This window comes from Anarhichas minor, unplaced genomic scaffold, assembly GCF_050575085.1.
Source record: "Anarhichas minor isolate MPS153535 unplaced genomic scaffold, ASM5057508v1 ptg000002l, whole genome shotgun sequence".
NCBI classification, from domain to species: Eukaryota; Metazoa; Chordata; class Actinopteri; order Perciformes; family Anarhichadidae; genus Anarhichas; species Anarhichas minor.
Genome location: NW_027466448.1, coordinates 4027836 through 4099644, shown reverse-complemented (window position 1 = coordinate 4099644; position 71809 = coordinate 4027836). Strand labels below are relative to the sequence as shown.

General features: G+C 41.2%; 5 protein-coding genes across 6 annotated transcripts in view; 1 reads left to right on the top strand and 4 right to left on the bottom strand.

Annotated features, from left to right (window-relative positions):
- Window positions 1-5272, bottom strand: part of map1b (microtubule-associated protein 1B) — a 15198-nt gene extending 9926 nt beyond the window's left edge. Inside the window, exons 1-2 of the mRNA XM_076098535.1 lie at window positions 5089-5272; window positions 2955-3056 (exon numbers count right to left, since the gene is read on the bottom strand). Of these exons, the coding sequence (XP_075954650.1) occupies window positions 2955-3056; window positions 5089-5272 (286 nt within the window). The remainder of the gene's footprint in view (window positions 1-2954; window positions 3057-5088) is intronic.
- Window positions 5273-29663: 24391 nt separating this feature from the next.
- Window positions 29664-33718, top strand: ptger4b (prostaglandin E receptor 4 (subtype EP4) b). Its single transcript, XM_076085831.1, has 2 exons — window positions 29664-30753; window positions 32073-33718. The coding sequence occupies exons 1-2, from the start codon at window positions 29977-29979 to the stop codon at window positions 32634-32636; spliced, it is 1341 nt and encodes a 446-aa protein (XP_075941946.1). The 5' UTR covers window positions 29664-29976; the 3' UTR covers window positions 32637-33718.
- Window positions 33719-36001: 2283 nt separating this feature from the next.
- Window positions 36002-46640, bottom strand: ttc33 (tetratricopeptide repeat domain 33). 2 transcript variants are annotated; one of them, XM_076085843.1, is made up of 5 exons: window positions 46537-46640; window positions 45865-46092; window positions 41693-41774; window positions 39136-39267; window positions 36002-36979 (listed from the first exon to the last, which is right to left on the bottom strand). In XM_076085843.1, exons 2-5 carry the CDS (start codon window positions 46089-46091, stop codon window positions 36605-36607), a joined length of 816 nt encoding a protein of 271 aa, XP_075941958.1. In that variant the 5' UTR covers window position 46092; window positions 46537-46640; the 3' UTR covers window positions 36002-36604. The 2 variants fall into 2 exon arrangements, with proteins under 2 accessions (XP_075941958.1, XP_075941968.1); XM_076085853.1 differs by lacking the exon at window positions 46537-46640 and adding an exon at window positions 46227-46520.
- A 510-nt stretch (window positions 46641-47150) lies between these two features.
- prkaa1 (protein kinase, AMP-activated, alpha 1 catalytic subunit) lies at window positions 47151-56587 on the bottom strand. Its single transcript, XM_076085819.1, has 9 exons — window positions 56407-56587; window positions 54126-54267; window positions 52540-52633; window positions 52107-52251; window positions 51756-51843; window positions 51421-51645; window positions 50808-51327; window positions 50565-50691; window positions 47151-49940 (listed from the first exon to the last, which is right to left on the bottom strand). Exons 1-9 carry the CDS (start codon window positions 56501-56503, stop codon window positions 49657-49659), a joined length of 1722 nt encoding a protein of 573 aa, XP_075941934.1. The 5' UTR covers window positions 56504-56587; the 3' UTR covers window positions 47151-49656.
- A 1270-nt stretch (window positions 56588-57857) lies between these two features.
- On the bottom strand, window positions 57858-69381 carry aif1l (allograft inflammatory factor 1-like). Its single transcript, XM_076098429.1, has 6 exons — window positions 69363-69381; window positions 69128-69189; window positions 67511-67577; window positions 64737-64778; window positions 63828-63993; window positions 57858-61460 (listed from the first exon to the last, which is right to left on the bottom strand). Exons 1-6 carry the CDS (start codon window positions 69379-69381, stop codon window positions 61373-61375), a joined length of 444 nt encoding a protein of 147 aa, XP_075954544.1. The 3' UTR covers window positions 57858-61372.
- Between the last annotated feature and the right edge of the window lie 2428 nt (window positions 69382-71809).

The window sequence follows — 71809 nt, the reverse complement described above, 5'->3', positions numbered from 1 at the left end:
AAGACGGGGGCCCCTTGAGCACAGTTTTCAATGTCACTTGTTCCCGTGCCCCCACACAACTGGACTATAAAGGGAACTGGTATATGTAATATGTCTGGGCATGGAGCTAATGGCATTGCCACTGCTGTTGAATTGACTCACAGAGCAGTCAATCACTTGTGCCGTAGTATTGATGCCTCTAAATAACATTCTGTTTCAAGCTCATTTACAGCCGCTATCTGTAGGAATTAGCTTGTCAAGAAAAAATATAATTATAATTACTACATTATTATGTCTTCCCCACACCTGTTTTCCAGTCTTCTCAATTCTTCCAGCTATGAATCTGCGGCTTGATAGGTACATGACGGATCAATCTATCTGCTGATTTACTTCTAGGGCCAATCAGGCTCAACGGTTTAATAAACATCGAGAGAACACAGGATGGTATTTGTGAAACATATCAGGAGGATCTTAATCTCAAACAAATTCATTGATGAAAGTCGACACAATTCTTAATTACTGTTACTGATCATAATAGTGGAATAAGTGGATTTGCGGTTTAAAGAGAGCCTTTTCAGGCTTCCTTGCTGTTTTCATTGAAGGCAGAGAGCGAGGAAATCTATGCGTAACCAGAACTATCATATATCCATCAGGGTGACACTGAGGGTCTCCTGTCTGGCCCCTTTTCTCCTGCCTTCCCGTCCTCTTCACCGTGGGGTTCAGGCTTCCTGTGCACTAACGCAGTGTGATGGATGGCATATAATCTGTCAAGCAGACAGATAATTGCATTCGTCCCTCTCCGCTCAATACCACCTGCTGGTTTGTGTTTTCCTGTAAGCACTGTGCCCGAAGCAATAAATGCACTACACTATAAACATAAAAAAACGTTTTTTCTTTTCTACAACGAATATTAATAAATTATACCTCCATAAAGTTAGCTGCTCAGCTTCCTAATCAACCATCTTCATCCTGAAAAATGCACCTAATGTTTGATTGAGCTCGACATTTTGAAACGTACGTTTGTTTGCCACGGCGAGAGTTGGATGAGAAGATTGATACCATACTCTTATATCTTTCCAGTAAATATACAGCAGTAACTACTTCTTAATATAAAATATTAGGAAGTTACTGCTCCTGAACAGAAAATACTGTGGCACATGTTTCATTGTTTTTGTACAGACTAAACAAACAAGGATTAATGTGTTGATTGGTGGATTTTGTTACCTTTGGTCTTCATGCTATGCTAAGCTAAGCAGCTGACGGATATGAGAGTGGTACATTGATCTTCTCATCGAACTCTCAGAGAATAAAGCAAATAATCGATTATCCAAATGTCGAAGTATTACTTTCAAGCAGTTTATTTTGTGTTTCACACAGTGACACGGCAGTAATTGACAAGTTTAAATTCAAAGTATACTTCTATGAATGAAAAAAACCCAACATAATTATCTCCTTAATAAATTTGAAATCCCTGTGAATGTTTCTAGGAAGCCCCTCATAAAGCAGTTCATGTATTGAAAGTTCAAAAGACAATGGAAATCCTCCCCTTGAGAAATAGACTTGGCAAAAAGCCAAAGTCGTAGAATACAAGAGAACAATATTATTCCAGCTTTTCTGTTTATGCAGCGTTACATCCAATAGCCTTGGCTTTATTAATTCACAAATCAGAACAGCATTTCTGGCTCTGAGTCACTTCTATCTTCCTACCTCATCCCCCTCCTCCTTTTCTCCCTTGTTTGCTTCTCTCTCATCTTCTTCCCCTCCCTTCTTTATGTTCACGGACAGACACTTACCACTGGGGATTCACCACTAATTACTCCCGAATCAACTGCACATCTAGAACTGCGTTGCAAGGCAACGGCACACATGAAGGAGGAAGGGTGGAGGATGGGAGAATGGTAAAAACAAGGTTGGATGAAAGTGATTGGGAGTCTTTTTGAATACTATATACATCTCCATGTTTCACCTCCCTCTCAAGTTATTGTATTTCACCTCTGTAAGCCCAATTCTGAGATTTGATATTACTGCATTAAAATAGATCACCTGATTTAGTCTGCAGCAGCAGTTGTTGGCTGGATCAATCTATTGTGAGGAATGAAGCCCTGCTGGTTATGTCCAATATGGAGCAAAGCCAAGCAGCGGCTTGAACTGCTGCTGACCGTCAAGGCCATACTGCCCACTGACAGACCACATCCTGCCACACTGGATCTGTTCCGTCTTTATAGAACCTCTCCCTCACCTTGCAAATGATATCAGCACCGTGCAACAAAATGCTGAGAGGACATATCCAGGGACAGGTAATAAAACCCCTCGGCTTAGTGTAGTGCAAGGAAGTTGAAGCTGACTGTGTACGCTGCTGAAAAGTGCAGCGATAGTATGCAACAAAGTGTATTTACTAAAATACTTATGTACAGTTCTGAGGTAATTGTACCTCACTTGATTTCATTTTCTGGTACTTAAAATCACATCAACCAATTACAAAGAAAATGCTGCTCATGTATCATGCACCAGTGATAATAACCTATACAGTGTATATAACATATTCTACATACAGTGTATGTTTGGCTATTACAAGCAAGTACGCTAGATTCCAAAAATGATGTAACCAAAAAAAACAAAAACAGCCCAGTGTTGTTGACTCTTTTCAAATGAAAGCAGCTAGCGCAATAGCTCCAAAAGTCGCTAAATCTAGATAGAAAGTCGCAAAGTCGGCGACATTGACAGCCCTTCCCTTCATTGGGGAATTAAATGATTGGACGGGCTTTTTCCAGTCTTGCTACAGACACAGAAACTGGATGTTTTTTCTTTGTTTTGGTCAGAAGATTTGATTTATTGATTGCTGTTGGGGTGTAAAAACATTTTTAACAAATATAACAAAAAATGTTTTTGAAGAAGATTACCAACCCTGGCTTTAACGCATAATCAGACTGATAATGTGAAATTATAAGTGAAAGGGTCTTTAATTTCCAGTGTACCTCTGACATCTGCAGAGAAACGAGCTGAGTGTCTGGAGACAAACAGCTTGAGCTCCTGGTCCAGGTTGCAGTCGATAAGGTTGGTGTCCCATGAGCGGATCCCTGCAAGACAAACAGAAAAAGAATAAAAATAAACAAGAAAATAACAAAGAGCAAGGAGAAGAAAAGACGCCAGTGAAGAAAAACGTATGTGAATCAATGCTCACAGCAGACAACACACTGAGAAACTTGGCAACAGGTCTAATAAATGTGCTAAGTTTCACCCACACCCACACATCTATTTCACTGATCCTGTGCCTCCAGTTTATTGGAAATATCCAAGAGGGAACATATATAGACTTGTTACTGGTTTGGCATGAGAAACAAAATCTATAATAGGAAATATCCATGGCCCTGTCTGTGTTGCGCCATTGGCCAGATGCACTGGTAATCTCCACTGAGCTGAGTCATGGTGGTGTCATCCTCTCTTCATAATCATGTAGAGTAGAGGCCTAATGAAGGCCTCTGTTACGTGATGACTTGCACTGGGAATGGAGACAAAAGGACTTTTTGGGGTGTTTATCTCTGAGCTTAACTACACACTAAAGGTGAACAACAGAGTTTATTTAACTCAGAATATTATTTGTTGAAAGGGTATTACAAGAAACAGGAGATAAAGGGTGTGGCAAAAATATGAGAACATGAATCGATTAGCATGAGCAACAGCGATGAAGATGATACAATGTAGTTTTACAAGAATAAGGTCACATGTTAATACAAAATAAATGAGAAGAATGTAGCCTGTAAATAAAATAAAATACATTTTCAAGAATAAAAGAACGGGCCTAAAACTGCTTAAAAAAACAACAACTCCACAAACTCGACCATCAGAGTCACAAGATTGTGTGATACAACCAAACGCTCCAGAACAGCTAGTGAAGGACCTTGTGGGTTGATTTTTACAAGGGCAATAGCCAACTTTTGGTCTCAAGATCTGACACAGCAAGGGACAACATAATAATCGATTGAATTAACAAAACAGGGAATCAAACGGTGGATCCGACAGGTTCAACTCTAGTTACCCTAAAATCAGGTGAGACCCAGAAGGAAACACTTCCTCTTTCTTCTCTCCTCCTACAGTAACTGCGCCATATTCTCCTCTTCCCTTTCCTCTCTCACACAAACAGTGCACTCAGTCCAGAAAGGCAGACAACTACAGCAGCTGCGGCTTTTCTAAAACGCCCTGCTCACTTTGAAAATCGTTCCTTGTGGCTTTCCGTAGGGACTGCAGTGCGGACCGAGCCACGCCCACCATCCGGTGAGGGATGAGAGAGCTGGATGATGATGGAGAGACGTTCCCACGGGATGCAAGGGGGGATAAATCTAATTCTACCCCGCTGTTTCAGCCGAGCAGTCATTTCAGCCTCAAAACACAGAGCGTGTTTATTCACTTTTGTCTGCAAAGCTCTCCGCCACAACAACACAAGCAGAGAGAAAGCGGCTGCAATAAACCCCGTTGTCTCCTCCTGACTGCAAACTGAAGCGTGGGACCCTCCTGAAACAAAAGCCTGGCGCACCTGAATAAAGCTCTGGCAAGGTGCTGCGGGAGAATAAGAAGAAAAAAAACCCGCAGATGCACATGGAGCCAAAGAAATGCGATACGCTGCATTGTTGACGCATAGTCCAGATTTAATGCTGAATCACTGGTGGCAGCTTTATTAGAGGAGCGGGCCCACGTGTGTGGATGACAACAATTGGGCCTACTGACATAAATGTGATAATCATACTGAACTAACACAGTGGGTGGGTGGCAAGGAAGGTACGGGTTGAAAGATGTGAGGGGACAATTGTCTTCAGTTTATGGTGATGTTACTGGGAGGGGCTGTTCAATATCCCCTTCTACAAACAACATCACCTCCCTCCAGCTCAAATAATAACCCGATAAATAAGGTTTTAAATATAGTTAATGACCCATCAATATGCTTAATTCGCTCAGGCGTAATGGATCGCGCGTAAATGCCGGTTAGAAACAGGTGCATCTGCAGCTTACATGACTTCTACAGCCATGAGAAGAACTTCTGCGCAAACATATCTCTGCTCAAGTTATTATGAAGATGTAAAGTGGTGGCCTGCACCCATCAAAGCTCCATCTTACCTTTCTCTATGTCCGCAATGGCACACTTTAGGTGATCCTCCGTTATGATCTCGCCGATAACCACCAGCAGATAGAATTTGCTGTCGTTGAAGTGCTGCGAGGGGCTGGAGGATGTCGGAGACGTCCCCGCATTGCTTTGAACGCCTAAAGTCTCCATTTCTGCGGATTGCACCAGGGTGGCCATCCTTTCGTCTGTCTCTCCCGTACACACGCGCGCGCAGGATCACAACAGCAGCCTCCTCCCTTTATTCGCTACAGAGCACCGGAGTGGTCTCCAGACATGCAAGTGGAGCCTTGATAGGAGTGGCCCTAGCTTTTTATACCAGCAGACATTGTGTCATATTCGGTAACCGGGGAGAGAAGAGGGCGCCGGTTTTCCTTTTTTTTTTCGCACACTCACTCCACAGCTGATGTCATCCGCAACGAATCAAACGCCTCCGGAAGTCACGGATATTTGATGCTTTGTGTTGAAGTCTTCATCAGTCATGAAGAGTCATTTTCAACCATTGCCCGTTCAAAATAAAATGAAAAGTGTTTTATAAAAAACACTTTAACCGAGAGCTCTCTTTTGAAAGAGTTCATTTAAAGATTCTTCAAAGGTTCATAGATTATATTAAATACATGAAGGGGAGCAAAAGGGTTGTGAGACTGCTGCCACTAGAATACCATTTAAAAAGTCCCCTCATTTCATGGCAGTGTACTACTAAATTGCTCTAATTTCATTGGTGTTTGTTTGGTAATAAAGAGGATTCAAGCTCAGTTTTCTGTGGACATATTTTACAAAGGTGTTGCTCCTGTAAATATGACCCCAGAGGTTTATTATCGGTGTGCAACTGAATGCAGAGCATTGAGCAGTGTGATGATTGCTTTGTTATATTGGACACAAATGTTCAGAGGATAAGAGGTTTAGTCTAATTCTTGGTGATACTCTACTTTAATGCCACCATTTTGAACATGCAGTGAATTTGTGCAACTAAAATAAAGTAATCATTAAAATGTTGCAGTAAAGACTAAAGAGTTCACACCATCCCCTTAAACCCCTAGGCCTATAGATAAACTAAAAAATAAAACAAATTTGATTTAACTTTAAGAATAATCAAGATATAGCATCCCCACTGCAAATCACAATATTAGAAACTGACTGAGGCATTATCCAAGCATGATATTTCTGTCTTTGTCTTTTCACTTAACCACATTATGCATGAAGTGTTTCTAACCCGACAGCATCCTTTATATGTAGAGATAAATGGCTTGATGTCTGATCACAACATTCATCTGTGATCTCGCTCAGGTCGGTCCCTCGCAGTCGAACAGGGAGTTTCAAGAGATTCACTTGAAAAAAAACAACAAGTCTTTGATTGTGGAAAGCTTCCATCTCACAAAAACAAGTTCATATGAAAGACATATTAAATCAGAGGGGGGTGAAAGAGGAACAACTACAAATGAACAGCAACTGAAAAGAACAGAGATCAAAGAATTCCGGTCCGTCATATTTTATCAGAAAGGAAAAAGCGTGTGTGTTTGTGTGTGTGTTTGTGTGTGTAGACGTTAAATGCAGTTGGCAGTGAATAAAAAAGCTATTTTTATCTTATGATGTAAACATAAAATATGTTTCCCAGGAGAATCATCGAAAGTAGCAGCTAAAATTAGGCCCTATGTGAAAGCAGACAGACTTCAGAACTGTAGCCGACTGATGCAAGAACGAAGGTCACAAATTTGAAAGAGACAGCTCAGGATGCAGATACAAAAGGATGCACACACACACACGCACACACACTTACGCAAACCCTGACTTTTCCCCCTGGCAAGCCTCATTGATGTGATTCGGTCTCGTGGATGGGGCCACTGCAGGTGTGTTATTGACTTTAATAAGGCTATCAGGAACAGTAGTCCATGAAGCAGTGTGTGAATATTTCAGGGCCTTTGTGGCCTGGCGGGCTGGGCTTGGTCATATTCTCCTCAGGCCCTGGGAGGGCAAATCAAACATTCATCATACACAGCTGGGAAAGAAGGAAGGCATTAAAAATACAACAGGCTGCCACCAAAAGTCCCCTAAGGATGGGATGAACATGTGTGTTGTTTGCAGGAGGTGGGCTGATGGATAAGACCGCCATAGGATTTTGTTTGTGCACATGCATTTGTGTCTATACGTCCATGTGTATAGAGGCTGTTCAAAACATCAAAATAAAAGGATTTTAATAATTCAATAACCTTAACACCCTTGTGGGTCTGACAAAACATCAAATCCTGTGAAGCCTCAGGTCACTTGTAAAAACAACAGACACGGCATAATGTACTGGGTGAGTCTGGAAAACAAAGAGATGTATTCAGTAAGGAGAGAAAACATACAATAAAGAGAAAGAAATATTAAGACAACAGTATTTGTTAGGACAACATGATGTGAATGATTAGTGATTTGAAATGGGTTGAATTACAGTTGGTTGAATTAAACTTGATACTCATGTAAGCCCTATACACTGTATGTGTCTTTTAACATTGTTCATTATGTGTCTGTTACTGTTGTCCTTTTCATATCAAATCATTTTGCAGCTTTTTTTTAACAACGCACCTGGACTGTCTGAGCTCTCTTTGTTTTCTTTATGTTGCTTTGAAAATTCACATATCAAAGTGCTGCCCGCCGCACCTCTTCCAGCCGGTGAAGAGGTCCCAAAATTCAACCTAATGTGACACACTTTGGTGGCCATGTTTTTAGGTCTGATTGAGTTACTTCACCGTTAGTAAGGTATTCATCATCAGAGATATTCCTTTTGTTTCCTTTGTCTACTGCTCAGTGTCGCTGTTGTTCCTTTCAAAACCCCACTGACCAAAGTGACCAAAGTGACCAAAGTGACTGCTTTCTGTTCACTTTGCTTAGTGTTGATACTTTTGACCACTCAATTTTGATTGGAAATTTGGAAAAGTCCCACCTTTATGTTCAAAATGTCACTGTGGAAATTGGGAGAACTTCTTCTTCACCTGTCTCCTTCATCTATGGTGTCCCCCAAGGCTCAATTTAAGGCCCTATTATATTTTCAATAAGTCGTAGACGCAAGAGTTGTTCAGTACATGTACCAGCAAATTTTTACCAATAGAGTCTGCTCACAGGGTTGTAGTTGACTCCAACCTTACGTTTGACAGCAAATTATTCAGGGTAGTACATGTTAGGCTAGACTTTTGTTGAATTTTTAACCTGGTTTAAATTGTTGTATGCCGCTCATTGTTTCACAGTTTAATTATTTTTTAATCTTTAAAGTACTAAAATTATTTTAGCATATTTTCTTGCTTACTGTTTGCTTTACTTGACTTGCTGTGAGTAATAGCCAAGATATCCCTAAATCATGTATTAATGACAAATATCTGATATGACAGGTTTTTATTTTCATTATTTGTTGGCATAGAAACAACCATCTGCCCCAACTTGGCATGGGCCCACAGTTAAGACCTTATTGCCCTGGTGAGAGAGAATGGGTTTGTGGGTAAAACGTCTTTTCACTGGCTGCCTCTCGCTGGCCCCTCCTGTGCAGAGTTGACACATAATGTTCATAACAGTTATTAACGTTTACATTAATTACAATATTTACATAAGTCATATACTTTAATCATGACAGACCTTTCACATAGCAGGGAAAGCACAGTTGTAAGTACAAACATGTCATTGAGGTCATGCGAGTGCCAACATCCATAATACCAAGGCCCAGCAGTGACACAGCCAACAAGCACGCATGTGTTAAACTGCTCACCTTGAGCAAGGTTGATGTGCAATGCCTGTTTATATTACAGAAACCACATGCATGTTTGAATTACGGTGGTTAAACCTTCTAAACATTCATTATTTGTTATTCAATGAAGAAAATTAAGGTGGAGCAATTGACCATTGGAGCAATTGACTAGTGGTATGAAAGTAACTTATTACTCAAGTACTAGTAACAAAGAGAAAAAAAGAAAATATTATAATTTATCGCTACACCTCAGCGATAAATACTACGTTCTTCTTCACTACATTTATTCCAGATTAAGATTTTAAAAACGAAAAACTTCATATTGATTAAATAAAAACATAGATACGTTGATAAAGGCTAAACTATTTAAATGATCTTTAAATAATCTTGACCAGCTACAACAATAAAGTGAAGCTAACATGTTAATGCACTTTTACTTTTGATTTTAGCACGTTTATCTGAAAACTCTTCTGTTACTCAAAGGTTCTCTATATGATATTCAGAGCATCAACATAGCAGCAAACCATAATTTGCTATGTTGAAATATATAAAGGAGGAATGTGCTTTGTTTGAATTATAAACAGCCTACTTACAAAACTTACTAAATAGAGCAGTGAAAACGAGGTGTTGGGTGGTGTGGTGTGGAGGACTGTGCATTAGGACTGTGCATTATAAGAGAAGAAAAAAACGTTTTTCTACAGTAGATGCTGCATTCATTAATGAATAAAGCAAACACAAGAACACAATAGCATCCTGGAGAGGAAAGCACAAGTGCACAGACCACACTCCATCACCGGGTCCCTCTCTCTGCCCTGCCTGGTATCTCTGTGGTAGTTGTCTGGGCCAGCCTACACCCTGCTGAGCTGACAACACCAATGTGTCATCCTGTGTGTGTGTGTGTGTGTGTGTGTGTGTGTGTGTGTGTGTATGTGTGTGTCAGTGTGAGTCTGTGGGTGTCTGAACATACAGTACAATTGACTGAGTGAGACAGAAAGGGAGCGGCACAGTAGAGTTCAATCAATCGGTTTACATGAGCACACAGTGTTACACGCTCAGTCATGACACGCAATACAATACGATACAGTTATCTGTGTAGGGGAACTGGGATTTACTTTTCTATTATTGTCAGACTGTATCCTGTCCATTGAATTTGTTGTAAATCCCAGGCAGCGAATAATAGTTTCTGACCTGTTTTCCGGGACACAAAGGTCAGAAAGATAAGCTAACGCTGTGCACAGCAGTGGTGTGTGTGTGTGTGTGTGTGTGTCTGAACCATCTGAACCCTGGTGTCTGTTTCAGACGACTGCTGTGGACAGAACATGGCTGCCTAGAGTTCAGACTGGCTAACCAGCTGGCTAACTGAAGATTAGCCACACTAACGGCATGGCTGTGGGACCACTTTGGTCCAGACTGAAATATCCATAGTTGTTCAGACCAACAACTATTGCATGGATTGCCATGAAATACAGAGCAAAGATATCCGTGTTTCCCAGTGAATGAATCGTTTAACTTTAATGATCCTCAGACTTTTACCTCCAACTCCACCAGCAGGTCAAAAGGTATCCAGTCCATACATTCATGTTCCCCTCAGTATGTAATAACGTTGGTGATCCCTAAACTTTTCCTCTGGCGCTATCGTCAGGTCAGAATTAAAATTTGTCAAATCACCAAATACTAATGACATTCCCATCAGCCTCAGCTGTACCTGCTAATTAGTAAATATGTTTGCATGAGATGGTGCATATACCTGCATGTTAGCATGCTGATATTAGCATTTAGCTCAAAGCACCGCCGTGCCCAAGTACAGCCTCACCGAGCTGCTAGCATGGCTGTAGACTTTGGGTCTTAGTATTTCCACTTGCAGAAAAGGAAGCTGATTTCAAGCTTTTGAGTCAATACTTCAGAAAAGGTCAGATCTCTCTTAGCCCTTTTAAGATTCACGAAATTGTTGTTTTGAAACTAGTTTTCTTTGTTGGTTCTGGATAAAGCGCGTCATATTTGTTGCCTCAGTGAGTAATCTGAACTTTACTAATTGATCCTTGAGAAAGGAAAAGTATTATTGGCCATGAGGCATCAGCTCTAATTCAAGGAGCAGAGCAATATCCAGATGACACACAGGTTTCACAACTTCAAAGGAAATGCACTGTAGTGGTGCAAGCGTTGCTGTGAGAGGATGACAGAGCAAAGAAATAGGGAGTTATGTTTCATGATGTCATCTGTTTTCAATGTATATTCATTTCTTTTTAGTTTAGACCATATGGGCAGCTGTTCAGTATCCTGCAGATGACAGTGCAGGCGAGGCCTTGCCATAATTAGACTGATAGCTCCCTCTTGTGGTGACACAGTGACAAGGATAAAATATGACATTCTTCAGTTGTTGGAGTTTATTCAATCGTCCTCAGTTATTGTTGAGCAATTTCTATACTGCAATGCTGCCACTATATTATTCTATATTTATATAACTTTGGGACATTTATAGAAATCAGTATGTTGCACTAGGTACTATAGCTTTAAGGAAGGAAGTGGCATGGAATTAAAATACTAAGTTTGTGTATAAGATGTGTACTTCACTAAATGTACTTAGCTATATTCCACCACTGGAAGGTACTTTTCAAGATATAGTTTCCTGATGGTTAGTAAAAGTAGGCAGCTCCTTATGTTTTACTACAGTGTGTCATTTTTATGTATTTTATTTTACAGTATTTAAAAGAAATGGATTTCTAGCTATTAAAATGTCAAAATACACACCTGAAACCTGACACTTGAATGAATTACACACTGAGTATGCTATTACCACTACAACCTCTCCCAAATTGCCAGTTTGTCTTGCTCTTCTGTGAGCACAGGCTCTGATGACTAAACTTAGTATTCCTTGCCCAGTGACGTCTCCCTCTCAGGTAAAGAGCCTCTTTGTGGTTCTGTCCCGTAGGAGAAACACTTCACGGCCGCCCATGAGAGCTCACAGCTCACTTTCTCGATCCTTGATCTGTGCCAATGTTACACCCTGATAGAACCTTCATCATTACATCATGCACTTCCTCTCTGATTCTCACTTAAACCGCTCAAACATGTCATTACCTGAAATCCACACACAGAGGTTCTGGCAATGACCTTTACACAACTCAGAGAAAGCACAGATTGTTTTTGCACCATGCTGTGCTTTTATTATTTTACACAAAAGCAATTTGAGGGAGGCTAACTGCAACATCAGCCTGCTTATTATCTGAATTTGTGTAGTGGGCCATTATTTGTAATTAAAACACAACCAGTGAGTGGAGCTGTGGTGCCATCACATGAAGAAATATCACCTACATCTAGCTCAGTGGGAATCAGTTTTGACATTTATGTGGAGCGCAGTTCAGGACATTTTTGGATTTGACTTTACAGTTGAAGGGTCTGAGAGTTAAAGGAAAAGTTTGGATGCATTTTTGGAAACTATTCCCGGTCTAGAGTTAGATGAGAGGATATCACCTTTAAAAATAAGGCTACAACCTGCAGCTTGGCTAAACATAAAGACTGGTAACAGGGAGGCTAAAGGCTGCCTCTGTGCAAAGTAAGAAAATCCGCCATTTCAGCATCTCTAAAGTGCACTAATTAGCACGTAACATGTAGTTTGTTTAATCTGTACACCAAAGTGAACAAAGTGTAAAAACAACTGGGGGTTATGTGCAACAAAACTCCAGGAAGTCACTTCTTCAGACCAATAAATAGTCCCACACATTCTCCCATACGCCTTTTAACGTTCTTCCCAAGAGTTAGATGAAAAGATCAAGAGTTGTATTGATCTTCTCATCTAAGATATTATGCATATTTCCTAAAATGTCAAACTACTCCTTTCAGATCTGAGTAAGTTGCATTTGGTGCTGAGGTTTAAGATTTGTCTCAGGAGGTGGGGAGTTACTGTACTTGTGTGCGTCAACATACACACGTGAACTCTGCTTTGTGTGCCAACTGTTTCCATTTTAACAAGGACATTAAGGCAACAATGGGGTCCATTAAATCCACCAACTCCATTTCAGTGGAAATACTTGGCACCTGCAGCACAATATCACACATGGCAGCACCCTTCCCGACATCTCCCAGTGTCCTGGAGCGGACAGTAGCGCCAACTCTGCTTAGCGATAAGTAAACTGTGGGAAAACACAGAGACTACATGTCACAGGGTTTTCTCAACCAACGTTGGACCAAAGTACAGAAAATATTAGACATGTTTGCCATTAATCAGTGTAAATGGTAGAAGTTATTTTAAAATCATTCAATGTAAATAGGCCAAACAAAGTAGTTTAAAAATACATACAAATACCACAGACTAACTCAGTACTTCCCATTTATGGAGAATGTAGAAATACTTTCCCAGTGAAGAGCAGAGGCATCCCATTTTATCAGACCAGTCATTCCTGTGGTCAGCTCTGTAGATTCTCATCCTCAGTATTAAGCGTTAGAACATGTTGTTCTGTGCTGATCAGTACAGAGGGAACTCCCACTGGTCCATACTGTGCTGTTCTATGCTCTGGGGTTCTTTGATCTGTTTACTGTCAGGTTAAAGGATCACTCACTTCTTATCTGACTCCTTAACTGCATGCTATCCACCAACGGGTTGACTGATGTTCATCCAAAGCTCTTGCTAAAACACATGTACGCACACACACACACACATACAAACACACGCACACACACACGCACACACACACACACACACACACACACACACACACACACACACACACATTCCTTTGGCCGACTGCATTTTGACCTCCCATCTGTAACAGTTCAGATATGTATCATTAGAACTGATCATTTTGCTGCTCACTTACTCGCTTACTGTTCTATCGTTGTACTGCTCTTCTCGCTGAAAAAAATGTTCCTGTTTTTTTTTAGGCAGTTTGTAAGTACAATATACACTCAGTTGCTACTCGTACATTAGATACAAGACATAGTGTAACGCAACAACCCTGAAACTTATACAACTTTCATGGAAGTTATAAAGTTCAGTTGCAACCTATTTATGTTACTAAATATTTGAAAAACCTCTCTACATCTCTACAACCTTTAGGATTCAAATAACGATTGTATTATGAATGTAATAATAACTCACATTACCCTTTTTGTAACCGACGTATTCAAAATGAACATTTCTATAGACATTTTTGTATTGTCTTGTGTTTCGTGCCCTGTATCAAAGCGAATTAGTAATCTCCCAATCAACAGGATGGAAATGAAAGCTGCTATAATCATTATTTTTATTTATTTTAAACTGCTGAAAAAATTAAAACGCCTTTCAGAAGTGGTTTCTCGTGGTAAGCGTAGATAAGTAGGCCACAATCGTTTTTGTGAAAGTTGTTTTCCTGAATTGTCTTCCAGCCTTTAGTGGTTAAAAAAGATTTGGTCTTTTTCAGTGTATTTATGCCAATATCGAGTGACAGATATGTGAGAGCGTACAGTAAATTGTTCCTGCACGCTGTCGAAGTCTTGCTTGTTTGATGTGTAGTGCTGTCCATGGTGCTGATCGTGCAACCGTCACAATGTCGCTGTTTTAGTGACTTTGTTGTGCATTAATAACAGACTTAGGCCTTGGACTGTTTGTGTATGAACTGTAAGGTTATATAGTGGGGTGAGGCTGCATGACTTTAGCATACTTTTCCATTCTTATAAATAATATGCTGCACTATCAGGTCAAAATCAATTCATAGCGATGGAACCAAATTAAACCAAAAAGGTGTCATCATTAAAACATACAGTGAATGAGCATATAATTTCATGGTAGTCTTTTAACATATAAACTTACAAAATATATACGTATATATTCAATATGATTCCGTTGTTGCTTTAAAACGTTTAAAAATGTTGCTCGGTTTTTAAAATGTCGGCCAAATCTTTAACTTTATAAGTTAATAATATTTCAATGCTGTGTTTACAGCTTGTTATGCAGCCCCCAAGTGGTCATATACAGTATATAAATTAGTGCAGGTCTAACTTTTTGAGTACATCACAAAACTATAATTATAGCTACATATTTGAAAAAGCAAGAATTGCAGAATAGCTTACAGTTATGCTTCTATGGTAAATTCAGCTGGTTAGTCAAGATTCAAGATTCAAGAGATTTATTTGCCATTTGCAACGTAAAAAGTACAATAGAATTATTCGAGCATTGCTCACAGAGTTAGTTTGAAAGGAAAATATTGAGTTATAGACACACATTTATCACTTTGATGATCAAACCTCTCTTGGGGGTTTCCTAATAGGTCAGGGCTTCAGAGACATAATGTTTGTGGAGAGTTGTGCGTCAGTCTGGAAACATGGAAGGATATACAGTATTTACAAAAGCTTACTCAACCTTGTGAATGCACATTGCAATTTTGCTAATGTGTAGCTATTTTCAGTCTTCAAGCCTCATTAACGTATTGACACACACAACTTACAGTCCTAAGCCTGGCAAACATTAAGAGACTCTTTAACACATTGACAAAGTACACAGAGGGAATTGCTGATTGTTATTCTACAATGCCATTTTTTTTTTTTTACTCGACAAACTGGTACGCATGCTGAACGTCAACAGCAACGCTACAGCGGAGGAGGTCAACGTCCGCGCTCTTTTTCTGATAAGAAGGAACGAGCCTGAGGGAAAATATGTATGAATATATATAAAACCCATTTCATATCTGAAACATTCATCCTGTTTTGATATTTTGTCTCCAGGAAGAGGAACAACCCTGAAGGACTCTGACCTGGAACATTTCAAGAAGCAGGTGAGCTGCCTCGGCTTCTCTACACCTTCTGGGAATATCTTTATATTATATTATTATATATTATATGTCCATCAAGAGTAAACTTCTATAAATCATGAGAAAAAATGATGATATAAGAACGCTTCAGAACTTGCCTGAGATACTGACTCCACAACTTTATCTGTGGCCGTTAGTCCGTTAGTGCTAGTTAGCTTCAACAACTATAGCATTAGCTTCTCCAACAGGCTAACATCACCTGCACTTCATGGAACAGGCTTGATTTGTTTAACAGCGAGCACACAACGAGAAATATATTTATCTGACTTTAACGTGACAAAAAAGAAAATTTGTCTGTTATGCTCTGCAATGCTTCCCTGCTGTGTCCTGCTGTGTTCCCTACTGTGTTCCATTGCGCTTGCTAGAATAAATCTGCACACGTCGCTGTTGCACACGAGTTGATAAAAGTGTCTTCCTGTGCTCCTTTCTTCAGTTCTCAACTGGACCAGGTTCCCTGAGGCTTGAGGCCGGTAACATATACTCAGTGTATTTGGAAGTGATGTAGGCCAAGGGCAGTTCAACAAATCAGTGAATGATTAGCCTAATGTACAAACCCAGCAATGTCCTTATGAAATCCTATACCATAACCTGAAATCTCCTTTGGACCTGCAGGGCGGTATGCTGGCGAACATTGCTTTCCTAATTCTGGGGGAAAAACTTTCTAGTAAGTAAATACTGGAAAAAAACAGAAGCCACCAGCAGCTTGTATAAAGGCTGACCTCCTCGCATGAGGTTACATTTGAGTCAGAGCTGAGGATACATTTCTCTTAAAAAGTAGATACAGAGAACTATCAGCTAACAGTCGCTATTTTACCCCCAAAGAAAATACAGGGCAACAATTCATTTGGAGTCATGTTTCTTGCCACGTGGAGAATGTAAGTCCAATATTCATTCCTCTATTAGCTCTGTTTTGGTCTCCAGCATCTGCCGTTTGGTGCTGGGTAGGTAGTGTACAGTGGGTTTATCAGAGCTTTGATGAGAGAAGTGTGAGTGAACCAAAACGTTAAAGTTGCGGGTCAGAAAACCTAAATGAATGAGTTGAAAGTAGAGTTGTGCTGGTACCAATACCAGTATTGGAAATACCTCCAATACACCCTAAAATGATGGATCTGGTATTGGCGAGTTATCATATAATTTATCCGCTCATTTATGCTACACACTTTCATAAATTTAACAATTTATGAAAGAAATTATTTTTTATTCCTTGATTTGACGGTCAAACTAGATAATAAAAGAAAATTCTGTGGCATTTCATTTCTGTATGTATTTGTTCATAGGGTTTAACCTGAGGCAGGCCATACAACAATTATAGCAATCATATCACATTCATACAGGCTTAGTAGTACACAGCTGGTAAATACTAATATTAGTAATATATTTTTCTGTTCTTGAAGCTCTGGTATCGGATCGGAACTCATATCGAACATGCAGAGGAGTGTGATAATTGTCTGTGGATTTGTCACTACAAGTGATACATTTCTCTTTTACACATCAGATTCACATCAATTCTCTATTGATGATGTAAAAGATTGATTAGAGGAGCTTTAAGGTATAAAACTGCATATACTGCAACTGTATGAACCATTTCAATCCGGATTCAGATCTCATCACAGCACAGAAACTGCCCTCATCAAAGTCACCAACGATCTCCTCCTCTCCTCTGATGAACACTCCCTCAACATCCTGATACTGCTCGACCTCAGCGCAGCCTTCGACACCATCAACCACTCCATCCTCCTTTCACGTCTCGAGTCCTCCCTCCACATCACTGGCACAGCCCTCTCCTGGTTTAAATCATACCTCTCCGACCGTGAACAGTTCATCAGCATCAACAAATTCAAGTCTGACACAGCCCCAGTCTCTCAAGGTGTCCCCCAAGGTTCAGTACTCGGTCCCCTCCTCTTCATCCTCTACCTGCTCCCCCTTGGTGACATCATACGCCACCATGGTCTCCAGTACCACTGCTATGCTGACGACACCCAGCTCTACATCTCCACCAAATCCATCACCCCCACCATCCACTCCACCATCACCAACTGCCTCACAGATATAAAAACCTGGATGCAAGCCAACTTCCTCAAACTCAACACCGACAAATCTGAAGTCCTCATCATCGGCCCCAAATCATTAAACAATTCCCACCACAACTTCTCCCTCTGCATTGATGGCATCACTGTTCCTGCCTCCACACATGTCCGTAACCTCGGGATCATTTTCGATCGAACTCTCTCATATGAACGCCACGTCAATCAGATCACAAAAACCGCCTTCTTTCATCTCAAAAACATCGCCTTCATCACCTCTCGACTGGACTACTGCAACAGCATCCTGTACGGCTCACCCACCAAAATCATCAATAAACTACAATACATCCAGAACTCAGCTGCCCGTCTGCTCTCCCACTCCCGCACCAGAGACCACATCACCCCAGTCCTTCAAAACCTCCACTGGCTCCCCATACAGCAAAGAATCCAGTTCAAGCTCCTCCTCATCACCTACAAAGCCCTCCACAACCTTGCCCCTTCATACCTTTCGGACCTCCTGTACCATCACATTCCCAACCGCAACCTCAGATCTGCCGACGCCAACCTCCTTACCCCCCATACTCTGTCCAAGCATCGGACCTGGGGGGACAGGGCCTTCTCCGTTGCTGCCCCCTCCCTCTGGAACTCCCTGCCCCAACACCTCAGACATTCTTCGTCACTCGCCACTTTCAAAACTGCACTTAAAACTCACCTATTCAAATCTGCTTTTAACCTCTAAAGTCAGTCATGTATGTTTTCTTTCCTTCCTTTCATGTTTATTTTATTTTTTTTTTTTCTTACTGTTATGTCGTATATTTTGTTCTTATTATAAATGCTTATATTGTTTCTATTTTTAACATGTAAAGTGTCTTTGCGTGCATTTTAAAGCGCTATATAAATAAAATGTATTATTATTATTATTATTATTATATACTGCATCTCAGGTCCCCATACTCCCATACTTGTTGGTATTAATACTCCCCAAATTAAAAAATGAATGTTTTCCTGTCTGTCTGCGTCCTCTTTGGTCTTTACACAACCTGAGCCAGACCCTGTGTGTCTGTTAAGTGTATGCTGGTCTGTGTGGCAGCAGTGGTCAGGCCTGGCCAGTGTTACTGTCTTCTGCCGACGGGTATGCCAGCCTGTCACTGAACTGATCTTCTTTCAAAGCCTACAATGTTTTTTGGGCAGAGTGTTTACAAAACCAAGTAAAGCAAGCTTTTAAAAAGGTCAAGCATCCTTGGGAATAGTTTTGAAATAGGCAGGGCAGAGTCAAACACAGACACTACGTCACATGGGAGCGAGTGGCTGCTGGGCACAGTTTGTAAAGTTGACCAAAAAGCAAATCGCCTCATCTCACTTCTCCTCTAGTCTCCCATGTGTCTCTCAGAGGAGCCGCAAACAGAATTACACGAGAATTCTACATTGCCTGAGCTGCTGTACTTTTTTTTTTTATAAGGAACAAAAAGACCTCCCCATTACGTGCACGTTTTCTTTTTGTAAGTTTACCCGAGCGACGTGTACTGTTTAGTATCTCGAGATGAACACATTGATGATGGTGTATTAATGCCTTGCAGATTTCTCTTTGATACACCACTGCCTGGAACAATCTGCTTGTGTCTGAGCACTTCACTTATACAAAATAAGTTGAAACACATTCAGATATTATAAATTTGAGATAAACATAGGGAAAAATACGACTGGCTTTGGTTTAGTGTTTTCAATATACAGACATAGCATGTGGTGCACAGCATTAAAGAATTGTTTTTTAAACGACATGCCGGCTTGATAACACAGCTGTCTCCTGATTCGTCATTCCAGGGGCATTACACATGGCAAGGAGCCTTTCGCAGCTCTTGACAACTGCAGAGATGGAACAATAGGCTCACTCGACAGTCTCCCAAGAAACCATCCAACACAAAGTCCAGTAGTGCCGCAAATGAAGCAAAAACAACACAAATTTAGTCACACATGCCCACAAACATGCGCACCCCAGTGAAATTATTGAAGAATTAAATTCCCCCACTTTCTCTGGGAAAGCATTTATCCTAGACAGATCACACAGAATTTATTTGGCCTGGATTCCCCGGTCAGGAGGGGACTTCAGAGCTTACATCATGATCGCAGTCCAGCCAGGGTCACTCAAAGGGCTGCTTAGCTCTGACTTCTTTCCCACGGAAACAAGGAACAGTAGCTCAGGAGATGGCAAACGCAATCTGCTGCAAGATTGTGCAATGATGACATTTTTTTTATCATATGAAAGTGCCTTTTTTATGTGCTGCTTAACACTTTATTAAGATATTATCAAGAATTGTATACAATTTCACCAAAACATCTATGTCCTGGGGGTATAATAGTGTGATCAAAATATGCTCTCTTGCGGTGAGTTAGTTAGTTACTCATTTTAGATTCGGGTTTCAGCTTATTTCAGTGAGGACCAATCATGGCCTGAGCGACTGCTTCCGACCAGCCGTTGGATAAATTTGCGACATGTCAGAAACTCGGCTGGTCGGAAAAATATAGAGGCCAGGTTGGCCTATTTGATATTTCCTCCTGCTATCATGAACGATGTGAAGGAGAGAAACGTTGCATTTTTTTAATTATTTTGATACTAACGTTACAGACCTAGTTGTACAAGCTAACTTCTACCTGCCTCAGAGCTTTCAAACAAATCTTTATTGACAATTGTTTTATTTTCTATTTTGCATGTGGCTTGACGATTGGACTGTAGTACATAAATTGTGAGTTTTGACTTCACGTCACAGACAATTTACTTCTACAGTAGGAGTTAAAATTAAACCACATTTCTGAAATCGTACAGTGTATGCCCAGCTTAAAGCTCACTATTTTGCATGTTGCTTGTTTACCAAAGGGTAAAAACGACAGTTTGTAGGGGGAGTTATGTGCAAGAAGACTGCATGAAGTCACTGCTTCCAACCAAGATATACTACCACACATCAACCCCCACGCACTTTTTAAACTTTTTTGTTGAGAGTTAGATGAGAAGATTGATACCACTCTCATGTCTCTGCCAAATAGGAAGCTACGACTAGCAGCCAGTTAGCTTGGTTTGGTCTAAAAACTGGAAACAGGGGGAAACAGACCAAAGGCAGTACGAACTGTTCTCACAAGGACTCAAAGGTCATGATCATTGCTCCTTCGTGGATATTTGGTGTATATATATGCTGTCAAAGGAGCTTTAAAATGGGCCTTTTTACTTTTTAATGCCACTATGAATTCTTGTAACTTAAAAGGACGAGAAAAAGTTTTATTGGATTTTATCTGATTAAGCACAAAAATAACTATCTCAATAATTCCGTGAGAATGTGATCCTAAATAAATGGCTTGATTTTCTGCATACGTGCATATTTTTTAACCACATTATTGCAAATAGGATGTAGCATATTGTCAATATATGCGTCATTTCACACACAATACCTCTTAAATCAGCAGACACCTAACGAGCACAAAGCAACAGATGAAATAGTTTCATTTCACACGGATGTGGTTCATGTAAACATAAACGACAAAAAAAGGGAAAAAAGTGTTTAACTCGCAAAATTTTGTTTGAATTTTTGTCCTTTTTCATGAAATGTGTGTTTCTCTGCCGTACATTCCACTATCTCATCTCCAGAACATATCTTTCAGCTTACAGATCATAACTATGTCACATAAATCAAAGAATACTCCACTTTCATGTCTCGACTGGTTGGTCAAAAGGCATTCAACTACTCGTGGCATGTCCTGATTTATAGAAAGATGATCAGCGTTGGTAAAATACTGTCTGAAAACAACTTTGACTTTTTGCCCCACTGAGAACCTGCCAGATGATTAAAGTTTGTTATCACCCCTCCATGAGTCATACAGAAAATCACTTATTGGGAAGGTATGCTGCTGAAAAGTGAGAGTGTTTCCAGATGACAGTGATTGCTGATAAAGTAAAAAAATGGGTACTTTCCAAAGGTTCCTGCTTCATTCAACGGCCTGTGCAATAAAACAGAATAACGCAACATGGATCATCCCTATTTATCTGTCAACATAATGTCAACATTTTATGTCAACATTCACCCATTACCACACATTCATATACTGATTGCAGAGGCTGTCATGTGAGGTGCCACCCATCTGGATAATAGTGAATCATTGAATTTGTTAGTCAAAGTTTTAAAGCAGGGTTTGAGATGATTGTATTTTTATTTTACCAGATTGGTTCTACTAAAAACAGTTATTGGTTCCTCTGAGATATATTGTAAGTTGCATTTAAGCAGGAATACAATACAGCTGGAAATGAATGAGCGATTGATAGGGTTGGGATCCCAAACACAGCCCACTTAACATACTTTGTAGTTCTATGTCATGTCGGAAGAAACAGCGGTGTTCTCAGAACTTAACCTCTGTGTCTGCGACTTCCCTTAACGTAACCACAAACGGCAGCAACGGTCTCAGAGTGTAGGAACAAACAGGAGCGCTCTGTAGACTGGAGGTCAACAAAATGTCAGTCATGAAGTTAGACATGATAAGCCAAGCTGCACGTTCAGCTGTGAGCACAATAGGGAGATTTGCATATATATATATATATCAGAAAATCCAAGAAATAAGCTTGAAAAAAGCATCAGAGCTTCTTCTTCTTGATGGACCATGAAGGCGCACAGATCAGCCGCCAGCTCCCGGACACACATGGATGCCCGTCACACAGTGTACTTTCACCGAGGCAAAACCAGACTCTCCTTTTGTTTGCACGAATCCAGTGCTTGTTTTTGTAACAACGGCCCCACAGCGCCATCATGAAGATGGATGGCACTGTGCTGGGTCTTTCCCTCCTTCTCGTATTCTTGTCAAGTTTGCAAGCTAAACCTGGCCGAGCTCGTGTGACACTCAGGAAGCCGCCCGTGCGAGCGAGCTGCCCGCCTCAAACGGGCTTTGTTTTTCTCTGCAAATATTTCATCGGTCTGCCTGCAGGCCCCAACAGCCCCCGTCATTTTGAAAAGGACTCGTGAAAAATAAACACACACACTCACACACTCTTACACTCAGACTTGTATAATGTAGCAGTATATCTTTCACAGACTGTGGGTGTTCTGGAACCACTCCCTTTTATTTGCCTAATTTTGCCCCAGTATTGTGATCCTAAAGATACAGTTCCAGGGAAAGAAAAATAAATCTTCCTTTCAACACGACTGTCCTGTATTGAGCAACAGCCTATCGACATAGTTGATATAAGGAAGTAAAAGATGTAATCATGAAAATAATTGTCTTAAGAGATATTTTATTTTTCAGAAAGCCTTTAAGTCTAGAGTTTCTCATCGCGACGACATTTATTAAACCATGAGCAGTAGAAAATAGTTATCATCAGTACATCCGCAGCATAGGTGTGGGTGGGGGTTTCAAAAATGTACAAGAAGCTGACAACTTACACGTATGATGAGTTATTCTCTGGATCAACTGATAATCCATGACCTCTGCCCTGATGTCTGCCTTGCAACATGTTCTCCACCCCCTGTCAAACACAAAATACATAGATAAAACAAAAAAGCAAAAATATAAAAAAAGATATCAGCAATATCTTTATTTTAGTTCAACTAGTTTATAAATACTGCTGCATTTTAAAGTATTGTAGCTTGACAATTGGCTGCATTATTATTTATAAGTGCATCACCACGGCTAACCGCTACAAAACGGAGATAATCAAGTTAATGCTAATGTGGTTTTGTGTCCGCTTGACATCTTAATAGGCAATAATGTCAACGTATCAACTTAACAAAAAAAGTAATACAACGTTAAATCATACACTCCTTTTGCAGCGTTAGCCGTCATGGCTGGTCAAACACAGGTTGACAGATGCTCAAATATTGAATCAGGAGATGTCGCTACACCAACATGAAGCAGCATAGCAGGAAAAAGACCACTGGCTTCAGTTCTTTGAGTGTGTTTTTTCTCCTCTGAGATATGCTGTTTTATGGCATTCAAATTGGAATACAACAGCTATATACAATAATGAACGATTGATGGGGTAGGGCCCACATAACATACTCTTCTCGTTAATGTTAACCTATATCCTTTTCTTTTAGTTTGATAGGGTGTCAAAGATTAATTTCTGTCCAGAGGACCATAGTTTTGTCCAGATGGACAGGAATCATAATTACATTTCAGGATGTGAAGTCAGAGAGCCGTAGAAAGTGGCAGAAGCTTCCTCCTCGTTCCAATAAACACAACTCTCTATTAGGCAGGGCAAAACTCACTATACAGACATATCCTGTCCTTAAACACACACACACACACACACACACACACACACACACACACACACATACGCGCCCACATACGCACCCATTTCAGCATTAAAGAGTAAATGTTTTGTCCAGGAAGACAATTAATTAATAATTAACTTCAATATTTTGTGGAATTTATAAGAGTTGAAGGGATTAAATAAGTAAGTAAAAATAGGTCAAAAGACTTGAAACTCACCCATAATAAACATATGGAAGCAATGGAAAAAATGATTATTGTGAAAAGTGCTCATATTAGAGCACCCTGACCTTTTATCAAGTGTCACCATCAGACAACAGTCTCCATCTGTCTGTCTATCTGCAGCACACATCTATAGTCAGTGTGACCTTAAGCTTCTGAAATCCACGTCGAACTGTCTGAACAAACCACAATTCAGACAATTATAACAAAAATGCTTTGGTTCGTTAAAATAATAACTTAACAGTAACTCTACAATCACAAGGTATCAACAAGCATTTAAACGTACACCCTGTGGGCTTCAAGCAAGGAAATGTTGTTTGTGGACTCAAGCACAGTATGACTACTATTTTGTTTTTGTTTTTTTCAAAGAGGCATGGCTCATCATTCCCCTGTAGAATTTCTTGAGCACATCGACTTACTGGAGACGGTAACCACAGTCTACACATTCATGTCACAGAAACCACAAAACTCCCTGAACAAAACAACGCAAAACAGCCTGTTGCTTTTATGCAGCTTGTTTGCCGATAAAAAGACTATTATTTTTATTTGACGTTAAATGGATGTGTGAAAAGACAAGTGCCTGAGGAAACCCAGAGGAAGAATCTGAAATTAAAATGATTATTTCATAGCTGAGCGCCAGTTTATTTAAACAAAGGTCCTTCTGTGTCCTTGTAGGTAGCAGCAGCTGTTATATTTAGTTACGAAACCTGTAGGGAGCCCGAGGGATAAAATGGTTGCAAGCACCAATAACAAAACATGTCCACAGTGAGTGATTTAGAGAGAGAGAGAGAGAGAGAGAGAGAGAGAGAGAGAGAGAGAGAGAGAGAGAGAGAGAGAGAGAGAGAGAGAGAGAGAGAGCAATTGGTCGGGAACATGAAACAAACAGAAGTGCATACACACACATTGCTAAACGGTCTAACTGGCATGTAGAGCAGAGTTCTAGGTCAACCGTCATCATCTTAGCACATTTATTGTCAAGGAATGCAGAAGAGAACAGGTGTGGCACTGTTGTACCATAACAGATGCCAGCACCCGCTACTGACATCTAATGATTGTGTCATTCACTTCTGATACTGATATGAACCACAGATAAAGAAATACTTGGAGCGGGAATACATCCCAAAATATAACTTCAATCTGCCGTTTTAATATTGTGCCCAATAAAGCCAGAATACACACAGTAACAATGTGTTGACAGTAAGCAAGGAATGAAAGGTGAGGGAATACTTTTTGGCACTTTTGTATTTGAATGTATGGGCATCCAGAAATGTCTTCATATCTCAGTAAAATCAAGGAGCTCCAGGGTGGAACATGATGTACCACTTTTATATGGGTAGGGCAAAAACGCAACCAAGCGTGGCTGGGACTAGTTATGGGACACTATGAAAATGTCATGTCATGATCATCCTGGCCAAAATAATTGCAATTCATGACATTATCCCAATAATCATCACAATTTGCAATAATGCACTAAATAGGCACTAAAACACACTGGAATCACTTTACCTTACATTTAGTTTTGAATCAAATATTTGTATTGCATATGATGTCTTTTTTTAGTGAGTGAAACATAAATAAAAATTACATAAATTAAAAGAAATAGCAACATTATGTGCTTTTCCAAGACACTGATGATATTCACAATCATTCCGATAATGGAAGATATTGATACAATGTGTGTACAATGACAACAAGGGAAGCCAGTGGCAATGTGTTGGGCAGTGAGGCATTACAGCACAGGTTGTGTCAAGGATTACAACTTGAAATTCAGTAGTTATATCGCAGTTATTGATCCCAATAAAGCTCTGTTTCTTCGACAATTTGGGCGTGGAATTGTTGCTAACTTACACGTTAGCTTAGCGGTTGTTAGCCTCAAACAAAATGAGAAATAGTCTTCCTGTTAAAACAAAATGTAATATTTACATGTTGTGTCTTCTGAGCCGCTAACTAGCCTCCAGTTAGCATTGTTAGCTCATGCTTTCGCCAGGGCTAAGCTAGCGTTAGCTGTTGATGTAAATACTTCCTAACCAGAGGCTGGCCTCTTGCTACACCACAATGTCTTATTTTCTATTTAAATACAGAATTACACGAAACTTGAGAGTAATACAAGTAACAACTAATGTAGGTAAATACTTCTGCTGTTAAGTTTAGTAAAATAATGTACTTACTAATACATTTCTCAATTTATCAATCACAGTCACACTCATTTTTTTTTTTAAATGTCACGTTCAACATTGGATTCAGAGTAATTTTTAACAGTCACACTAATGGATCTTTTGGGGCTTTTGTCCTTTCGGAGTAAAACACTTTCTGCTCCTAAGACATGCAGCCGCCATGCAGAATGATAAACTGCAGCAGTGTAAACAGCCGGGTCAGACCAGGTCAACTGTCGAATAGTTGGAGTCTGCAGAGGCCTGTTGGATTCTGGATCAACCGAGGTGAAGTACAGACGTAAAACTCATGTGTTTGTGTATGGGATGAAAAGTGCATGAAAGGTTTTGGCATGCATCTCAATTTGGTAATTATACAATGCATCTCCCCGTCTCTGTCTCTCACTCTGTCTCACACGGACACAAATACTGTGAAAGCTGTGGGACATGAAGTACTTGATGTTTGCTCCTTCAAGCCGCCGGAGGGAAATAGTTTGCAACTGTTGAGACTTGTTCCTCTAAAGCTTATGTTAAAACCGCACCTGATTGTCGAGCTGATGAGCATAATGCAGAATAACAAGCAACGGGGCAGTTGTGTGACAGTTCGGCTTGCCTCCTGCAGGACAGACGGGTCTTGTCTTTTAACACACACACACACACACACACACACACACACACACACACAGATAGGCTTCTAATTATTAAAACCCTTCAAAGTTGTTACCTTCTAACAGCCTATTACCTTATTTTGCTCAAGACATGAAGCAAAAATAGTTCAAAAGATCATTTTGAACAACAGCCATGAGAGACACTTGCTCTCAGCTCATATGGTTATTGAATCACACACACACACACACACAACCACACACTTCTTGTCCATGCTGCGGCAGACAAAACTCTGGGGTCTCTGTTTTAAGCATGTGCTGTTAAGATAGAACAGGCTGTATGTTCAACATGAAACAGTGCTGTTAGGCAATTTAATCTGTGCTCTTTAGTTTGCCATTTTTCATTATTGACACTACAAAGGAAAAAGATGTTTCTCAAAAAGCAAAAGATTATTCTCAAAAAAGCAGCTGGTAACTCTCACCTTAAGTACATTATGACTGTTTTTTTTAATCGATGTTGTTTTTCACATGAGCAGAACTCCCTGGGTAGATTATTAACAAAAGAAAAATGCTGCGGCAGGACGTTCTTCCGTTTCAAAATGGTTAAACATTAATTGCGCAGTTTTTCCAAGTGTTTCTTGTAGTTAGACACAAAACCAGTTTTAGTTGTATCATGAAATTAATATGTTATCAGACTGCTGTGTGTTAATTGTAAAAAACCAACATATTTGTGCGTAAAGGAAGGACAGCAATCATGGGAATTGGACGTCATCTCAAAACACTGTGACCCTATTAAAAATAATATGTCTTGGCCGTTTCTTGAAACAGAACTTTTGGCCTGGATATCCACAGGCTTCCCTGAAGCCCCAGAGATATAGCTCCTCTCCCGCAGAGGCTTATCTGCATCCGACCGATAGCCGATGGGTTCAGAGATTCTCTGCTTATACACCAGCCTCCACTATAGTTGCTAACAAATCAATTATGTATCTGCTCGCAACGATGGATGAATTGTCTTAAAAAACATTGTTTTTGGCCCACAATCAGTCGAGCAGGCTGCAGCCAGCTGCGCAACTCCCACTTTTTGCCATCACTTGTCTCTCAGGGTTTAGAAATTCTCTTTTAATCTCTTTAACAACAACTGATCCCACTAGTGATATCAGTTTTGGAATGCTCGTACTAAAGCTTCCACCTTTAATCTTTGCTGTTTTACAGAACTGGGGGAGTAAACCCGGGGGGTTGACTCTTTCCTAATGACATGGGAAGTTTGTGTAGGATGTTTGATTAGCTGGACTTTCTCTAGAGCAAACACGCAAACACAGACACAACCATTTATGGCCTTCTGTCTTCATTGGCCATCTCAGAATTGTGCAGTCTCGTTTTTTTAGAATCACTGATATTGCTGAATTTCATTAATTAACCTTTAATAAAGTGGTCTATGAAACCCATAAGAAAATCACATCAATGGCGGAGACGTAGTTTGAGTGGATGACAACTATAATTTGACTCAGAGAGTGCACTCCACCACCTGTTTCTGCACACACAGGCTTCACATGGTGAACGTAGGAGAATCTGATCTTGTCCACAAGACAAAAACAATAAAATAAAGAAGAGCTGCACGCAGTGAAAGGATTTTAATGTTTCAACATGGTGTCCGACGTCGCAGAATGATTTCCATAGTAGGCAGATGATACGATATGATTTTGGAGCAATATGCTGAAATTGATGAGGAGAATTTTAACTTTTCCGTGGTGACACGTTTGTTCCCCTCTTAATTAAAAAACAAACTGTACCCTGAGGTCAGAGGAAGTGGCATCTTCAGGTTTCAGTGTCTGTTGAGTACGTGACACACTATAAGCTTCCACCACAGATCACTCCACCACTCTGAAACCAACGCTAACATCCTGCTCTAAAACATTTTGTTTAATGGCCACAAATAACAGAATTTGGTTTGTTAGTTGCTCCTTGTTTGATTCAGTGAACACAATATCAACTTCCCGACTAGTGTCCTATACAAACTCTTGGATATTTATCTGCTACAGCTGTTTTTGTTGCACACAATCCGATTGCCTCCAAGTAAAACAGAAAGCTGGCAAATAAATGTCTGGACTCTAGTGAAGTATCGCATATAAAACAATATCAGACGTACAATGAAGATGATCCAATGCTCATATCTCAGAGTTGTGTTTGTATATGCAACTTGAAATTAAATACTTTATTTCCTTTTTGATAGATTTGACTTCAAATTCATTGAGAACTTTGTTTGTCTCAAGCTGATTCAGTGGAGTGTTTAGAAGCAGGAAAGAGTGGTTAAGAGGGGCCGTTACCACAAGTGAAAAAGTACATTTAGATGACGCATGTGCGTGTTTTTACATGTTGATGAACTTTGTGAGTGTGAGGGACACAATTAATTCATAATGTACCTACAGGAGGTCACTTATTTTGCAATAACAACATTTTTTTTTAAACAAGTGAGCTTCGCTGCACTAACATGTTAGTTTCAGACTGTTTTTGACATGTGATTGAAATTTCACTATAAAGTAGCATCAAATGCAAATATAAGGTACAAGTAAGTAAATGTAGCTTTAGATTGTTTCCACCTCTGACTGACTTTTCTTTCATACATTATTCAGACTTCTCAATAAATGCATTGATCTGGTTGACTTTGCTGTCATCTGAGAGTTGACAACAGAGGCGTTGAATTCAGTGATAGTGAAGAAGTGAAACTACTGTATATCCCCGAACACATCTGTTCTCCCGCTGCATGGCGCGCTCTTTCTCAAACAGCTCACTGGTTAAATGAAACGCAGAGGAGGAGCTGCCTTCAGTGGCCTAGGAGGAAACCTCCCTGTCAGTTGTCAGAGTGACAACAGCGTGAAGCGCGGCTCGCAGTCCTGCAGCATCGCTTGCAAACCAAAACCGCAAGAGTAAACATATTCATGCTGTGGATTGCTCGTATTTTCATCACGAATTTGACGGATTGTTGAGTTTTAATGCTGTGCGTAAAAGGGACATTAGGAAACGATGGATTTGCTTCTTGTTGGAGATCCTGGAGAATGCGCATTCATGGAAAACGTTACTACTTCGGATGTTAGAGGAGAACTGTTTCTCATTGTGAAACAATAAAAGAAGTCCCAACAGGTATGAACATGACAGCGGAGAGGCGATTTCTACCGCCCACCATCCCGTCGATTATGTTCATTTTCGGGGTGGTGGGGAATGTCATCGCTATAGTGGTTCTGCGGATATCACGAAAGGAACAAAAGGAAACGACTTTTTATACACTCGTGTGTGGCCTGGCAGTGACAGACCTCCTGGGCACGCTGCTGGCCAGTCCTGTCACCATCGCGACCTACATGAGGGGCGAATGGCCGGGAGGTGATCCGCTGTGCCAGTACTCCGGCTTCATCCTGCTCTTCTTCTTCTTGGTCCAGCTCAGCATTGTGTTGGCAATGTCAGTGGAGAGATACTTGGCAATAAACCATGCATATTTCTACAACGAGTACGTCAACCAAAAACTCGCAGCGCTCACTCTTTTGGCCATTTACATTTCCAACATCGTGTTTTGCGCGCTGCCCAGTTTGGGGTTCGGGAAGGTGACGCTCCAGAAACCAGAGACCTGGTGTTTCATCGACTGGCAGAACAACAACACAACAGTCGCTGCTTTTAATTTGATGTACGCGGGTGTGAATTCAGTCATCGTGCTGGCCACTGTCATATGCAACGTGATGGTGTGCGGGGCTCTGATCCTGATGCACAAGCGGTTCATCCGCCGCACGTCTTTGGGCACGGACCAGAGGCGCATCGCGGAGCTCAGGCGCAGACGGAGTTTCAGACGATTAGCTGGAGCGGAGATCCAGATGGTGATCCTACTCATAGCTACCTCCGCTGTGGTTCTCATATGCTCCATACCGTTAGTGGTGAGTATCTGTACAATTGAACCAGACACGTTGTGCACCCTCTGTGTGCGCAATAGGTTTTTACGCGCAAGAATGTCACAGACGTTTAACAAAAAAGGAAATACAGTCCAATACATATATCAGCCAGAAAGTAAAGGAATGTAAATTAATCCAAATGTAAATTAAAATAAAGATTGTGTGAAACACCAACAGAGTTTTAACCGAATGGATTAATACACGATAACAACAAACAGGAAGGAGATGGTCAATTCAACTTGCTGTCAGAACTTCGTGTTCCCGTTTAAGATATTTGTGGTTAGATGACACAATCTAAGGCACAAGTTAATTCGTTCACACTCTTTCCGTTTGTTGTTTAAAAACAGCATTTACAAAGATGTATCATAAGCATGTGGTTTAGAAAAGATTAGTCAACTCTCACATGGTATTTGAACACTCTCTGACAGACTTCAATGTTCAGCCTGAGCGAGAGCTAAGGATCAGAGGAGAGCGTGAGATTTCCGCAGGTGTTTGCTCGTGCAGTGCAGAATGACACAAGCATTCTTGCATCTTTGGAGTCAAAGTCTGTGTTGAAACAACGGCAGGTTCCAAAATTAACAGTTTTCTGCTTGCTGTGAACACTACTGGGGACAAAAAATATAGTCCTCATTCTGTGTTATACATTAAGTTCAGCTGAAGTTAATATGAGGCTTCTGCAGTCTGAGTTAAATCAATCTGGTGAAGTTTCCACCAATACTGTCTTTTTAGAACAAAAGTCTCTCACAGTAACTTAACATAAACCCAGGATTTTCTTTTGCCATAGAACAAGGACTTGTTAGAGAGGGACAATTTAAAGGTCCAGTATGAACACCAGGAATGATTACAGCAAGCAAAATCGGCTTAAATGTGCAGGTCATTGTTTTAGACTTGGAAAAGGTGAACCTATCCTTTTAGAAATGTCAAACATTAAGGCTTTTCAGGCTCTGGTTTTGTTAAATGATGACTGCTGACTAGACCCTGGGGAAGCTCAGTGGCCAAAGGCATCTTAGAATGAATGATGATGAGAACTGTTTCTACTGGCCTCTTGGCATCTCTACACTGCTGTGGTTACGCAGCAGTTACATTCAGCCAAGTGTCTATTTAGATTTGACCGTTCCATGCCAACCTTGTAGGAATATGTTATATAAACAATTATGTTACTCTTCTAAATGCAGTGGAGACAGGTTTGGACTTGCAAAAACACAATTGATTCTGCACTTGAAATGTTGTTCCATGCTCATTTATGTGACAACCGAACAATAAGTTCCTAAGTTCATCTGTTGTTTTCTCTCCTTTTCTATCAGCTGAGGATCTTTGTGAATCAGCTGTACGGAAACCAGACAGAAGAGCCTTCCGGGTTGAATAAAGACCTGCTGGCCATCCGCATGGCCTCCGTCAACCCCATCTTAGACCCTTGGATCTACATCCTGCTCAGAAAGACAGTGGTCCTCAAGCTGATGGAGAAAATAAAGTGTCTGTTCTGCAAAATGGGCGGGCGGGGTCGAAGGAACGGCGGGCAGTTCCGCTGTGCCGAAGGCCGCTTCTCCTCCTCCATCATCTCACGAGACTCTCCCTCGATGGTGTCACGAGAGCTGAAGGAAATTCTGTGCACCTCACAGACCTTCTTGTCTGAGGGAACCACGAGGTCATCTCATGCAGGGGCACAGGGCGGCTCCAGCCCACCAGTCGCACAGACGCTACAGGGCCCCCAGGAGGTCGAGGGGCCTCAAGGGGAGCTTTCACACAGTGAATTAGGGGACAGAGCGGCAGGCGAGCCACTGAAAGAGCTTCTGATGTGTTGCAAGGACCCGGCTCTACATGTGACCTTCACGGATGAGACTGCGAACATACAGGAGAAATGCATATAACAGTTGGCATGATCTCGAAAAGCATTCGTCACTGTAATAGAAATGTCCTGGGACTTCAGGTAGGAATGAACAAAGACAGGATAACAAAGGAAACGCATCTGAAGACTGAGTAATCATCCATCAATCTGTAGATATGTTGCGGCATGCTATTTGACAAATGTATTATTGAACTAAATACCCGTTATCAATGTATTACTCCTCAGTCATAACTTACCACAAAAACCATATCGCTAAATACACTTCAGTAGAATCACGACATCAACTAAACCACGGAGAACAACATGACGTTGTAGAGGAGCTCTTCTGTTGCACTTTTTGTTAAACCACTGCGAGGCTGTTTTCACAACCTGCCAGATGACTATAACAAATGAATAATAAAATGTGAAAAGTGTACATAATGTTAATTTATTGTAAGTATGAAATTGTATTGTTTCAATTGTATTGTTATTGTCTTCTCTGTGAGAAGGTCCAGAAAGTTTGGAGCCATTTTAAATTGGTACAAGATGAATATCTTCTGGTTTTTTGTTTTATTTTGTGGTGCGCAGACACATTTGCAAACAATTTGGTCCAATTGGTTGACAGAGGAGCTGCCATTCATGCTAGAATAATACCATCCCCTGCATTTCATAACAAAAGGCAGCTATGGCTTTTCCACTATGCAGACACGGGAGGACGTTAAGAGGCCTTCTAACATAACGTGTTAATATAAAATCATTCATTTACTCTTTCCAGCCCATTACTTTGTAAAGATTAAACCAACTTCATCTCATTTTACTTCAATGTAATGTGTAATTCCTCTCATCTAATTAGACTTTATAGGGGAATTAAGAAGAGAAAAGAAAAACACACATTTCCTGTCTGATGAGTTTAAAGATTTTTACCTTTTCTTTCAATGGATTTCTTAGATAGAGTTCTATAAAGATTGATATAAATACCGTGTTCATATTTCAATGTTAAAGTTGTTGTTGTAGCAACAACTGATGTCAAATTTACCACAAAAATGTTAAATCTCTTGTGAAAAGACGAATGTTGTACCGAACTCTTAAATACACAGAAAATAAAAGTTGGTAAATATTCATATACACTTGTGTCACTTTGTTTTAGTATGGTTCAGAATGAGAGTGAAGTATGTCGATATGATATTTCTTAAATATTCATGGTGAATATGTAGAGTGTGATGTAAAGTAGGAGAGGGGACTTATGAGAGGAGCATTTAGAGCTGAAGCGTCCGTTGATAAGGGAAGTTTATGGATGGAAAGTTAATCTGCTAATTTAGTAATTAATTCATTGTCTTTATCCAAAATGCACAAAAAATTCACTAGTTACAGCCTCTTAAATGGGGAATTGAGGTGATAGTGCAAGTATGTGGTAATAGTGCAGACAGAGGTATTAGTGCAATATGTCTGATTAATTGTTCAAGCATGTCTATAAATGCTCTAATAACATTTTCTTTTGTTAGCACGTCACCGTTAGTGTCATGCTAGCAGCTGAGAAAACAGTGGCGATGGCGAGAGACATTTCTAACCAATAGCTCGTTGAGATGGAACAGCACCGCTCACCTGCAGACAGATGGTTTCTTCACCTCTGAGACCAGTATCCCATTAAAGAGAGCTGTGACCGCAGACTGAGGACTCAGTTCAAGCTGTCAGTCCTCCAGGAGGAATAGTGATTGACAAAATAATTGATAGGATTTCAACACGACGGCGAAATGAGAAAAAATGTCCAACTCATTCTCCACGTCGTCAGCCAACACATTATGTGTGTGTGCAAACAATTGGCTATTAGAAAATACCACTTAAAAAGCAGTGAGTGTTCGTGATGTGGCATTTTAGAGCAGGAATGGAGTTAAGAGTAAAAAGGAAATTCCAGGACTTTATGGACACAAAAATGTTAACAGTATTCGTATATTACATTTGGGCTCGGGGTCATTTTAGGGTTGAGGTGAATGATGATTTAAAATGAGGTCAGATATATTAGATATGCTCTGAAGTTTGTATTGAGCACCTTCAATAGATACGTTATAATTTCTGTAACATACTATTTTCTGGGTCACTGAACTGTGTGTGTGTCTGTGTGTGTGTATTTGTTTCTATATCACTCTTGAAGACATACTGTATAACAGCCTTGCGACCATGGTTCTGCACCCATTTCCTCTTCAGCCGGATTGGCTACATCCTCCCATCGGCCTTCATCCCAGCTGTGAAAGCTGACTTGGCACTGTGGCTACCCCGCAGGCTGATTGCCAGTTCTGTGCTCACTTGCCTACGGAGGAACTGCGGTGTCGAGCAGAGGCCTAGGTCTGGGCTTTCACCATTTCCGGATCATTTGCCTGCTCCTAAGACACTTTTTCAGGACTTGCAGGGCATCATAAAAATGGCGGCAGATTTTGAGAGGCATTGCGATGCCGGCAGAACAACCTGCGATTGGGCTTCACCGTGCACTCATCCATTCCCTCACTCATTCAGTGTTAAATGTGCTAGATGGCAGATGAAGCGCTGCCCAATGTGGCACTTTTACACACATGTCCAACGTCTGCATGGGGATCATTATGATGCAAGATCTGAGTCCCAATCGTGTGTAGAGAGTTTAACATATTTTTTCTCCACAAAGGGCTGACACGGTGTTAACCGTGGCACAGTCTGTGCCTCCCTGACTTTTTACGCGTAGCATTTACAGTCTGTGATTCGGTGTGTGTTATCAGTTTGCGGTCGTGCAGCTGTTATATGTCGCAAGTGTTGATGTAGGGCGGACCTGTGCAGAGCACAAGGGCGCGAAAACAATCTTCATGACAACTCAAGTGCGCAGCAGCTGGACTATGTCCAGATACATGTGTATTTAACATAAACTCACTTGGCACACCCTGATTGCACACGAGTGATCTCAATCTATCTTATTGTGCAACTTTGTAAAACAACATCTGCACCGGCTATGATTTAGGTGTGTTACAGATGAGGGCGTGTCTACCGATGTCATAATTTTCTCTTTGTTTCCTCTTTGTATTTAATTGAGATTGATTTGTAGAGATGCGTTCTCTTTGTCTTGTATAAAAATGAAACCATTTGTTTTGTAAGTAAGAAAGACATTGTGGGACAGCATTGTCTCCTTTCCTTCCTTAAAGGATGGTCCAGTGTTCCCTCTGCTAAAGGAGATAAGAAATGAATTCAACCAGCTCTTATCATGCAGGTCAAGCAGGAAAGACTATTTGACCGCAGCCAAAGTCTGGTTACTTCTTCAAGCACTAATCAATATCATCTTATCATTTAGCTTAACTTTGGAACAAGTCGGTAAAAATCTTGCAACTCATCTCCAGATAACATAAAAGTACAAGACATCCAATGAGAAAACAAACACAGGGAACTATCACATATTTTGATTCATGTTTATTCACTTATTGACAATTTGCTGAGCATGCACGCTCTTTTTCAGGAACATGTTTCACAAAGACGCACATTGAAACCTCACAGGTCAACTAATCAGAGCGGATGAATCCATGATCTGGATTTAAAGACCGGGAACTATTTCATTCTGTTTATTCATCACAATCACGTGCCTTAATAATCTTGGAGGATAAATGATTCTGAGAGACGAATCAATCTTATGTGCTATAGAAGCAAACGGCCGAACACAAACCTTTGATTGTATATATAATCCTAAACGTGTTATTGCGCTAAGAGGTGAAACACAGAACTAGAAGATGCTCAAGTTTAGAGCTTCAAAACATGTAAAAACTTTACATGCACATTTTACACAATTAAAATGAAAGGGATGGAAAATGTAAACCAACACAACTCAACTGTCTTTTATTGTGACGCATTTAAACCTTCAGCAGAATTTGTCAGTTCTCATGTTTGCTTCTGAAGAGGTTACTTTATGCTACAGGTTCACACACTCTCACTGTGGTTTCAGAAATAACACCGTTCGGTCCGGAAAAAATGTAACCGGGAAAATCAAGTCATTCTGAAACCATTTCAAAGTCCTCTTACTTTGACAAACTGTTCTTGTAATGGCGTCGCTGCATCCTCTGATCCCTCTTCCCCAGCGAGTACATTTTTTATATTCCCCTCAGCGTCTATGACCACGGCGGTCCTCTTCAGCTCCTCGTAGCGCGTCTGTCGCTCTGCGACCGCCACACAGGCGGCGAGCACCTCATCAGACTCAAAGTCGTAGTCCCGCTCGAGCTCCGGGGCATGAAGGATCTGTTCTTTGGCCTCCTCCTCTTGCCGAGTCTTCTCCTTGGTTGCTAAGTGCTGCTTCTGTAACCTCCATGCCCACTCCAGGTCCTCCTGCCACAGGGTGCGCTCTGATGGGCACAGGTGGATCGCAACCTGGAAGGACCTCACAGCCTATACGGGGGACAAGTTCGGCATGAGCTTAGAGTTCAAACACAAGCTTTTACGGGTGGTCATGAAAGATGGGTGAAGGCATGTTTATAGTCTCCAACAAACTGACAAGTTCAGCCCGAATTCTTTACGGCCTTTTCGCGGGTTCACCATCACTCTCACAGATGAATGGTATGCCGTTGGCATACCTGCTGAATGAGCAGGTTGGGTACATCATGGGCCCGTCGACCAGCAAGACTCGAACATTCTTTGTGCCGTGCTGCAGGTCGATTTATGGTTTCATTAAGAAGACGCCAATAGCTCTCAGCTGACTGTGCAGTTGTAGATCGATGTTCCCACTGAACAGAAATAAAAAAACGGCCGCTGTCGTCCGTGGGACCTGATGTCAAGCTCTAGCTGGGACTATTTGCTGGCTGTGAAACGGTGAAGTAAATCCATCCATGCATGCTATCTGAGGTATATCATGAATCTATTCTGACAGATGTCTGGTTATGTGCTATGGTAATGAAGCCTATTAAATAAATGACATTTGGGTGAACTTGAATCCACTTAAAGAGTTAATCTTCTGAGGCTCTGTAACAGCTTCGTGAGGTCTTTTTGAGGCAGTTCTCAAACTAAATATGAAGAAAAGATTAAGAAGAAGTCCTGAAACTGACCTGACGCGATCAGATTTCTACCAGACAAGACACGTCAATCTGTTGGGAGTTGTTAAAACTACGGTACAAAACACTCAAGGACAACAGCCAAGTTTCTTTTTTTGGCCTGTCATCAAGATACACACTGAATTAACATTAATTATTGACTGCGCTCAGCTTTTCAGTTGCACCTGTTCCCAGTGAGACGGTGAGTCACACCTCTTACGAAAATCCAATTTAACCTGAGATACAAGTCAGGCCGAGGAAGTCATTCAACGACCAGACAAACAAACTTCCCAACTGGCCAAACAAGCAAAAGGATCTACAACAAATCATTTAGTAACGAAAAAGAAAAATAAACCGGTATGTGAAGTGTTCCCCACCTTGACAGGTTAACTGTAATAGATGTTCCCAAAACAACAAGTTCAATCTTGAACAGACTAAAGTCTCATCACGACCTTGTTTCCAAAGAAATGCCACAGTCGGCAGATTAACCGGCTTTTTAATCATAATAACGAGGAGATGAATGGCGATGGAGCCTTCATGCTGTCAATGTCATGTTTTAAAGACATTAAGAGAAGGGTTTGAAAAAAATGAAATCAGAAGCTATACGTTTGTTTTATTTGGGTACTTTCCAGGAGTGGAAGTCAAAGAAGGGAAAGAACAAACTTATGGGGAATCGCTGCCCTCACATTTGCACAAACAGGCACCACTCAAACATGTTGATGCACACAAAGCTCTAAAACTTGACTGAACAGGCCTTGCTAAAAATAGATGTGCCTTTTCTCCCCGACTGTTCCTTTCCAATAACTTCATCATACAACGAGGTGTGTCTATATTTGGTTTAGTTTTATCGCAGGTAACTGTCAACACTTCCCATTGTTGTTTTTGATGCCGTAAGACAGGTCTCTCGCTCTAGGAGTGACATGTGGTGGCATTAAGCGAAGGGTTTCGGAGTACAGCCTTGTTTGCTTGCCTCTGAATGGGCGGACGGTGTAACTGAGATCCGTGGGTTCCATGCACCCCACAGGTCCCGGCGTGTTCTGCGGCAATTTGAGCAATCGTCCAAACCCGCGGGGCGACTGGGTGTGCTTTGAAAGAGGAACATCTCAGGAGGAGTTTGCAGAAAGAAGTAAACAGAAGTAACTGACGTACCTCGACAGCCGCTCAAAAGCGAAGACACAACTGATTTATAGCCGGCTACAGAAAGAGGCGTAGTTTATTGCAAAATCAAACATTCACAAAAGAAATGGGGCCCTTCAAATGAAGATAATTTGTGACCGAGTGAGCAGGAGGCCATGAATTGTTATGCAACACTACTGAGTGAATGTTGGCACCAGCTGCAATTATCAATGCTACGAGTTTTTGTTTGCACGTCTGCTCTCGCTGTGAGTCACACATTCCTCCACCTAGTGCTCGCATTTGTCGACAGCCCTGAATCCGATTGCCGTCGGACAGCTTTGCTTGCGAGCACAGCGCATTCTATTTTGTTTTCATTCGGAGTGTACTGCCAGCCAAACTCACCAGGTCCACCTCTCCCAGGTTGAGCTGGGCACGGCCCAGAGTCTGCCAGCCCTCCCACCAAAGGGGGCGGAACTTCACCGCCATCTCTGCCGCCTTCACCGCAGGAAACACTTCCTGTAAAATGGTCAGTACCTGTGGAGAAACCACAAAATGATTAAAGACTCTTTATGCGCTACCTCCGCAAGAGGAGAACACACGTGTGTGATTCACAATATTAACACAAAGAGTTGAAATAGTTTTTAAGGCAAATATGTGAATCATTTTCTGCCTCCAGCGCCTGTAATGCTTTCATGTGTTTTCTATCATTGCATACCAGGATCAGCAGAGTCTTTGGAATCATCTTTTATTCAGACACTGAGTTGATGGATGCTTGCAGTCACAATTTTGCTTTGTTGTCATGTACAAGACAAGCTGTCAACAAGCTTAAACCAATAATGCCCCATTTGCATAACAATATGAGAGCTGTAAAACATATTAACGTGCACGGGGCGTAGAGTTTTTGGTTCATACTGAAGGATGCTTTCAAACATACATATCATAATGGAACATAGCAATTAGTGTTAATTGGAAAAGAGCAATTAGTTGTAGGAAATTTGGGTTTAGAACTGTGCTTTAAGAAATTATAATAGTGTTTAATAATTCATAATTAAGAAATCATAATTAGAAGTGTCTTGGAATACATAATTAGAAGATTCATAATTGTAGAAGTGTTTTAGGATTTGTAGTTTTAGAATTTGTAGTTAGAAGTGTATCTTAGTAGCACCTTTATATTTGCTTGTGAAACTTGTGAAGGTTTTTGCCAAAAGTTGCAAATCCTTATCTTTATATAGAATGTTTACCATAGAAGTGTTAAGCCATAAAAGACAGTCATTGAATGTTTTAAACTGTAAAGAATAGTATGTTGGGAGTAAGGGACAGATAGATTTCTAGATAGGCAATTACAGGTCATACCCGTGCGAGGGTCCTGCGAGGAGGAGGAGCCAACTGGATTTAGCCAATAGGAACTACAGACACGAGGGGATGTTTTTTGAACTATGTAAGGCGGGGAAGAAAGAAAGTCCGGTCTCTTGCTCCTGTACCACTGGGTGGGTGGTAACGCTTTTTGGGGTGAGCAGGTCATATTCGGTGTAACTGTAAATGATGTACTCCACTATGCAATTGTTTTAGCATGAGAGGTATTAAATGCTTTGTTTATAATTGAAACCGGTTCTCTTTGTGTAAGAGGCTGGATTACATGCGGTTTCCACACAGTCTAGAGGTTCCATGAACCTAACATAACCTCATGACTTTACCGCACAATCCACAACACGTTCTAATGAGCTGAGCTTGAATACAGCCAAGAGGATGTGATGAGTTTTACAAATGGAGCCAATTTCCTCCAGAGCGCACCGCAGTAACAGACGTTCAGAGTGACAGGTGGCGTATTAGGCACAATACTGACTGAGTTAAATTGGGAGAAAGTGATGAAGGGAAGTAAAGGACCAGCATCAGTGAAAGCATCCTCGTCATGTGGATCAGTAATGGGAGCATGATGAGGTCCAGTCTATTTATAGCCTGATAATGGACAATGATAGGTTGGACGCGCTTTTCCATGTGTCGTCAAAATACATTGGAGCTGAAGCTCAGCAAAAAAATGTCCGTGCTCATGTCATGTTTCAAGTCAGTCATAGCAATGGAGGAAAAGAAAATCCCATTTGCGGTGGTTTTCAAGTCCTGTTCCTCTAATGGTTTCCTTCTCCAATAACCTATAATGGATAATATTATATTAGGCAAACAATGGTCGGGGCTATGAGGAGGTATTTAATTGTGTTTGTTGTGGTAAATGGATGAGAAAGAATTGAGTTTGACTGTCCGCCTCCTCTGGCTTCTCCACTTCTCCCAAATATATGGGAACCATTCACAGATGCCGATGTTAGAAGAAAAAGGAAAAGCAGCTGAGGAACAACGGCAAAAAAAGAGGAAGTGAAATGACAGAAAGGAACAAGGAAGTGGAGCTAAAAAGCCAAAAACATTGAAGCTGTTGGAAACATGCGGTAGACTTTTAGTTCTGTCAGCACCGCGCTGATACCATGTATCTAGCCGAAAACGCATTCCAAACAAGCAGGCATGTGTAGTAGTGCATACACAGCATGTTGGTGGTCACTCAGTAACATTCCCAAACCAAAGGGCATGAACAGAGGACGTGTTCAGTCATCTTGAACGTCGCTGTAAGTGACTGATTTAGTGCGCTGTGACTTCTTTGGTACACCCTGAACACAAAACCACTGTCAGATAATCCACATCGTCCTCTACCCAGATGTAAAACTACACCCCCAAACCCTGAGGGCAGCTGTTGGGCTGCATCACATCTCAGACACACGAGCACTGCCGGGAAACAGCGGAGCAGCCTTGTGGTCAAAAGGCCATTCTAGCCACGTTACCTAAAGACTGGCTACTTAAAGCATTTAAACTGTCCACCAGTCATTTTATAGGATACAAAGCTGAATCGGTGGTTTACTCTTTTAAGACAAAATGAAATAAAGCATTAAGTATATAAATATAACAATGTATAGCATACCTGAGACTTCATCTCATACAGTAGTGGGTTGTCTGGAGTCAGCTGGATGGCCTCGTCCAGCTTCTTAATGGCCTCCCAGTGCCTAGAGAAAACACACACATTATAGAACTAAGAGATTAATCACACAAAAGGTGTTTGTTTATTGCATCATAATTCGTGACCTGGTTGCTACTGGTGCACTTTAAATGGCAGTGTGATACATAACTTGATAGATAAGCATGTGAGTTATTTATAGAGCATGTTTGTTGGCTGTGATCTAAAGTTACCAAAGCTATCGACGCCCCACGCAGATATCTTGCTCTCCATCGAGTTGAACACGGCTTTGTGTTGGAGTCTTGGGATAATGCGGCGCTGAAGCGTGACCGACTCAAATAGACAATCACATAAAGCAACGAAATTGGACGCTGAGTTCTCCTGCCTCCGCCCTGAGATTTGATATACGTTACGTAACCGAACACTCTGCCACACGTTTGTTTGGTGGATATCATTAAAGCCCTTCATCCACGGTCATTTTTTTTGCTGTTGCATATAATAGAGAACCCAAACCCTCCCCGATCCGGTCTGTCCATTCTTGCATAGGACTTCTCAAAAGCGGAGATAAATAAACTTTTATGAAGCGTAGCCGAGTCATATTTCAGTTTGCCATCACCTTGAGTTTTGTGCATTTTAGTTCTTCCTTATTTTTAACGAGTTCTTGACGCTGTACAGCTGCAAGCGTATACTGCAACACCTGTCTACCTGTAGAGTATAAAGGGCTACAGCAGGCTAAGCAAACACACACACGGGTCTACAGGGAAGCCCGTCAGGTAGTCAGTTTCTCATCTGAGCCAACGAGACCCTGCTATTGGCTCCTTGTCAGACATGCAAGGAGAAACATAAACAGGATTTGCATACATTTGAACAGACGTCACACTGCAGCCTCACCACTGATCTGTTTTGCATATATTTTTATATATTTTTTTTTATAAACTGAATGGACACATGAATCCGGGTTCAAAGTTTTCGTTTTTTTTTCACTTCCCCAAAGTCAATTTTTACGTTCCAAAATGCAAATTGTTTTATTTATTGTGGTTATCAGCTAAAAGATGAAAGTTAATCGTCATGTATAACCTTTATTTAAATAACTGAATTTGAACAAGGACACGTTTCTGGGAAACTTGACGGGCCTTTGAAAAGCGACTTGAAAAGGCCTCCCAACTAAACTCTTGTTTCCAGGATAATTGAAATGCTCGCTTGCGCTTCAGCTCATGAACGTTGCCTTTACCCGTCGCCATTTTCTCGCGAATGCTCGGAAAGGAAGTGAGCGGGCCCAGCGGGCTAGATTTACCAGCTCGACGTGGCAATCCTCACTGTTGAGCCCTGATGGACATGATCATGCTCACTCCGACATCCCTCTCCTCCTCAAGTCAATATTGACTCAGGAATCATTTCAATAGAACGATCAAGACAAAGGCTCGGAGAGATTATGAGGTGAAATCCTGGGTTTGACAACACCATATGTCTGTTGTGTGTAGATCTTTTATATCTTTATGAAGAAGGATGTCCTGAAAAAATTCAAAAGCAATTAAAGCCACGCGAGACCATTAACACTGATCAGTTATAAAACTCGGATTACAGCCAGAACCAGGATCAAGCCTGAGAAAACACATACACATACTACTGCTGTTCAACAGCAAGAGAGGAGTGAGGAAATGGAACTAGAGCAGTGTGGAAATCTTGCCGGCATATGAGGCAAAAGACAAAATCATGTGAGGAAATTAAGCAACGAGCAAGTTAATACACCCCATGAACTAAAAAACGACTCCTCTACAGTCATTACAACTCTGTACATGAGTCAACCTGCATTCATTGGAATGATGGAAGTGCAGCATGTTATTGTTCTGAAAAGAGTGTAGAGGGTCGGGGGATTATGATCATTTTACACACGGCTGTCCAGAAGAAGGAACCGTGCCCCAACGCGTGCCTGAAACATTACTGAACCAGTGAACTAATCTCAGGAACAAAAAGAAGACCTTCGGAGGATGGTGATCATTTGAAATGGCCTCCGAGAGTCACGTCACACCTCGCAAATGCAGTTCTAGCCAGAAAAATGTCCTCAGCATGGCAGCTGGAAGCCGGACAAATCAGCAAACTACGTGCAGTATTTGGATGATGACACATGCTGCCTCACAAAACCCAGGACCGTCCTGAACAACTGTTCAAACAAGCTGTTAAACAAATAAATGGAGGCATACTTCTGGAACTACATGGGCTTTTTGTTTCCCCCTTAGTGCTTTTCTGAAATTTGATGTTTTCGAAACAACTGCCCTGTTTTTTCAGTGTTAAAGCTGATGTCTGAGTGAAGGAGAGAACTGTCAATCATCTTTTGTACCTATTTGAAACGACAACAGTCTCAAGCGAACGCCCGTTTAGCCACATTTACACATGAATATGCAATACGCATCATAGAATGTTCTTTTTGATTGTTGGTTTATCAGTCAGCCACCGGCTATCTCTTATTTTCCTTTCTTTAGTGTCGACCAGTCTGTTCATGCATGAGCAGCAATGACTGTCATCCTTATCAAGAGTCTCCTCTGCATGTCAGCAACAGCTGATCTGACAGAAAACGGTTTGCTGTGCTGTGAAGATTGCTGCGTCTGTAGAGACTTTACAATATCCGTGTGTACTGTTCAAGAGGATATCTCACGTATACGTTTGAAAAATGTACACTTAGCTTATCGTGACACGAGTACATTCATACAACAAAATATCTGTTGGTCTTAGAAATAAAGAAAACAGCCACAAGTCGCACAAAACTTCCATCACAAACTAGGTACTAGAGGAACTCTTTAATTACATCCGGAGCATGTAGACCTACGTAATGAACGACTTACATCAGACGTCAATGTTGTTAGTCAATGTTGTTAGTCAATGTTGTTAGTCAATGTTGTTAGTCAATGTTGTTAGAGAAGAAAAAAAAAACTCCTGGCTGACATCCCCGACCAGACAGCATCTCAAACCTCTGAACAGCCATTACGGAGCACGACCTCATTTCCCCTCAACAAAATCCACTTTCCCCTCGCAAACACAATTACAGGCAGTGACTAAGGCCAACAACTCTACATCTCCTGGACTGAGGAGGGTTTCATAAAGTGATTGTTATACGGCTAAAAAGGTCATGGAAGAAATATCAGATAACGCTTCCTTAAAAAGGCCTATTTTGTCGTCTAGCAGTGTCTATAAAAAAAAAGAAAAGCAGCCGAGTGATTTTATTTGCGTTTTGAGTCACAGTGCTGGAAATATTTTTTTAAATCCATCAACGGGGGAAATATCACTTATAATAATCATTACCATTCTTTACCATAGCATTTACTTTCCACAGGAGCATACTTCAGGGGGTGCTAGAGTAGATTGTAGGAGCAATTTAAACATAAAAATAAATCACTTCCTGTTTGAAAGCTTTCCTTAAATTGCTCCATGTTTTTGCTTTTCCCTTCCACTCTTAAATATGTGTTGAAAGGCCTGAACACCAGCTTCTCCCATGGCCAAAATATAAATTGTTGTTGTATTCATTTACAATCTCGTCCTGAGAGGAATACAGCTCTTTGGCTTTTGAAATCCAAATATATACAAGAACATGCACTTGACACCAACACACACCTACTAGTCTCACAAAAAGCCATTAAATGAAAACCAGGGAAACCTGAAGTTCAGATGGCTCTTGGCTGCGGTTTTGAATTACACTATTTAAATAATGTAACTGTAGTAGAAGTCGGTAGAAAGCTTTTAGCTTTCTAAAAGCTTTAGATGGCTCTCAGTGCTCTGTACCATGGTGCCCTCCATTGGAGGCTTTCACATATGACATCTCCCTGTTGATGCAAAGTTGAGCTCCTTTGGGCTGTTTGTAGAAACAGAAAGTTTGTCTCATTATCAACTAAATCACATAGTTAAAGCTGGAAGTGTTGTAATCCTCATCTCTCTCTCCTCTCCCTCCTCCGGATGGTTCACTGACTATGGTGATAACTTCCTCTGGATGGAGAGTTGGTTTAAGTGTATTAAACATCTGCTAACAAATCCAGATGTTCACTTAAAGAATCCAGCAGCACACAGACAGGAAGTCCTCAGTTTCATGGACTGAAATAAGATTTAAATTCTAATCCTGACTTTTGCCAGCTCTATACAGCATCCCTCACCTGCCGTGCTCAGCCAGCACTGCACCTTCATCCTTCAGCCTCTGGCTCTTGGCTGCACAGTCCTCCAGCAGGATCTCTCGCCGCCGTTTGATGGCGTGCAGCCAGTCCACCTCGTCACCCGGACCTGGCCCAGCATCCTCAGTCTTCTCCGCCTCAGCCTCAAACTGCTGCACCGCTGACTTTGAAACCTTCTCACCAACTTTCCTCTTCCAGCCAAATGAAGCCATTCTGTTAGGGGGGAAGGGGTGGATGGTGGTGGTGGCGGTTACCGAGTATATGACTTGAAATCACATGTGAAATCAGCATGCAATCAGCACGTGAAAATCTACGGAAATTGACTTTTATTTTGAAATATCACAAACCTGCAAAATTTTAACGTGATGTTACTGCCAGATGCATATCTAACTTAACGTTAACCGGCAATCCTGCTGCTACAGTTAGGTATATATGCTGTTTAAACACAGGGCATATAGCTAACTAGTTAACTAACAACTAACTAGCTACAACAGCAAGACGAGTTAACTAATAAACAAAAACAACTCTCTCACAACAACGCTAGCTAACGTTAGCTCTAACGTAAATGACCTAGCTAACACTTAGCCTAAACTTGACACCTCCGTAGGTTTGCTCACACAAGACTGCACTTCAGTTGATTTCAACATAACATATTACATTTGCACTTGCAGACTTCTACAGCTTTCCGTGGGCAAAACTGGACAAGCTAACGGCGGTTAGCCATATTGGTTGACCCGGAAGTTGTGCGAATGTTTACGTCGTCTCTTAAAGAAACACGAACCATATTTTTTTTTTGTAAAGATGTTAATGCAGATGCGTATGTTAAGGACAGAGACATATAACACATTATTAAAGTATGTACATTATTAAAATATGTTGGTACATTTTACAGTAAAATGTTACTTAAATGCAATGTGTGGGACGGAGTCTCCATTTTGCCCACTAGATGGCACCACAGGGATGACTCAGAACAATCTCTTAATAGATTTCATTTTTAATAAATGTAAATTTGATCTAAAATGAGGATTACTTTCCATCACTTATATTATTACACAGAATCACCTGAATAGCTAAATCAGTTAGTGTGATTCCAGAATAACAAACAATAAGGAGATAACTTTTACTTCCTTGTGAGTTTATACGCCTCCTTGTTGGAGGACATTCCTTGTTTGCAGTGAGTGTAACATTCAGCTTCCTTAGTACTGTTGATTGCATGGATGTGATGGTGGATGGTCCAAAGGCTAAAAACATGCAGAGAAACTTCAGCAAAATTGTGTGAAATTTAGCGGTTTATTAGGCAGTTGTGTATACAAATGATTTCAACACTGTCCATTCAGATTTACACTTGCCAATCTGGTAGGGTCCCTTTACACAACAAACAAAAATAGAACACTATTTATTTGAAGCAGTCCGAACACAGACTGGCAGAACTTATCGTCAGGACACGACTCCATAAACTGTCAAAAAGGTCACGGTTTCACACATTCATCTTTCCTACAAATCCCTTGAGAAGTTTTAATAATCAAAACCTCAACTGCCCTATAAAACTAAAAATGTTTAGTTTTACAATATCATCCCAAGACCATAGTGTGTTTCTTCACCATGATCAGTTTATTTCATAAAGTCTAGTTTAAAACTGAGACATAAAAAGGTGAAATATTAACTAATTATTTCAGTCCAAACCAGCAAGAGAAACAAGTTGATCACAAGTATTGTCACTCTTGGCAATTTTTGTTCCATCATCATTTTCAGATTTTAGATTTTTAAAGCCGTAGAGCTAAACTCAAGAAACAGCCTTGAGCAACTGCTAACACCTCTTAACACAAATAAAGTCAAACTTTTTTTTAAGTGACTGATATTACGATGCAAAGTTCACTAAAACCCGGCTCAATTGACTTAAGACAAAAATGATGTTTGATGAGAAACCAGTTCAAGTTCGCTTTGTTTTCCCTCTATTAATTAAAACGTTAGCAGTCTTGCATTTAAGAATTTTCTTTGTTTTGCAAAATTTTTTGGGTAATGCAAAAGTAATCTGTGAATTGTTAACAGTAGTTGTGAATTAACAACACTGACAAAATAATGCGTGGACTTCAAACACTTGAAATTCCCAAAAAAGTGCCAATAATTTTGATCGGCACTGGATTCCTCCTTTTACATAACAGTATTGATAATGATAAGGCAGCCAAACAACAGACACCGCTTAAACCTTTAAGACTGGACAGGAAATGGAGGGAGATGCATCACACTTGTGATTAAAGACGTATATATCCAAGACTTTGTGAGCTTGCAAGTATATTTTGTCCGATATTTTTCTTTATCAAATATAAATCCCCAACACCGTTTAAGATCTTAATGTTTGCGTGATGTTTTTTTCCTTCTACAAGAACTGCAATCTATCCAGCATGACAGGTTTGTTTCAGGGTTAAGTATGTAAAAGGGAATGTGTGGGCAAAATAAAAAAACCCAAATGATAATATTCTGGATGGATTCACCTGCCGACAGACATCGTCCATGCACTGCATGTAACTGCTACTACTCAATTTGAGCCCCGAGGCCTTTGCACTTTTGATGAGTTGGCATTTACAAATTGGATGTAGACAAAAGGCATTTCATTCAGTGATCGTACTCTAATCCTAATTATTAATCTAAAAATTAAAAAAGAAATAGAGGAAATACAACAAAAAGTCAAAACCACCGTGTCATTTTAATATGAGACACTGAAAATGATATATTTCTAGATTTTGACTGTCATGGCAAAATACCTCTTAAATGGTAAAAGCAGGCTATATTTATCTGGAGAGACAATCAAGTATCAGAATAATTGTGATTGAAGGAAACAAAGCTGTGATATTGATTTAAAAACCAGTCGGTAAAAAAGGAAAATATATACCATCCAGCAATAGATCTTGATGCAACAAACAAAAAGCAACCCAAAATTCCATTTCCAATAGAACCAACACTCCATCCACTGATAAATATATTCATGTCTTTATATATAAAAATGTAGGGGACAGACAAATTCAAACTTTTTTTTACAACAAGGACACAAATCATGAAAATTTTGTCGCTGACAACTCAAATTCACAAAAAAAGAAAGAAAGAAAAGCAAACATAAATGTGATGAAGCCTTCTTTTGTCCCCGACACAAGACAGAAATAAAGGGCTCATTGCACTTCTTCAGAGTCCAATGACTGTGATGGACATGATGACCCTTGTTATAGCCGGTGCAGAGCCCCGATACATCTGCACCGCTTCTCTGTTCCCCACAGAGAAAGAAAACAAAAACAAGAGCAGCGAGAAATAAAAAACCTGTGCAAAAGTGCTACCTGCACCCTATACGACTGCCACCCGGACACCCAACCCCTCAACATGTGGCTTCCTTCTCTGCAGGCAAAAACTTGATCTTGTTCTCTGTACTGGGAAAGCAGTGCTCACTGGCTACAGTACAGAAAATTCAGTGTAATCACTTGCGCATATATGTATAGGTGGGATGTGGACATTTACCATTAAATTGATCAGGGAGTTGTACAACCCCCTTTCTAAATGTTGTTCTGTCCTTGCTATTAGGTAGCCCATCTTTCATCTTTCCAAATAACCCTTTACAGTCCCTGTCAGCTCAGTACACATCCTGTCCACTTAGGGAACACTAACCTGCGTCAGTGCCATGGAACAATCAGCTCATCCTCAGCTGGGATGAATTGAGCCATGAATCAGTTTGCATGCTTATTGCTATAAAGACACTCGGAGAGGAAAAAAGGCTAGCGATTGTTTTGCAAGCTATCGTGCAAGTAATTTAATAAGATTCGCACACATCTCAAAGAACTCGATGGTGTGGCTTCCCGGTCGAGGGACGGTCGCGATGTCCGCCCCTCCCGTTGATTCGATGGACGAGGTCAACGATGACGCTAAGGAGCCTTCTGCGGCCTTGGTGGGGAGCACAGTGCTAGACGTGGCTGGAGCATCTGCCCCGTCGACATCGTTCTTAATAGTGGTGCGGTAGTTGCCCACGGACCCGGATCGGAGAGGGGTAGCAGTTCCAGATTTCGTCTCCAACATATCGTCTAAAGAAAACAAGACAAAAGGTTTTCTACATAATACAAAAACCCTTTAATTTCATTATATTTCCATATCAAGGTCTATAAAAAGGGTATATGCAGTTCTTGAAAAGTTGTAGAAGACATTGAATTCCCTCAAAAAAAGCCCCTGAAAGTTATTTAAAAAATGCAGCCTTCCATTCCTTAAAACCATCTGTGACAACTGCAGCTAATGCTGTGGCTGACTCGGCTGTGGCAGCAGTCAAAATGTAGTCTCGTGCCCTTTGCACAGCATGCCTTTGCTGCGTTAATTCCGCTCACAACACTCTTATCTCCTATTTGCCTTTGAGGTACCGCCGCGCACCTACACAGACAAAAAGCCAAAGCCCTCAACCCTGAGTCAATCATTTACGAAGTCTTCACTGAGGCAGTAAACTACAGGACAGAACCCAGGGAAACACGACCAATATACAGGAAGCTGAATTCAGAGCGTAGCAGATCATCATCAACAACTGTAAATAAGTGATATGAGACTTGTTTAAAACACACAACTTTAGAGAGCAACACAACTATCAGTTTCTTTGTTTCTCCGTTTTTTCACTCACATCTTAGTCAATGTAATTGATACAGAACAGTTGAATTAAAGCTTACCGTCTATGCTACGGAAGTCGAGGAGGTAGGTTCTACTGTCCACCTGGTAGAGTTGAAGGCTCATCTTGGTTTGCATCCCAGTAATAGGATTCTTCCTTCTCACACGCAGATAATAAGGATTCACAACCTGGAAGAGTTATGAAGGGTGAAGAAACAGTGTCTGTATAATGTAACCTGTTTAAATGTACTCCATCTTAGGCCTATTTCCTCCTCTTTGCCCCTCTCATGGAGTTTCTTCCTTACCTTCCACTCATAATCCAGCTGTTTCATGGCACGGCACACTTCTGACATGATATCATTGGGTCTACTCTGACTCCGGATACCCAGGTGCCACTTGGCCCTTCGAACACCCTGGTGCTTGGACTTCTGGGGGTTCAATTCGTCCAGCGTGTGGCGAGGCCTGGGTGGAGTCTCCGCCAACAGGAAGGGTACGCGCTCAGGGTGGGGCTTGATGATGCCAGACACAGCTCCGCCGGACGAGCTCAGGTGCTGGTCATCTAGAAAAGAGTCGGGAGGGCTGGACGCCAGGTAAAAGTCCTTGGCTTCATTCATGATGCGACGATTGTCAATGATGAGATGGTAGGCGACGGCCAATGGATCCTGGTGGTTGCGACTGTATATGCAGGTCAGGACCTCCTCCTCTGTGCACTCAAACTTCTCACATACCTCTTTGAGGGCCTCGTCGTCAATCATGTTGTTGCTGTAGGAGGGGTCCTCAGGGAACAAGTACTTTGGTAGGCCCTCTTTGAACCACTCATCCTCTCTGCAGGAGGAGACATTATTTCGTCAAAAAAAACCACAGACCATGAACGCAACAGCAATAGTTTGACTTTGTAATTAATCTCGTCGGGCTCACCGGATCTCTTTGATGGTGGCTCTTTTCATGGGGTCCACCTGCAGCATGTGTTTAAGGAGGCTTATTACCGAAGGGTTCAGATACTGCGGGGTGAAAAAGATTCCGTCGCAGATCTTCTTAAAGAGTGTTGGCACGTGGTCATCATCAAAGGGAAGCGTCCCACACAACAAGGCATAGAGAATGACCCCACTGCTCCAGATGTCTACCTCTGGACCAGCATATAGCCTGAGGATGAGGTAAAAAAAAAAGGAAACAATCCCGTAATCATGAACGCCACACCTTACTGGGTTTTGTTTATTCAGTCAGTGTCAACATCTAATGGCGGCAAACATTACCTTCCTGAGATGACCTCAGGAGCAGCATAGTTTGGAGAACCACAGCTCGTTCGCAGGAACTCTCCGTCTGACATCATGTTTGATAATCCTGCACAACATGTTACACGGGTAAAATACGGTCAGTATAAGCCCCGATAGCTATTCGGCAAATACATTTGGTGCATCCCTACATGTAATACAACACTAAAAACACAGGGACATTGCTCGATAGTCCTATTAATAGTCAAAAACGCCACAAGGACTCTACATTCAATTTAGAGTTACTGAACCAAGTTCTGTATTATTGTGTCCATAATTTGAACAAATACTGTCACCTGTGAAAACCTTATGTTTAGGACTTGACACGCTTACCGAAGTCTGCAATCTTGGCATTCATGTGTGCATCAAGCAGCACATTTTCAGGCTTGAGGTCTCGGTGCACCACCATGTGTCTGTGGCAGTAGTCTACCGCTGAAATAATCTGCTGGAACAGCCGACGACTCTCCTTTTCATCCAACTGTCAAAGCAGAAATCATCCATGAGGTGTGATCTTCTCTGTGACTCTCGCTCTGTGAATTAGCACATCTCAGCTGACTAAGCAGCACTTGGTGTGGTGTTATGTTATCTTTTCAAGCCAGTTTCTGGTTCACAGGTTGCTGTATCTGCACCAAAGGCTGGCTATAAACACAGAGAAGTACACAATGTGCTGGTCCCCTCACTGGAAACAGAATATGCAAAATCTGCTACATATGACAAGATGAAAAGAGTGAAGGAAAATGTATTTCCCAGTATCATAGTGTATTACCTTTCCATTTTTGCAGATATAGTCGAATAGCTCGCCTCCTGAGACATACTCCATCACCATAAAGATATCTGTAGGGGTGCTAATAACCTGATACCTGCAGACATCAACACAAAGTGGAAATCATACGGATCATCAACAATTACGAGATATAACACCGCTCAAATACACAGTTATGAGTTATTATTTCATCATTTGTAGGAATAAGAAATAGGAAAGCACGCTATTTAATCTCGTGGATTTTGTATCCAACTGTGGAATGTTGTAGAAACATAACATGTTACGCTCCACTTCCAGCAAGAATGTGACTAAATCATAACATCTTGGAGTTTTATGCCTTGCTATTAGAAAAACAACCCATTTAGTAAAGGCACGCTGTGCCACACTTTATGAACCTGAGATGCTGCACTGAAACGCACCTCATGCTTGGAGCAAATTAAATAAACTACAGGTGTGAAAGCACACTTTGTCAGTGAGTCTAGCTATCAAACAATAGATCCTTGTTCCAAGCAAGAACAGCATATTTGTATATATTTGCATACATGTTAAATAAAAATATCACAATTCCATTCATCTATGACACAGCACATCTGTGGTTTGATCTATTCTGCAAGGACAGTCTCACACTCAAAAGCATTGCAGATAGCAACCGCTCAGCTCATTTGTCACGATTGCTACAAACCTCCTGTAAACCAAATGAAGGTGTGTTGTATTGCTTCACTTGTCCTCAATAGACGAGCAATGTTGTGCATTCTGCCCCCGTGTTTGTGCGCTCAGTCAAAGATCTCTTTCCTCAACACACACACAAAAAAAGTTTACATTCTTGTGCATGCATGACATGAAGCTGGTATTTCATGCAATTAGCCACACCTCATGACTTTAATGACCCTGTAACTGTGGCCTTGAGCACAAGTTGCTTCCTGTGAACGGTTAGATACAAGGTAGGAAGTATCTTTATTTTTTGATCAGTGACAGTTTCAGCAGCACCACCACAGCATTCTTGTGTTGCCAAAAGGAGTGTTTACTTCAGGCTTGTATTGGTTTACAGCACTGCTTGACGCAAATGTGCATTTAAGCACTAACAAAGTACTGAGCGTTCAGACATGTGAAGTTAAACAATGACTCATTCAAAATGATGCCGTCATGTATCGGTCTGCACCAACACTTGTGCCATTAGCTATTTGAAACAGGACAGGAAATATCTTTTGGATAGGATGTGACAATTCTACCCTGTTGTATTATAATCAAAATGCAGACCCCCCCCCCCCCCCCCCGAGTTCTGTAAATGAATAATTGATAAACTTTTAGTGAATACGAAACTGAAGGAGAGGCGATCACACAGCAAGGCATGATGAAAGATGGTGATAAAGCACTTTTACGTATTAGAATGAAAGGTCAACAGAGAGGAAATCAGGCAATAAAGCAGAGTGAGCCAGGGACTGAGAGGGGAGGAGACTGGGTCAGACAGATACCCCCACATGGAAGTATTCTGAAACACACATTAAAGCCTGGAAATAGCTCAGTGGGTGGCATTATTGTGGCGGCAGGGGGATTATGGAGCAGCGAGCAGGGTGTAATCTAGGACTTACAGTTTAATTATGTGAGGATGCCTGAAAAGCTTGAGGTTCTGGATCTCCCTGCGGATCTTTCCCACCACGTCCAAACTGCGGATCTTCTGCCTGTTCAAGATCTTCACGGCCACTTGGTGCTTGGTCAGCTCATGTTGGCCAACTGCAGGGTAAAACAAGATGAGCGGACATGAGCAATACCAATTGCAACACAGGACATACACTGATGTTCGAAAGGTTGGAGTAACCAATTCAGACACCAAATGTATTATTTATGATTGAAATAAATTTGGCCATTTGTGCCCCAAATACCCATCGAGTTTGAATTTGTTTTCCACTCCAGAAACGCATTAGTGACCGGAGATCACTGCTGAATCACAACGGTGCTTGCAATTGGGCTCTAAATATTCTGTGCATCCATTTTTCTTTGAGCTTTCTGAAGTCTACCCAACGAGGAGACTGACTAGGTTTAAACTTTGATTTGTCAGTCCATTATATATTTAACTGACATTCTGTGATGCAATTCAGATAGTGCCAACCCTAGACTAACCTATGTCTCAAGAATAGCTTTGCTTTAGCAACACACCTTAATTAATATTATTAGTAGTAATATTATTAGTTAATATTCCAGCTTGTTAAAGGCATTATTGTGCACTTAAAACTGAAACAGAAACTTGTTCCTATTTAAATCTGCACAGATTTTGATGCTAAGCTTCCAATTAATTTTGTTATTTATCTTATTATTATTTATTTTATTCTCACTGTTGCTCGGAGGGATCTATGTATCTTTCTGCCATTTTAATCGTCAGTCTGTTTGAACCATTGTACAGCGTTTTGTTCTCCATGAACAACAAAGGACCTTTTCGGCAAACCCTTCATCCAAAACAACATTTAGCCTATTTGTAAAGAGAACTTTCTACAACCTAAAAGCATGAAAGACAATTAAAAAACACATAGTATTACCTGACTGTAACGTATCAAGTTTTTGAGGCAGGCATTCCCAAACTTCTGAACAGCATTAAGTGATGGTAAAAGCTAAAAGTGCATCTCCAAAACACTGACATATCTAGCCCGATATGTCTGTAACCACAACAGTCTGAAGACCAAGAACTATTAACACATTTTAAGACGTGGTTTAGCCAATAGTTTGACAAGCTCAAAATAAATGTAATCTCAACCCAAACATGTAATCCTTTAGTTAAAGTGAAAATAATTTTCATATGAAAACTGCGATATGCAACAGTGGGAAGAGAACAAATATTTGAACAAGTTACCATTGAATGAAAACGTGGAGGGGGGAGTTAGTAAACAGCTGCTATTGATTCACCAGTTGTGGTGGTGAACTATGAACCAAGCCTCCAGTAATCAGCACAGAGCAAAAGAGTGTGGTCGACCACAAAAAGTGCAGAGATGACTCACTGGGAACGGTCTGCAAATAAAGCATGTTGCTGTTCTGACTGGGTTTTTTTTTGGAGAGTGTCTGATGGGCTCACTTTATTTGGGCTCAATCATGAATCACTGCACTGCATGGTAAAACGGACAGTCTATAGAAGAGGTCGATAATAACGGCAGAGCTGAGAGGAGAATATGAAGAAATACACAGGGGGCGTTGTCGAAAATCATTAGACCAATAGGTGTTGATACAAGCAAAGCTATTTATTGACATACTAATCGTGCAGCCCTCTAGATTGACAACACGGACTAGATTGGGTCCCTCCCCACACACATCTAATAGCGGTCTCTTCCACAGAATGGCAAACGCAACTCATAAGGAGGGCAGAGTTGAAGACCTCCGAGCTGCAGAACATTCCTGCATCGTGTTGTTTTAAAAAGAGAGTAGAGGAAACGACACGAATCGGGGATAGCTAAATGCTCTTCGTTAATATCTACCCATCTAGCGCCATGGCTAGCAACACCACCGCCAGTCAAGACGGGTCTACTTCCCGGAGTCTGTCTTGACAAGCGACTTGTGGCTTTCGGGCTAACTTAGCTAGCTCCAAAACGCAACCGGCCACTACCTGAAATAGATGTGGCTCAACAGAAGCTAATGTCGTATAACTTCCATTGTGTGGCAGTCGTTGGCATCTGCGGCTACATTCCGAAAAAACGGCATGTCTGTCAGAGAACAAGTTGAGCTAACCTAACTAGCAGGACATGAGGACAACAAGTGGGCTACCTTTCCTGGCGTTGCGACAAGTTAGCTTTCATAGCATGCTAACTTAGCATGCTAAGCTACAAGCTCCCATTGCCACCATCTTTCAGTTGGCAGGATGCAACAGACGTAAAACACAGTCGGACATACCTTTAACCTTTCCAAACGTCCCCACACCGAGTGTATCTCCGAGAATGTAATGTCCAATTTTCACTCTTCCTTCATTTTTCAGTTTTTCCGTCGCCATCTTCCCGCAGTGGCCTTGCTGCGGGGTTAGCTAGCTGCGAGCAGAGATGGACCGAACTCCGCTGTGTGCGTCTCTACTCAAACGCCTCTGCTCCGCGCGGAGGGTGGGCGGAGCCCCGGCTCTTGCGCGAGTCGTTAGAAGCGTAGGCGACGTAGAATGTTGCCTTCAAGGTCCCCCAGGATCTCCTAAACCTGGGTGTTATTCACTTTACATGGATTGAAGTTGTTTGTTTGTGCTGGAAAACATATTGGTGGTTATTTTGAAATCAAGAGGCAGAGAGGAAATGTACTCTAGACATACATGCGTTGATAAATAAGAAAGAAAAGTAAGACACGGTGACGAAATAGATGGAACAGAATCTCAGTAGCAATTATGAACGGATGCATCAAAATGTAACATTAATTATTTTCAGAGAAAGCTAAACTGCACTTTTGGAACTTTGAATCAACTCAGCCCTGTAGAGCCATATATGGGCAATAGTTTTTACGTGTGTCTGACTGATATGCATGACCCTTTGTCTAAGACAGGATATACAAAATTAGATTATAACTATGCCATGGTAGTTATAGACCTAGACAGGGAGTGACACATCTCAACCAACATTTAATTTAATAATAATTTACATGGAATTTGGTGAAAATGTGGTCACACCCAAGCTTTACCGAGTTGCAAAAATCTTGTTTGCAAAACTTCCTGAAATATATGAATCCTTGGTTATACCCTGAATGTAATAGAGACCGCTATTAGATGTGCTCATATTTATCAATTGGAGATACATTTGGTCATATTAAACTATTCAACTCTATTATAGTAAACTATTCAAGGGCTGGAAAGGCAAACATTTGGTTGGATTAAGAGAAGTGACGACACTCACCTTCCTCCAGAGACTGAGAATACCACCACTTTATTATTCATGGGAGTTATTCTGGTCATTAAAGTTATTAGATGGAAATAAAACACTGAAACAAAATGACTATTTAGTGCTGTTTTTGTTCAGTGCTGGTCTGGGTTGATCTTCTTGTGAGTTGTGAAGTCAAAGGCAGCTGGGCATTGCTGTGTAGTCTCATTGATGGCTCTTGAGTTTGGACGGAGCCATTTATACTGTATTTCATGACGGCTGAGAATGAGATGCCTTGAGAATAACAATGAGCTTGTTGGGATGTGAAGAGCTGCTTAGTGACAGTGATGCATGGCCAAACACCCTCAAAGCATCCCAAATCACACCCCAAAGCACAGTGAAGCCCAGCAGACAGTAATGCACTTACAAATGATGTGCCAAATAAGTGCAAATATCTTTATTTTTTTCACAAACAAATACAGGTTTCACTCTGTCAGTCAGTGATTATCAAAGAAAGCACGGCCTGGTAAAGAGTTACTATGACTCCCCAGAGAGGTCTGGTAGGAATTTACAGTTAGTACCAAAAGTCCTTGTCAGTGACACTTGGTCTACGTTTGTGTGTGTGCTGGGCTCTCTGTATAGGTTTTGAGATAAAAGAATACAGATTTGATTAAAGCTCTATTCATACTGTCCTTATTTTAGGACTTTTAGGACTCCCATCAACATCAATACAGTACAGTGCAGTGCATACAGTCAGGTGTGGTTAGTTCTCTTCCTGTTCTTATTCATCAGGCTGGGAATTTGAGAAGTGAGGGCCAGTAAATGTCTGTCCATAAATGTGTTTCACAGCTCTGATCAGAAACCTACAGACGCGATATCACCCAAAGTCTTCTCAGTGGCGACATCTTGTGGTAACTTGTCAATCCTACAGGCGCAATTTGTCAATCGAGGTTCTGGTCAGCTCTTGTTGTGAATGAGAGGATGAGCAGCTCAAGATGAGAAGAGGTGCTCTTTGACATTTATCTAAAGTGACTGTATGGGCTCTGCTACGTATCATTGTAAAGTATTAATTTGACAAAGTAGGTCCGAGTTAAAGGGGGTGTTACCGTTCATGTGTCTATCAAGACATTGTAGCAACTTATCCAGAAAAAAGACACCTCCACTTTAACAACTCTTCATAATAAACACAAGTAAGTCCTGTGATGTCACCAAAATATGGACAATTTGAGTGATGATTACAGGTCATGCTTTAGATAAATTAATTAATATTAGTTAATCTCTTGTAGAATGAGAGGTGAGCTAATACACACATATATCTATAAATATATACTAATTTTAAGACTATTAGGATGTCTGGCAGACGCAGTTTTTTAAATATGTTTTAAGCAATTCTTATTTGCAAGTCTTGTGTAAAAACTGAGAATGTATAGTCTAATTTTCTTTTGAAAAGTACAAACAAAAGTTTTTGCGTGTGACTCAGTTAAACCTCCAGTTCAATGAGCAGTCTATCACCAAACATCTCACTCATGTCATGACTTAGATTGACCAGTAGATGGCAGCCTCTGTGCGCGAGAGGAGATCCTGAGGAGGAGGGTGTCAGTGATGCATTCATTATTTCAATGTCAGCCGTGGACCATTAATTACCATCAATAATTGTGTATATGCTAAATCTGCTGAACACATGCCTGAAGCAGACTGACTGAGGACATAGAGATGAAACTAGAGAGGGAAGGGAGTGAAATGGTAAAAGGAACAACTCTGAGAAGCCTGGATGCAGCAGAAGACGTCAATCATTTTAATTATAGAGGTGCTTCTAACAATCCTGCTGAATCCGCCTGTTAACATGCTTTTTAAAGTATGCATAAACTATTCCCCACCCACGCACCTGCTCTCCCAATGACATGGAAGATAGATGGCCTTTACATACAGACGATTAAACATAACCAAACAAGTGACTGTGTGCACTAGAGTAGCAGCTATTGACCTTTAATTAAAAACATGTTATTGCTCGGGATGCAGCTGCACGTACATGGAGCAACATGAAAAGTGAACGAGGAAAGAATATGGAATGAAAGCATTATTACAACACGCAAACTGTTGTCAGCCAAAGATTCACACACGATTTCTCTCTTCCTGGGAGTAAACTGGGAGATAATCATGAAAACTAAGGAGATTTACCCAAAAACATAACTGACAATGCCCAGGTTTTACCTTTACATTTATCAGCACCGATAGCCAAACACGTGTTGCAATGTGCTCTTTAACATCACATGGACTCTTTAAGATTGATGGAAGGCCACCCACCTTTCATGAGCAGAGAAGAGGCTACAGTAAAGTAACAAACACGGTTTACTAGTGAAATTAAAAAAAAAAAAAAAAAAACACTATTCTTGCATCTAGACTTGTTTTTCACACAAAGTAAAAATGAGTTGAAGAGGTTGAAAGAGATCTCCATTACAGCAAATGAACAATTCAAAACAGGCCAGTGTAAGAATAATTTTAATTCCTTTGGTGTCTGCAAACAATGTGCATCTCAACAACATTAAAAGATGTAATACACCTATCAGACTGAAAACAAATTAATAGTTTAAAAACACGTTAGGTGGATCAAAAATACTACAAGTACCAAATTCACAGTAAGTAGCGTGAGTTACAGCAACACTGAGGCACAAATAACAGAATTCACAGGACAATGAATGCAGAGCAACAGAGAGGGAGAGAGGGTTAGCTGATGAAGGAAAGCTGGGAGGAAACTAATGACACACGTGTGAAGTATAAGGTAACCTAAGCAGTCAAATCACCTCGCAAACTGGTTAAACGCTTGCTGTGACATAAACAAATGATAATGTTAATAAAAGGGAAAAAAAATGACATTAAAAAAAAAATTCAACACTTGAGAATTTCACTCACTCAGAATGTTGTGGAAACACCATATCAATACAATTCAACAAACATCATCAAAACTGTCTCAACAAAGAACATTTCATGTTTTCTTTTTTCCTGGAATTAGTAAACCAAGAGGACTGCTGGAAGTGAACACGCATGTGCACTCTCTCCTTTTTCAAGCGGTGTGTTGAAGCTCTACAGCATCTGCAGGTTGAGGCACTTGGAAAGAATATGATTGTACTGTGTGGAGCATATTATGTACATTTGTTACGCTTGTGTGCCTGTTAAAATCACACTCCCTCCAAAATGAACATGTGCTTAAACCTTACAGATCTAAAAAATAAAATAAAAACGGAGTCAGGTTTGCGGTTCATGCCACATACTGAAACTGAACGTCCCATGGTCAACATGATCTCTTATTCACTCACACTAGCCGAGAGAGGAATATTAAAAACGCATAGCAGTACAGTCATCTACAAAAATATTATTAGATCACCAAAGTGGCCAGGATTACCTAGTTACTGATTCCAGATCAGTGTTTCAGCTCCGAGGGCGGATGACTTTGACCCAAAAAGGAAGCTGGGCCTGTAATCTCTGGCACCTGATCTAAAGCGACACGCTGACCAAGATCAGTCCCGACAGGAATTCATCCAAGACCACGGAAGACAGTGCAAAAATGTGTCGGGAAAGCTGCTTCTTTTCCTTGTGCTTCTCCAAAAGCATCCTACTCTCACGTCGCTAAAATGCTTCCCAAAAAAAAAAAAAGAAACAAGGAAGGAAAAGCAACCTCTGGAGTCTGGAGTCTTCCCTTCAAATATATCCATGAAACACTTACAACAAAAAGGTCATTTTATCAACCAGATCACGAGTACAACTACTAATGCTACATTTCAATTAAAGGGGAACAAAAAGATGAATGATAATATTCCCAGTCAAACATCATTTAGTGGGTTGTGGGCTCAGACTTCCAAATGACAAACAGCTCGCACACACCATCATATATATCACAAAAAAACATCCTCAAATCACCAAATCACTGGCCCCACACTAATACAACACTCCACATGTTAAGAGAACGATTCGATTCCACGCAACCAACGATGGTCCCTCTGCTCCAGCAGCAGTCCGGAGGCTGACAGCTACGCTTAAGGCAGGCTGGAAATGTCCCGCTTTGGAGGGGGTCCGCCTGGTTTGCAGGCAGCGCCATTGGCTTTGTCCTCAAAGACCAAGACTCTGTGGGGGGGGGGGGGGGAGGAAAGAGAGAGAGAGAGAGAGAGAGACACACAGGTCATAAGATAGCTAAAACGAAATAAACAATACACTTGATTTGGATTGACCAAGATACATACGGAATACAACATTTTACAGTTGGAAAATCAACTTGTGGGTGCCCTGTGTTGGACAAGCTACGTGATTGACTTTTTCTACATTACTTCAAACCTACTTTGGCATTTCTGTACTGAAATTCTTTGTCATTGATACATCTGTAACATCAGGTTGTAAAAGAGTGTAAAGGAGGTGAACAAGAAAAGTAGAAACAATACGAGCAGGAATGTGTAAGTGAGGAGGGATCATCAGCTCCTGGAGGATCCAGAGAGCCACAGTCACAGACGGGGCACGAGCTGGCTGAGCCGCAAGTGAAAGGAGAGGAATGAAGGGAAACCACAAAGGGGAGTGAGGGGCATAGTGGGTTAGACTGTACGCTGCAGAGTGAGCGATCAGACAGCAGCTATTCCGAGCACAGAATGCCTGTCTTTAATTTCCTTTTTTGGAAAACTCTACAAAGCTCCACTAAGCTCATAAGGAGCAATGATCCCAACGACGAAACCGGCACTCACAGATCACACCTGATCGGTCACCTCCTACTCATCCAACCATGAATGCAACAGCAAGTCAAATGCCCTGTTTATTGTCAATAGATTATTCCTTATGGGACTTAAACATTTGGGACTGTCGCCAGTACAATTGTTACAGTGATGCATGTATGATTCAGGCATATTGCCATGTTAGGTTTATCTGCTATTAATAGATAGTTACACGCTGACTTAATGTTGTTATTGTGTACATACACACCAGATACCTGTTTAATATCTACAAAAACGGAAATATGTATATGCACTCTAATGCGCACACAGTGATATGACGTCAGTACAGGACCCCTGTGATTATCTTCATTTCATGGAAAGAAAAAGTGGAATCTTGGAGTCAAGATCTCTCACAACTGTTGCTACTTGTTAACCAATCGCTAGTACAAAATGTAACATCTGTAAGGCTCATCTGGAATTTAAAATCTTGGGTTAAACAAACTACAGTGGCTGAGCGTCCTTGTGCATCGCTCCAACAGTGACTTTATCCGAAGAGCTTTCCCAAACTGGGCCCAACTCTTGGAGCGTGACCTCAATCATTTTCCTCTGATTGTAACTACATCAATTGTTGTTGTGCCAAGTGCTTTGAATAACAGTATTCTAGAGCTCATTGTACCCTCAACTACCGCCCCCCCCCCCCCCCCCCCCCCCCCCCCCCCCCCCGTTCGAGACAAAAACAGCAGAACACAAGAGAGGCGTTGTAGACCTTCGCAGCCATCAGAGAGAGTGGGGAGGAGCAGTAGAAACAGCAAGATACTCCATGTCGGTAACCTACACCCTGTGACCAATGTCGCCCTTCTGCAGATCAATGTACACACACACACACACACTACAGAACTTTAGTAGCCAATAGAAGCTCACTCTAAACTCTCCTTTCCTGTTTGTATAAATGTGTTGAATCTGCAACATTATACACAATACATTTAGTAAAACAAACTTCATCAAGTTAAGATGTCAACATTTGTTTAAACTTAAAATGTGATCGCTGACCAGTGCACCATTCCCCTGGTGAAAGTGATTACAAACCACTACCAAGTGGACAAATGAGGCCAAATGAGGCACTTATAAATAGCCGATGTGGGATTATGCAATACACTTTTTGAATGGTTGAGGGCAAAGGAGGAAAAGTTATGCATTTCCCCTGCTTGGTGTTTTGGAGATTATGAGGATTTGTCTACTAAAAGGGTCCAGCCAGTTTAGTCCAGCAGAGCTGACATGCAGCAGCCAACACACTCCTTCTCCTGCAGTCTGACCCACTGAGAGGCTGCTTTAGCAGGCTCACACGGCAAACACTGGCACGGTCCAGAATAAACAGGGGATGTGTCACCTTATCCACCAGGGAAAGAAATAACAACTATTGTAAAAGAATTTCATTGGCAGAATCTCATGTGGTTGGGTGTCTTTGCCGGTCCCGCGTGACTGTCAGCGGTTAATCAGCCTATAATCAGTTACCTAAGCGCATGAGCCGGGCTCAGGATAAGGATGGGTTGACTATGGATAGGCTTACATAAATGGGTTCTGTTGCCGTGGAGATAACGACTAATGTAGCATGTGGGTAGTGACATCATCGCGAGTCATGTCTAAACCCCCTTCTGAAGGATGAGACATTAGGCTGACGCAGCACATGATTCACACACACACACACACGCGCACACACGAACACACACACAACTCACTCTGCATATACAGTATGTAAAATCATCATCTTTTCACACACACACAGAGGTTTACTTACAGTTTGAGCACAGCTGAGCGCTTGCCCAGCATCATCTTGACAAAGTCCCTGTAGTCGATAGTGTTGCTGCTGCTGCCGCCCGTCACCTCAACGATCATCTTTTTCAACTCCAGGTGGGTCTTGGGCACCCCCAGCTTCTCCATCATGCGCTTCAGGCCCATCATATCTGAGAGAAGGTGCAGTTGACAATCAGATCCACGCTTTATTGAGAAAATATTAATAATTTGTATGTATTCAAGTCTGCATTTCAAAGGGTCCCTCCAACAACACTCCAACACACATTGAATTTACTCATCGCAAGGACCACGACAGCTGTATAATGTCTTATGCGTCTCTGGAAGGAGCTTTCCAAAGCCTGAAAAGACGCTGAGGACCTACGATTTTCAACAGAAAGCCTGCGTTACATTATGAATGTGTGTTTGGAGCTTCACGGATTCTAGGGACTAAAAAGTCAAGATATCTCTGGCACTGTAGCGTCATCACTAGTAAAATACTGGAGCAAAATGTCAATGTAATCCATTCTGTAGTTGTTGAGATATTTCAGATTGGGCCGTAGTGGCGGACCAAGCAACTGACATTGCCATCTGTTTTTTTTGTTAGCCACTAAAAACAACACGCAAGTTGACATGAAGGACAATTAGCAGCTTCTGTCAGGACCTGCAGACAGACTATCTCTGCGGTCGGACTCCCACGCTACAGTTCGCCTCACATCTGCTCCAAGAGCTTTCACACCGGTGTACAGTGTGGTCTCACTTTACGTACAGGACTCAAACATGACACACGAGCCTGTTCAAGCCCTGTGCTCACACCGGTCAGACAACACACACACAGTATTAATTACTGCTGCCGCATGTCGACCCTGCACATGGGCCAGCTGACAGTTGGCGTTTTAGTGCTACCATGACTCACCGATCTCTCCTTGGTCATTCAGGTCAAACTCGGAATATTTATCTGCAAAACAAACACACACACACACACAAGAGATCATTACTAACAGCTCACACACACACACACCACTTCACCAAGAACAACATCTCAACAAACAGCAATCCCCAGCTGGCATCTTGCAGACAGTGAAACTGTGTGTTAACAACCGCTGTCCAGTGAGCCGTCTTACACTCTGCTGACAGCTGAGCTGGCAAAAAAAAAGAAGACACAAACAGCTGATGATGACGACAGGTGTGTCGTGTGTGTGTTTTGAATGTCTCAGAGGAAAGCAGGCGGAGGGCAGCTGAGTGGGGTTGATGTCTGAGACAGATTAAAGTGAGAGGGTCAGAGGGTTAAAAGAGAACTTACAAGTTAAAACACAGCAATCAGGACGGAAAACAGAGACGCTCGGGCTGAAAACTGTCCCTCACAGTCGCTCACTCAAGCCTGAAATCTGATCTCTCTAGCCTGAAAACATGCAGACAAATCACTGATGCTTTCCAGACAGAGCCCATACTTATAACTACTGAGTAGTAACTACTTAGTTTTCAGTTTTAGCTGAACAAAAAACTGCATTTGGAGCCGTCTTGTACTTTGTGTACAGCAAACTCATCACTTTTTTTCCTGGGACTTAAATTCTTAAAACAACAAAAAAGCAGTCATTTATTACAGGACAAAATTAAATAGCTTTGACAAGCTAGTTGAAAGGTTTTCACTTCAATCCGTAGATTTGCTGTTATGTTTAAATATCAAACTGCAACTCAAATTATAATCCGATTCTCCTTTAAGGGGTCGATGACCCCCGGTGCTTTCATTTGTCTTGTGCTTTATTCATTTTCTCATCTTTAGATAATATTTGTTTATTATAACCGTTTCTTCAGTACATCTTACAAACTCTCTCTGCTCTGCCGTGTGTTTCCCCCACAGTTGTATTAGTAGGTCACTTTAAAGGAATAACTTGGTTTGTGAACGTTTACACTCTTAGTCGGTCTGTGCACTATGACAACAAAGACGGGAAGTGATTTCTGACTAAATCTGATCGGGGGCTTCTCGGCCAATGATCACTAAAATAGTCCTCATGTATAAACGCTCATTATCAACATGCTGATGTGGCTTCACGCTCTGAAAAACTAATACATGTCATTTTCTCGCTTCTCCCTAAATTTTACCACTCTTTTCTCCAGAAGAACACTTTGGTCAGATTACACTTGCTATTTCTGTCCCACACTGGAAGCTCTGTGTGCGTGTGTGTGCGTGTGTGTGTGTGTGTGTGTGTGTGTATTGGGAGGGAGAGAGAGGAGATTGTGTTAACTGTGTGAACCCATGGGGAACGGGACAGGACAATGCTAACCCTGTTTGTAAACTCTGAGAAGGGGGCCTCCACACGTCACGCACACACCAGTTCTTGAGTGGGCCACTTGTCGTAGAGCAGCCTGCTGATCATCTGCAGCCACAGAAAATGGCTCCGCTGAACAAAACTGTCTTCAGTGTCTCCTCCTGACCCACATTCCTTTCGCAGCGGATGTGACAGAGTTACAGGGCCATCGATTTATGAACCAGACATTTTACGCCATAATTATGAAGTATTTTCTGCTTCTCTTTGACCGTCATAAAGAAGCCTGTGATTTGAGTTTGATTTAAGTTGTTTGATGCCGAGTTTGACTACCAATCACTTTGGCAGCTTTCATCTGAGGAGGCGTCTCCATTAGGAAAACAAGCTTGCTGATAAAATAATTGAGATGGATGACGACTAGATGCTGCCGATATTTCCTGAATGCGAATTGAATAAGCGTACTATTATATTTTATAAAAAGTAATACTTGGCGCTCCTTATGTCAATTAATATCCACTATAAACTATTCTCTTTTGGGTGTTTTATTGACAAAAACGCTGACAAGCATCTGCCATATAATAACTATTAAAACAAAGAAAATAAGTTTGAATAATAAACCCTAAAAAAATGATTTCAAATAAGTCAAATGTTTAAGTAGGGAATATTAAGAATGACTTAGTATTAGTATGATGTATTTTGGTGGTGAATGCAGTAGCATTGATGTGATTTGGTTGGTTTAGATACTGACCTCTGGGTCACTGGGACAGTATGGAAACAGAAGGGGAAAGATAGAAAGAGAAAACAGAGATCCTCTTAGGACCTGGGTGTCGGGTCCCCTCTCTGTTTATACGTTACTGCTCCATTTCCTCCAGCAAGCAGAGACTGTAAGTAGGACACCGGAGCAGGTTTCTCATGCCCCCTATTCGAACGAACAGCCTTATGTTATTCCGTCTGAAAAATCGTGGATAAAGAAAACTCACACAGGCAGAAAACAAATGACTCTAAATACACCCAGAGCACACGTGTGTAATATCAAAGCAATGGAGAGGAGTTCTTTGGCAAATCGTGCCATTTTGTTCCCGCAATCAGCTCCTGGTAGCAGTGATTGTATTCTATTCCTAGGAGCTATGAGTTTACCCAGCGTTCTTCTGAATATTGAAACAACAAGCGGAGGAACGCCGCCCCTCCAGCACATTCCTGCAAGCCCTCCGAGGACTTGGCCTTGCAAAACCTCTTTGGAATCTCAGCAGTCTGTCTTTCCCACAGAGAAACACAAAATGCTGCATGTGTGTGCGTGTGTGCGTGAGCAGACCGCTAAAAAACAAACAAACATACAGGCAAAGACAGAAGACAGAGAAGAGGAACACACCCTCACAGATACTGAAACTACTTTGGGAAAGGGGAAAGGGAATGATTTGCTTACTTTTGAGCCCTTCCAGCTTTTCGGGCAGGTCCTCTTCATCCCTGTATTTCTGGTCTTCCATGTATTCCTGATAAGGAGGAAGAGGGGTGAACAAACTGAAGGTGATCGGGGGAAAAAAACAAACAAGTTTTACGAGTTTGACTGAAACCCCTAAAATCAGATCTGAGCCCATTTTTTTGAAACCTTGCGTCAAAAAAGATCCAGCAGTGTTTCACAACGCACAAATAAAGAGGAAAGAAGCCCAAATTAGAGCACGAAGTACATCAATCTGACTGCGTTCTTCCCGCTGCAGTCACATTCCTTATCACTGTGTTCATTAAGTGGAACACCCCACAAGGGTGTACAAGGAAAGGGCCGGAAGGGATCTTTTCAAATTAAATTATAATGGCAGCAATCTGCCATGTGGGAGTCAAGCTTCAGTCTACGCGGAGAGAAGAGAGGTTGTTCTCTGCGTTGACTTCTGTGAAGCTTGAAAGGAGAGGGTGAAGAGGAGAAACGCCACAGCTGGATGCTTATCAGGGACGCCTGACTCAGCCCTGCTGGATCCACCCCCCACGCTGCAACTCCCACCCTCGCAGGAATGTCCCCTAACAGTCAGAGTGTATCCTAAATGTGTGCAAGTGTATTTGAACGAGCGGCAGTATTACTAGTATTACCACAAAGAACGCATCACAATACAGAGGTCAAATACTGAGTATGTCCTCCAGCTAACAAGTCGAAATGATCAGTAAATAGTTTTTATTTTGTGTATAAAATGTCAGAAGATCATGAGAAACAGTTCAAGCTGGTGTCTTCTAATGGCTTGTTTTGTCTCAAAGATATTCTTTATAATATTAGGCCTATACAAAATAAACATCACATTGCAGAAGCTGGAGTGAGTTTTGGTTGCAGATGTCAATCGACTTTATGATCAGATAACATTTTCATAGATGAATAACACAGGATTTAATTACAGTACAACTGGTATGTCCTAGATGTATCCGTTTAGGAATTAAGGGGTTGTTTCTCTAATGAACAAATGAGGGATTTGACAAATAAAATGCATAAATCTCATGAAGGAATAAGAGTGCGTTTGCTTCTGTGCACATAAATGTGACAGGCGCTCCCGGCTGCCCTCTTGCCGCGACCTGGTTTCCATGCGAGAGCACGACGAGAGCCAAAGTAAAAGGAGGGAAACGGAGATTATGTACCGACACGTCGTTAATCTGAGGACCTGACGTTACTTCACAGTTATCTGACGGAGCGAGGCCCCGGTGTGAGACAAAGAGCTCGAAACACCAGACAGAGGAGCCACAAAACACGCTTCAAATGCGCTGGTTTTACGCACAAATCGACACGACCCGGGCCAGGAGGAGAATCCTCGTGTGACAGCATGCAGCCGGTTCAACAAGTGCCACCAGACTGCGAGGGCAAAATCAATACAATGCATCGCTATGGGGGCTTCCATTAAATGCGTGTTGCGTTCAGGGAATTCGTGCATTATTCACAAATCTCTGCCTTGAATCACGCTTCACAAACAAGGCCAATGCCAAGTCAAGTGTATGCGTGCTCCATGAATTCCCGTGAGGTGCCGTTAGATGCACGCCGATAAACGGTAAATAAGGAGAGCATGCGTACCTTGTTTATTTCTTCCAATTTCGACCTTTGCTGCTCCTTTAGCAGGCCAAAGGCTTTCCCTCCTGAGGAAAAAAAAAAAGAACAGAAACCAGGTTATTATAATAGAGAGCTAGTTAATACCGACGCAGGTTTAGCTTGGCCTGCTGATGCTCTATTGTAAAGAAGCGTTTAGCTCGCTGCAGACATGCAGAAGATGCCCGAGACAAAGCAGTCCGCTGTCGGTGTTATTCAGTACCTTGTACATTTGAAGGCATCCCGGAATGTTATCTGCGCGGTGTAGATCCAGAGAAAGACAAATAACCGAGCCAGAAGGCTACCGCAACTGTCCGCCGGGGCGATACTCCTGCTCTCTTTAAGGGACTGGGCTGAGCGGGTCACTAGGTACCGGTGTCAAGTCGGACACAATTAGAGGAGGAGCATCCGGTCAATATTTTCTAAATAAAGTATTCACCCCTCTATACAAATCCAGTTTTAAATTGATTTTAATAACAATATACAGTTTCAAGAACAATGTAATGTTATATGTAACAGTCTGAGAAATGTCTGGATGCAACTGTCTACAGGAATATAGAAATAATCATACAGTGTAATATACATATACATATAAATATTGCAATATTATATATGAATTTTCAATCCCACATTAGTTTTCATGCACACTATGGATGAGATACGGTTGCCACAATAATATATATAAATATATATATATATTGATATGTATACATATACAATATCTTTTAGCAATACCCTTTAATCACACATCAAATAGGATGAGAAGCAGTTGCCTCAATGGACTAATTTGTGTTTTTTTTAACGATAGTTTTCAAGCTCTTATTTTGAAAGCTTCTACATTCCGGTATCAGTATGCATTATGTAGTCTCTGTCCTCGTCAGTGAACGATGCTCTCGGAGTAAACTGGGACGCCTTTTACTCGCGCATACCATCATGTGGCGGATGAGAAAAACTGCACGTAATGCTGGTGTTATTCAGACAATGGCCCAAAACCCAACGTCCACACGCACGGACTCACGGATTTTTAAGGCGCGCTCCCGCAAAATCCGTGAGCGTTTAGGGCTGTCCCACTGTCAAACCATCGGGTGTTTGCGGGCTCTCTCGCAGATATGTTAAACCCTTTATGAACCCTTTCCGTAAATCCGCATTTCTGCAGACTTTGCCCAAGGGAATTACCCACAATTCATAGCAATGTGACGTTAAACACAGGGTTACCAGTGGAAGCATGGTGACGTAAAAAAAGGTAAACAAAGAGGACGCACATGTGTTCGGCCTGGGGTATTACATTTTACTCCAAAAACATTAAGGATTAAAGATGGAATATAAAAACGCAGAGATTATATTACATAGATGTATTAATCTACATTTTAGTTTTAGTTTTGACAAAAACGAGTAAATAGATTATTTGTTTCATAAGTTTTGTGAGGAAAGAGCCTGGTAGACGTTCAAATCAGGGAGTAAAAATTTAAAATAAATACCCACAATTGTACATAATATTTTTGACATTGTCATTGTAACGTGATATGTTGCAGCAAAGTGCTGTCTCATTCGTAATGCTTCCACAAATCTCGGCGGGCAGGCACAATTCGGCAGAACTGGATACAGTAAACAGACTGAATTATTAACCGCGAACAGCAGCATACGTTTCAACGAATTAAATCATTTTCAGTGAGCAGAAATATATTTAAAAGCAATAAAAGTAAGACAGGCGTATAGCTCATATCCATCCTCCAACAAAGCGGTTCAATCCGCAATTAAAAAGCCTGTTTTTCCAGTAAATGTCCTGTAAACACTGTGATATGAAGCCCTATCATGCCACACAAATGATCATCACATTGCATGCAGATAATTCACATTCTCTTTGTCCAAATAGTTTCTTTGTCTCCATATAATTGGGTAATGAAAACATTATTCCCCAGATGAGGCGTTGTGCCTCTTAATGTGATGTCATTTCAGCCTCATAAAGACACACTTGCTCATACAGCAAAGCAGTTTTGGGGATTCATATTGTTTACTGGAGGACATTTCCAAATCATTTTGGGATGATTTCATGACTACAGCGCCATTCAAATCCACCTGCCCATTCACAAACAAAGCATAACAGACCTCTTTAAAGTGCATTCAAGCCTTTGATAAAGAGTAGACACCCAAAACTCTAACATCAATAGTATTAATTAGTATTTAAATGGCCCCACCATGTATTTTCATCATGATAGCCAATTAAACAATGTGTCCCACAATACCATATCTAATAACGTATTCATCCCGGCAAAAATAAAATGTTATCAGTAGCATGACACAAATGAAGATGCATTATTTATCTTGAAGTCGCTGATTTCAAAGAGCTAAATCACTTAAGTTATAAAGCTTCTTCTATGTGATATAATGAAATAAATTGGAAACATTAGAATACTCTGAAATTATGAATATATGGTAATTTTTTGTCATTCTATCTAAATCATTTGTTATTTTAAAGTGTGTTTAAAATGATCGTTTTAACTCTGCAGATTAAATGTTAGAATGAGGATTAAGTTGTGCTTCCTGATTTTGTTTGTCTCCAGCTGTCTGAGAAGGCTGGACTGGACCACAGAGCACAAACAATCAGATCTAAATAAAAATACTGCTCAGCTGTTGATGGGGTTTCACTGGTGGTGTAAAGTTGTTTATGAG

Excerpts from the sequence above, each read along its gene's own strand:
- ptger4b (XM_076085831.1), top strand. The coding sequence starts at position 29,977 with ATGAACATGACAGCGGAGAGGCGATTTCTACCGCCCACCATCCCGTCG. Across the intron at positions 30,754-32,072 it reads TATGCTCCATACCGTTAGTG|CTGAGGATCTTTGTGAATCA; the intron begins GTGAGTATCTGT and ends CTTTTCTATCAG.
- ttc33 (XM_076085843.1), bottom strand. The coding sequence starts at position 46,091 with ATGGCTTCATTTGGCTGGAAGAGGAAAGTTGGTGAGAAGGTTTCAAAG. Across the intron at positions 39,268-41,692 it reads TGTATGAGATGAAGTCTCAG|GTACTGACCATTTTACAGGA; the intron begins GTATGCTATACA and ends GTTTCTCCACAG. Across the intron at positions 36,980-39,135 it reads ACCTGGGAGAGGTGGACCTG|GCTGTGAGGTCCTTCCAGGT; the intron begins GTGAGTTTGGCT and ends TCCCCCGTATAG.
- prkaa1 (XM_076085819.1), bottom strand. The coding sequence starts at position 56,503 with ATGGCGACGGAAAAACTGAAAAATGAAGGAAGAGTGAAAATTGGACAT. Across the intron at positions 51,646-51,755 it reads CCTGAGGTCATCTCAGGAAG|GCTATATGCTGGTCCAGAGG; the intron begins GTAATGTTTGCC and ends CCTCATCCTCAG. Across the intron at positions 50,692-50,807 it reads AGCTGGATTATGAGTGGAAG|GTTGTGAATCCTTATTATCT; the intron begins GTAAGGAAGAAA and ends TAACTCTTCCAG.
- aif1l (XM_076098429.1), bottom strand. Across the intron at positions 63,994-64,736 it reads GAATGACCAAGGAGAGATCG|ATATGATGGGCCTGAAGCGC; the intron begins GTGAGTCATGGT and ends ACCTTCTCTCAG. Across the intron at positions 61,461-63,827 it reads CGCTCAGCTGTGCTCAAACT|AGTCTTGGTCTTTGAGGACA; the intron begins GTAAGTAAACCT and ends CCCCCCCCACAG.